The sequence below is a fragment of the Alosa alosa genome, chromosome 8 (genome assembly GCF_017589495.1).
Source record: "Alosa alosa isolate M-15738 ecotype Scorff River chromosome 8, AALO_Geno_1.1, whole genome shotgun sequence".
Taxonomy (NCBI): domain Eukaryota; kingdom Metazoa; phylum Chordata; class Actinopteri; order Clupeiformes; family Clupeidae; genus Alosa; species Alosa alosa.
The window spans coordinates 25,795,446-25,867,534 of record NC_063196.1 but is presented as its reverse complement, the minus strand read 5'-3'; the positions used below and the strand labels follow the sequence as shown (position 1 = coordinate 25,867,534).

Below are 72,089 nucleotides of genomic sequence, written 5' to 3'. Positions count from 1 at the left end.
TGTGCTGTGCTGTGCTGTGTTGTATTGTGCTGTGCTGTCCTGTATTGTGCTGTGCTGTGCTGTGCTGTATTGTGCTGTGCTGTATTGTGCTGTATTGTGCTGTGCTGTATTGTGCTGTGCTGTATTGTGCTGTGCTGTGCTGTGCTGTGCTGTATCATGCTGTATTGTGTGTGCTGTGCTGTATTGTGTGTGCTGTATTGTGCTGTACTGTATTGTGCTGTGCTGTATTGTGTTGTGTTGTGCTGTATTGTTCTGTATTGTGTGTGCTGTGCTGTATTGTGTGTGCTGTGCTGTATTGTGCTGTGCTGTTTTGTGCTGTATTGTGTGAGCTGTATTGTGCTGTGCTGTGCTGTGCTGTGTTGTGCTGTATTGTGTGTGCTGTGCTGTATTGTGCTGTGCTGTGTTGTGCTACACTGCCCTGTGCTGTGCTGTATTGTGCTGTGCTGTGCTGTGTTGTGCTACACTGCCCTGTGCTGCACTCTGCTATGCTACCCCCAGTGAGACGCTGCAGCTCTGTCTCTACTCCCAGGCACTTTGCTGTGGGCTTTTCTCAAACTCTACATACAGAACAGCGAAGTACAGTGCAGCATCTCGGTTTGACTGTAAATGAATGTGAACGTGAGAGAGAGAGAGAGAGAGAGAGAGAGAGAGAGAGCATGAGTGAGAGGAGGGAAAACAGCAGGCAGTGGCTGGCCTGAGTTCAGTAGTAGCAGTGTGTGTAATGGCTCCCTGTCTCAGGGCCATACGTCTGTACGTCTGACTGGGAGCGGAGCTCCCTCAATTACCTGCTCCGGCGGCAGTCCAAACTCAGCTCAGCTCTTAGCTCTGCCCAACTGTACAGGCTGAACCTGCACAGGGTTCTCACACAGAGTACAGTCAGTACTGAAGGCTTGCCTTTGTGACTTGTGTTTAGACTGTGTGTGTGTGTGTGTGTGTGTGTGTGTGTGTGTGTGTGTGTCTGTGTGTTTCTTTGTGGCCTATGAAAAATGTACAAGGCGAGGAATGTCATTACCTCTTTCTCCTGTTCTCTCCTGGTGCCAAACCCACAGCGACTGTTACAGAGGGGGTGATTGTCCGACCCCCTCGCACTGTGCAGTTGGCAAGCGGCAATTATGTAAGCCTGTCTCCCTAATATAATAAGAAGTGACTGTGCAATAAAAAAAGAGGGTAAAAGCCTCACAACCCTTCTTTTCATGAACGTTTTAAAGACTGTGGGAGGTGCTGACTACCAGAAAGTGGATATATGGGGTAGTTGGTAGGAGGGGTTGTTGGAGGGGGGGTAAACATTAACGGCTAAGACTTTTCAGGAGCTCTGAACCGGTTTCCGAAATCTTTTGACCCGAGCCAAGTGAAGTTTTGGCAATCAGGTAAATGGCAGTATAGCTACTGTTACAACAGTGGCAGTGGAGCCAGGGCTTTAGAAATCAGTGTGCCTCCTGGCTTCCACTGAATACGGTCAGAGATGAAAAGACACACCATGTCATGTTCCATGGTGAGACTCAAAACGAGGGGAAAAATTCCCCTTGGTGGGGCGACCACGTAATGAGCTTTGCTCCCATTCTTTGACTTCTTATGAAGCTGTTTCTTTGGCACGAGTTGGCCATCCCGACTGCTGATCCACTTTGGGACTTGGAGGAGTAAAAGGAGAGAGCTTTTGGATTCGGCAGCTGTCAGGCGGCAATCATCAGCTCCCAGTCATGGCTCGAGACCAAACATTTCCCATCAAACCCTCTGGATGGCCTGTAGGCTTTGCCCCTTGTGTGAGGGGAATCTCATGTGACTGTCCGCTCGCAAAGCTAATTAAGACAAGATTATCTCCCATCTCTGTTATGCTGTCAAAGCACAACAGGGGAAGAGGGAAGAGGGGAGGTTCTCAAATCTCCAGTGCCAAGCGCTATTGACCGCACAGAGAGATGTCTGTAGTAAAGGGATGCTGAACGCTCGAGATATAGAACGCTTGTCTTTTAGAACTGCAGAGCGTATTTTTCATTTCAGCATTACACAACAATGACAATAGTAACCAATAAGCTCTACCCAAGCAGCAAAGGTGTAGGGCACATTTTTTCCGGTGTTATTTTGGTTACAGACACATTTGGAAGTTGTTCAGAATAATGTTAGTTTTAGGTTAGGTTGCAGAAGGGTGTAAAACACAACGCTTGAAAAAAATATATGTGATAGAGATGTTACGAACATTTAAATACGTTTTTTTTATCGTGTCAACTACACGTTGCACAAACCAATGTGTACAGTACGTTTTTTTCAGTGTTATTTTGATTACAGACACGTTCAGAATTCATTCAGAATAACGTTGGTTTTAGGTTAAAGTGTAGGTTCCCGATTACGTTTTTTACGCATTCCAAATTGGTTCATAATGGGTGTCAAACATGTTTTGTACACGTTGCAGAAGGGTGTAAAACACATTTGGAAAAACAAAACAAAAACGTGCAATGGACGTGTTTGCAAACATGTAAATGAGGTTTTAATCACATCAAGCACACTTATTCCGCATGTCACATCAACCGCACCTCTGCATGCAATATGGAAAACTTTCGATTTGTGGGTAAGGTTACTTTTCATATAATTCAAATTAATGATGACCTCATTATGCAGTAGCCCAGGCCCTACCATCTGAACCAACATGACTGTCCTTTTGTTTTACATGGTAACAGATAGTATTAACATTGAAGATCATATAACATGTCTGAAACCTTTTCTACACGTCTGTATTCAGTGTAAAATGACACCACACCAGCACCTCCATTAAAGATACACTATGAAAGATTTTTACCTTAAAATGACCTCTACGAAGCCAATTTGATGGTAAATGAACTTGTAATAGGGAATCGTTCACCTATCATAGGCATAGAGTATAGCCATAGCTGGTCACTACCGAGAGAACCAGCAATGCAACTTCAAGAATTGTCGACCCGAAGACATCTCGTGAGAATCGTGAAATATTACCTTGTCAGTATATAGCTCTTTTGAGATTTTTGCCTGTTGTTAGTCCTTTGCCTCCACAACTTAAGCATTTTCATTGTGTAAAGGGTGAACAACCATGAGAAATAGGCTATTTACAATGGCAAAGTAATATATATACAGTGTATATCGCGACGCTTGAGGGAGCTCTAGAGTCACCAAAAATATCTGAAACTGCATAGCATACTTTTAAACGTTGGAAATAAGTGTCAAATGTGTTCATTATCACCCATTAACACTGAAACACCGTGGGCACATGAAATTTGGTGGGTATGTAGCCCCACTAGACTTTTACGGAAAAAAATTGTTTGGTCCCCGGGGGCCACTCCCCCGAAACCCAAAAAATGCAGTTTTTCCTAAATAACTACCTGAACTGTGGCACCGAGGATGAAGAAATTTTTATGGTATGTTGGTCTCAAGGGCCCACATCAACCTAGCCCATAATCACTCATTTGTTATTTGCACCCCGCTGGTAAAAAATGAAAATATCAATATCATTCTGCTTTAATCGCCCCTCTCTTCAGTTAAGATGTTAAGAACTGCACCAAATTTTATGTGTATGATTAACCTGACATTATCTGGGGGTATGCTAAGTTTCGTAGAATTTCATCCATTGGGGGGGGGGTAACCTGACTCTCGCCAGATGAATTTCGTTCCGCTTAGCTCCGCCTAGCTTCACTCACATCCATCTGGGACCTCTTCCGTTGAGAGTGATTTCTGCACCAGTTTTTATGGTAGAGCCAATCAGGACGCAGGGCGGGAGTTTCATAGATGTGACATAGCGTAGAAGCGACTGTGAGACTGTTATCAGCGTCACGGGTTGGCTTCGATGTGAGTGGTTGAAGTAGCACGTCAATAGATGACGGACAAGTGGCTTATCCAATCATATGCAAGCATTTTTTGATTAGGCCCAGCCTTCTGAAGCAACACTTCAATGGATTGCTCCCAGATGGATGAGTGGAGCTAGGCGGAACGAAATTCATCTGGCGCGAGAGTCAGGTTGGGGGGGGGGGTCTAAAAAAATTAAGTTATGTGTACATTTAGTGACTGTACACTCATTGGCCTGTAGATGGACACACACAAACACACACACAAACACACACACACACACACACACACGTACGCACGCACACATACACACACAGACAGAAAAGCACACATGCACACACACACATCCACGTACACGCACAAACACACACGCACGCACACATATACACACGCACACACACAGGCACGCACATACTATCGGTATCGGCAATTAGGCCGATACATAATTACAAATTCAGTAGGATTAAAGGAGAACCAAATATTCATCATCAGTATTGGCGTTACGTAGTAGTTTGTCCACCAGATGGCGCATCGTTGCAGTGAGACGTAATTTTGTTGGAGGTTAATCTAAAGTGGGTTGGAAAGACCATAGACGCTTCCTATAAGGACAACACTGTGTAGTTTAGGCCTACCGCAGAGAACGTCTAATAAGGGTAGGATGATTTTCACATGAAATGTAATTCCCATTTCTTCTTGAAGCCGAAATAAATCTGAAATGTTTATCGGACATGCTTGGTTTTTACTGCAGGTAGGCCTACGCTAATCTTATACAAGTTATATCAATAGACTAGGACCTAGGTAAAATAATGTTAGGCCTACCGTTAGCATTGGTTGAGTGATGGAGGCCAATTTGATTATTGGTGTATTTGTAGAAAAACATAAATGTGGTTACCAAGCAAATTGATATCAGCGCTGTAATTGTATCTTTCGACTGTCATCTCATTCTTTTCAGACCATAGCCTAAGTGAGTTAGCCACAACGCGTTTGCTAACACGACGGTTTTCTAATGGAAAATATACCTGAAAGATAACCTGTCTATGAAGCATGCTAAACAGGCTGGGATATGTCTGCTTGCTAAATAGGTTGTTCTGCTGTTGATTCGCTCACAGTCCTTAGTGGCCCTGTCAGTGCTTTGTAAAATGTTGCATTAAGACCACAAAAAGTCTCAAAAAGCATCTGAGCTAACGTTCATTCCCAAACACCCACTAGGCTACTTCAATACTCTATTTTCAAAGGTGTTTCAAGTAAGGAAGAGCATGGCTCAAAGTAAAGTAACTAGTGCTGAGACGACATAATTGACTACATAAATTCGTCAAAGTGAAATTTGTGTCAACTCGCCGCAATGTAGATTTATAAACGCACCCGTGATGATCTACAGCAGGGCTGTACACATAATCGTAATATTATTTGTTGCACATGCTACAAAAAACATTCTGTGCAATGGATGATTTACCAACGTTACACCGTACTTTGAGAGATGTATCCAGGGCAGGGCTGTACATATAATCGTAATGTTATTTGTTGCACGTGCTACAAAAATCATTCTGTGCAATGGATGATTTACCAACGTTACACCGGTCCAATACAGTTTTGCCTATGGCTATACATGCGTGAGACTGAGACGCCTGTTTATTTGTTTGAAGTGCGTGCAGGGTGTGAGAGGGGAATCGATGTGCTTTGATTCCAGCTTGGTAGTATATAGTCTGTGAGATTAAAAAGCATGTGTGTGTGAAGTATCCAAACAATGACACTTTCATTATGACTTTCATTATGGCTGCTTTAGCCACAGACCTTCAACTACTGTGCAGTAGGTCCCATTTAGAAGTGGCCACTTAATTTGCGCTTTCCGTGATTCACGGAGCTGCATGAAATGTATTACAACTTTTCGCCACGATGTGGTAGCTTAAGTCCGCTTGATACTGTAAGGCTTAAAGAAGCCCTATGCAACAATTTTAGCAAAAATGACCTTAATTATGCAGGTTAAGAGTCGTTCTGATGGTTCTACAACACTTTTTGGGTCGTTTGGTGGGTGTTTCGTCTCCCCCTAGTGCTTCTCCGCGGAAAAACCGAATATGCAACTTTCTGGTCGCGGTCCGAACAAATCCGGATGTGACTCAGCGGAAGTATCCAATCGCGCCTCGAAAATGTAGTCAGATTGTAGTTTCTAAGAAGACTGCAAAACAGACTCCGACTTGGCTTTGTTGCTGTTGAAATTGTAAGTAGCCTACCCTTGGGTGAACTTCGTTTTTGTAATGTAGTTTGATAGTCTCTTGAACAATGTGTTTGCTCGACCGTTTTATTGTGAGCCCTGTATGTGTTTAGCTTGGTTTCTTGATGGCTAGCTGCTAGCTAGTGGGGGTTTAGCGTAGCAGTCACTTGCTACCGAAGCTGCAGGGGGAGCTATGTCATGAAAAATGCCCAGAAAAAAAACCCAGAAACAGCGAAGGAATAACCAGACCTGCATAGGGCTTCTTTAAGCCATTGGTTTCCGAAGGAGATTTTATTTGTGTCGCCAGCATAGCCTATTGACAATTTATGTTGTCAATAGGCCTAGCTTATACTTATGTAGCTTATGGAAGCTAACAGCTTTCTATTAGGATCTAGTTTGTTAACAGTCACGGTTTTGTCATAACTCCCTCTATGCATTTTTGCATTTAGAATAGCCAGAACGTGGATATCTCAATCGGAAAATTAAACAATATCGGGTGCCTACCATGGACTAGGCTGGGTGAACCCAGCCTGATCTGCCGGTGATTTAGTGTAAGTGACCTTTCATCAGTCCAGTTGCAATGGATGAACTGTGATGAACTGCCCTACTTGTGATTGTTTAGAGATTTTAAAGGTTTTATAACAATGCTACAACCTTTTTGGCTAGTGCTACAAATCTATTCACCTTTGCAGCGCCAGTAGGCTACTTTCTCTGCAGCCGCACACACACACACACACACACACACAGGCATGCCAAACAAGCATACGCAAAAGTTTCAAGAGTGGGGGATGGAAGATGGAGACAAATTGATTAGTGTGATTTATTTTCGCGGAACGGATGTACAGGACTGAGCGGCGGTCATATTTTGTACCGCTATGCGGTACATCTAGTTTAATGTTATGTTTTGCACCTGTTTTGAATGTGTTATTCACGTTAGAGTTTGGTTGGTGTGAGTTGACACTAAATCAGCACCTTCTTCAAACATTGCAATCGTTGTCAAATGCATTAATTTTCGTACATTCCTGATTACAATGTTTAATGCACGTTTTTAATAGACTTCAAAGGTGTCAAAAACCATGTTTAGAGAACTAAAGTACAGAACAGAAAACATCAATTTTGTTGAACACCAAAATACAACCTAAATCAAACATTGGCTTTGGTTCAAAAGGGCCTGAGGCCAACTAGATATACCTTGTGCATCTATCTGAGGTTCATTCGAAGGTTCCCTGCCTAGTCTAGTTTCACTAATCCCTCCTTTTCCCTTGATTAGCACTCGTTGGCATTGTAAATACACACACACCTGTGTAGGATGTAACACAAGGCCACGGCGGCTACTGGAGCCAAGCGCTCCTGCTCAGCCTGGTTCTGCTCTCTGAAGTTAATTAAGAACATTGGTAGCATTTGCAGCATAGTTCCCTCTTACTGCAGAGCACGCCTCTCCATCAGGGAATGGCGGGCATGTCAGGGGGGAAACCCTATCCCACTCACGAGTGCCCTGCTCACCAGGGGCGATGACTGACACTCTGACTCGCTGAAAGCTCAGTGTCATCGTGTCTAATTGATTGATGTCATGTCTCTTTTTTTCCCATTTTCAGAATCGTCATTTTGTCCTTTTGTTATTTCCTTCTTTAGCTGTCCTTTATGTATTGATCCCCCCTTCTCTCCATCTTTCTCTTTTGGCAACTCATTCCTTATCATCAATGCTTTCTTATTCCCTTCTGTCCCTCTTTTTCCACTCATTGAATCTCTCACTCCCTCTCTTTCTTAGAGACAGTAGATAGATAGATAGATACTTTATTAATCCCCAAGGGGAAATTCAAGGTCTCAGTAGCATACAGACATCACACACAACATGCACTTACAGCAGAAAGCAGACTCCTCTCTCACTCTTTCATTCTCTTCTCTTATTCCATCTTTTCTCTCTCTCTCTCTCCTTCTCGTGCTTTCCCTCTCACACTCTACTCTCTTGCCCCCCCCCCGCCCCTCCTTCTGCGAGGGTTTCCCCCAGTAAACATATCTCATGCAGCTGCACTTGTTCCCCTGCCTGCCCCGGCCGGCCCACTCCGTGCTCCACACAGCTGGATCCAACCTCTACCAGATCCATATCACCCTGGCCTCCTTTTCCCACCTCCATCCACTGTTCTTTATGGCGGGACTACAGATGGTCCCCACACACACACACACACACATACACACACCACACCACACACACTCCAGCCACCCCACCCTAGTCTCCTTCCCTCCCAGATGCTTGTCTTTCAAGATCGTTTCCCAAGTAAGAGGATCAGATAAGGCCAGATCCCCTTGGAAATGTAATGAGAAAATTGTGAAAGGCAGAACGTAATAAGCCTGATTTTCCTTATCCATGGTGCAGATTGGTCCTCAGCGCATGGCTTCATCTCGGGGATTCATCAAACCAGTGCAAAATAAAAAAAACGCTCACACTGTCCTGTGAACCATTATCGCTGCCATTGATTCTGAAAGACCAGTGAGAGGGGTTAAAAAGAGTGGCAGTAAATTGCTGCTTTGTACCGTGGCTGGCACTAACATGCCTCTCTCATTTAAAAAAGAGGTTTGGCAGAACAGCATACATACTCCAGTGTGAGCAAGAGCGGAACATTTTAAATAATTTAAGTGGCCTAATTAGGGCACTTTTGTGTCATTTAGCACACTGGGGCTTAGAATACCTAACATGAAGTGCATATTTAGCCTTCTTAGCCTGAGAATAGTAGGCTGCTGCATGCAAATTGCCTTTGTTTTCTGTTTTTGTGCGCTACATGAAGGAGCAGTGTGACCTGTCCTCACACCCATACCTGCCCAAGTCTGCTCATCCGTCTTTTGCAAGTGTAATGAGTGTTGATTTCGCTGTTATTTCTCCAAAGCAGCTGCTCGTCCATTTTTCATGGACAGCGGGCAGTGAACTCTTTGTGTTTATTTCTCAGCTTTTTTCATGCAGTTGTTTGTCATCACTCCGGTAAAACTATATATATAAAAAAGACAGGCGATGTGTCCATTAAAATTCATCCATGCAATTACCAGTCTGCCTTTGCCTGGGGTAAATTGCTTCTGAAGTGGTTTGGCCCTGTGAAAAAGACATAGGAAAAAGGAGTGGAGGTGTTGTGTCTCATGGTGGAGATTAAAGGCTAACTCACTGTTATTTGTCCATTACTGTAAAGCACTCAACAGAGTAAAACTCCCAAATCCTCACACCCTTTGCCCTGTCATTTGGAAATGCATTATGCTTAGATGGATTAGGGGTTATCAGTGTACTGTGGCTTTTACAGTTTATTTTAAGGTTTTCTCGAAAATACAAACAAGTGCACTGGTAAATAGAGAATATTTACTTACAGCATACTCATACTCATTAGACATTTTCAGCACTTTTCAAAATATCTTTTTTTAGTATTTAACCACATTACTTAGACCCTACAGGCCTACACCTTCTGTGGTCATTAGCATAGCTAATCATTATCTACAGTAACTATAAATATTGTGGGTTTGCTTCCCTGTTATCCAAAAGCCTGGCTGCTCTGCTCTACTCCAGCTGGGTTGTGTTTTGGGAGCAGTCTGTTTTGTTTTGTTGCCTGGTCAGTCACGCGATCAGTGGAGCTTAATTTACAGTGGACTTTGTATGGGTTTCATATGAAGACTGACTGTTAGGCTTTTCATTAACCTGCCTCAGATCTGTGGACATATTGTACAATGATGTGCCAAATGGAGAATGGGGTGAAGAGAGAGAGAGAGAGAATATAATATCAGTCATAAACGTTTACAGTATGACTTGTTTATGACACGTTCATGACCATGTCATGTCACTCTTATGTCGATACTGTCAAGTAAAGTGTAACCTAAAGTTCTGTAGCACAGGTATAGTCACGCAAAAGATTGTGCAAACACCCGTAGGTTGTAATACATTTTCTTTCCAAGTGCACACACGTAATGGCAAGCCAGAGGAGCATTTCTCTGAGTTGGATCAGAATTGAAGACTCTTCCTCTAAGTGTCTGTGTTATGTTATGCTGTGTGTTTTAATATGCATGCTGCAAGCTGCAGAGGCGTTATGAGAGGTCCTCTGTTCAGGAGGCCAGTCTCCACACAGTGGCCTGCGAGATCTCAGAGGAATGTTAGTAATTAGCTCTGTAATCACTGGCTTTGGGAAATCGGCAAAACCACACAGCTGATCTCTGTGTGCTGTGTGAAAAGGGGTCTGCCTGTAGTATAAAATGGCCCAAATGTGTGTGTGTGTGTGTGTGTGTATGTGTGTAAGTGTGTGTGTGTGTGTGTGTGTGTGTGTGTGTGTGTGTGTGTGTGTGTGACAGTGGCATTTGTGTGTGGTTAGTTTCTGGTAGACCTTTGTATGGTTTTGCTTTGCCCTGTACAGTAATCAGTCAAAGCTCAGTGACCCCTCGGCTTTGGCAATGGCCCTGAATTCAACACACACACACACACACACACACACACACACACACACACACATACTCACACACAGACACACACACACACACAGTCAAATGTCAAGCACCAAACTAAAGACGACGAGGCCTTATCCACCACCAGTATACATGGCCGAGCTTAGCCAAACGGGGAGAGCTGCGATGCATGACGGCGATTACGTAAAGCACGAGACAACCAGGGCCCCCTGAGCATGCCAGTAACTCAGACGACTTGGCGGATCTCCACTGATTAGGTGATGACAGATCCGCAGGCCTGATGGCAGCTTAAACTCATGTTGCCACTCACTACCACTTCACTGGTGAATAAATAGCGTTTTTATGGGACTGTTGCTGGTGGAGTTTGTCATAGGTTGATAATGAGGTTGAATGTTGTTGTTGTTGTTTTTGTCAAAACTGTCATGAACTCATTTGACCATTATGCCGCATCGGGTCCAAAGGGTTTTGTTTCAAAGGGGTTTGTAACAAACTCGATCCCTGGTTCGCCTCTGTGAAGACTATGCAGGTAAATTGAAAAGAAACCAATTGCAGGCGTTTGTCTGTTTGCGTCATGGCGGAGATGAAGGGTTGACTCTCTGTCATATGACCATTACTGCACACTGCTCACTGCTCAGCGAAAGAAAATCAAAAGGCATCTACTGGTGGTTATTGTCGTTCACTGCTCAGTGTGACCATTCAGGAAGAATAACATTGTTTTTTTAGTTTGGGGGGATACTTACTGTATGTATTTGAAAAGGAAACGGTGATTTGAACGGAAAGAATGGAATCTGCCTGGAGCCTGTGGCGGCGTTATCACAAAGGACACATTGTGCTCCGTCAGAGCGCACTGGGTCCCAGCAGGTGGAGTTTTGCAGAGACCCCTCAGCCCCACGCCGACCCGGCGCATTCCTCCCATTCTCTCACCTATCGGTTGCATAACAGAGCACAACACAACACCACGCAGATCCTGCCCTACTGCACAACATATGGCCCCTAATGGTTTATATCGGTTTGCTCTCTCTCTCTCTCTCTCTCTTAAATCTTTCCATGTGTGAGGAGGAGGAGGATGAGGAGGAGGAGGGGGAGGTGGAGGATGAGGAGGAGTAGGAAGAGGAGGAGGTGGAGGAAGAGGAGAAGAAAGTGGAGGTAAGAGGTGGAGGAGGAGGTGGAAGTAAGAGGAGGCACTGGAATGTGAGGCAGATGTCTTCCATAAAGGTGTGATATCATTACAAAGCCTTGAAGAGCACAGGAGTGTCTGACCACTTTCGGGCTCCAGGAAGTGAGCCCCCCCCACCCACTGTACCCTCTCACATGGAGGGTTTGTTGTGATTGCAGATTGCATGGAGTTCACAGAGAGTGAGTGTATGGTGCACAGAAAGAGTATCAGGAGCAGGCATGCCGACTATCAACATGACACACACTTCATTACTTCAACTGATGTGCAGGTTGGCGCCTTGCATGGAGTGTGTCTGTGTGAATGAGTGAATGTGAGGCATTACTCTATAAAGCACTTTGAGTGCTCAGAGAAGTAGAACAGTGCTATGTAACTGTTGACTCTCTACAGTGAGGTCTCTTCAGATTCTCATGCATCTTTAAATAATGACCACTGATCAATACGAAAGATTTTAGAAAAACAGTTTTTTATATTTATATAGTTATATTACTTTTTCTGTGGTAAGTGCATGTTGTGTGTGATGTCTGTATGCTACTGATACCTTGAATTTCCCCTTGGGGATCCATAAAGTATCTATCTCTATGTACTACTTTACTGTGGCTTACCTGTGTCAGTAGGATACTTTGGATAAAAACAAATGCTAAATGACAAAATGTAACAACAAGAACAACAAAACATGAACCAGACCCTATTCTGAGCATCAGTCAAGGATTACTGGAACTAAAAGAACAGGTTGATGACTGACAAAAGGCGCAGGTGTAATGCATGAATGAGCAATTTTCTGCACTTTGCAATACAAAACGGACTATCATGTCATCTACACCCCCATACACAACAGCAATCATGTCATATTCACTCCAGCATCACCATGACAACACAGCACACACATCCTTCGCTGGGAACTGTTTTATCCCCCCCTGGCCTTCCACCACCCACCCAGCGCTTGGAAGGGTCCAGCTCCCTTTTCTTTTCACAAGCCGTGAAGCACACTGACAAGCACGGCTTATTCATCCTTCGGCAGCTCCCAAGCGAGTGGACAGTCTACACCGTACAAGCCACACTGCCCTTCGCCCAGGCGGGGGTGGCGGGGTCAGATGGACGGACAAAAGCTGTGCTATTTTCCTTGGTGTCTTCCCAGCGTGGTTATTGTCTCGGCGAAAGGAGCCCGTAAAATGGGCAGAGGAGTGGAAACAGAAACAATCGTTTGTTTCAGACCTTTTAACCTGAGCCGAGGAGGAATGGGAGGGAGGAGGGGGTGTTAGCGAGGGTGCAGGTGGGTGGGGGGCCATAGGGGATGGGGTGGGATCAAGGGGGCTGGCCAGTCCCAGGGCCAAGAACCACAGATGAGCAGCTCGGACAAAAAGCCTGGTGTCGTATGAAACTTGGGAGGCTCTTTGTCCTGGGCCCTGGACAGCGCAAGATAAACAGTGCGCTTTTTGGGCCAGCAAGTGGTTGCATTGAATGATGGGACAAAAGACTGATGCTCTCACCACAATCCCCACCCATGCGTGTGTGTGTGTGTGTGTGTGTGTGTGTGTGTGTGGGATCCATAAAGTATCTATCTCTATGTACTACTTTACTGTGGCTTACCTGTGTCCAGTGGGATACTTTGATAAAAAAACAAATGCTAAATGGACAAATGTAACAAATAAGAACAACAAAACATGAACCAGACCCCTATTCTGAGCATCAGTCAAGGATTACTGGAACTAAAAGAACAGGTTGATGACTGACAAAAGGCGCAGGTGTAATGCATGAATGAGCAATTTTCTGCACTTTGCAATACAAAACGGACTATCATGTCATCTACACCCCATACACAACAGCAATCATGTCATATTCACTCCAGCATCACCATGACAACACAGCACACATCCTTCTGGGAACTGTTTTATCCCCCTGGCCTTCCACCACCCCAGGCAGCTTGAAGGGTCCCGCTCCCTTTTCTTTTCACAAGCCCCGTGAAGCACACCGACAAGCACGGCTTATTCATCCTTCAGCAGCTCCCAAGCGGTGGACAGTCTACACCAGCACAAGCCACCTGCCCTTAAACAGGCAGGTGAAGCGGGTCAGATGGGCCGGACAAAGCTGTGCTATTTTCCTTGGTGTCTTCCCAAGCGTGGTTATTGTCTGTGCGAAAAGAGCCCGTGGAAATGGGCAGAGGAGGGAAACAGAAACAATCGTTTTGTTTCAGACCTTTTAACCTGAGCCGAGGAGGAATGGGAGGGAGGAGGGGGGGGGGGGGTGTTAGCGAGGGTGCAGGTGGGTGGGGGGGCCATAGGGGATGGGGGGTGGGATCAAGGGGGGCTGGCCAGTCCCAGGGCCAAGAACCACAGATGAGCAGCTCGGACAAAAAGCCTGGTGTCGTATGAAACTTGGGAGGCTCTTTGTCCTGGGCCCTGGACAGCGCAAGATAAACAGTGCGCTTTTTGCGAAGCCAGCAAGTGGTTGCATTGAATGATGGGACAAAAGACTGATGCTCCTCACCACAATCCCCACCCATGCGTGTGTGTGTGTGTGTGTGTGTGTGTGTGTGTGTGTGTGCATGTATGTGTGTGTGTGTGTGTGCTGTGTGTGTGTCCTGTATCGGGCTAGGCCATCTTGCTGTGCCAATGTGTGCTCTTCACTGAGGTGTACGTATACACCAGGCCTCCGGGCCGAGCCAGCCTGGTCCATGAGAAGGAGCTTATTCATCTAAGCCCCAACACACACACACACACACACATACATGCACACACACACATACACACAGACACAGACACACACACACACACACACACACATACATGCACACACACACATACACACACATACACGCACACACACACACACACATGTGTATGCACGCACATACACAAACACACACACACACGCATGCACACACACGCACACACACTCACACATACACACACACAAACACACACATGTATGCACGCACATACACAAACACACACACACACATGCATGCACACACTCATACACAAACACATAGACACACACACACACACACTGGCTTCCCAGCAGAAGAGTATACTCTGCGCTGAAGGGCTCCAGTTTCTGTGGCTCCTTTGTCTCACTGAGCTTAGTGTGGACACGAAATGGGGCTGCAGGCAACCCAAAACCATCCCTCACATAACACACAGACACACACACACACACACACATATACACACACACACGACGCACACACACACACACACACACACACACACACACACACACACACACACACACACACACAGAGAAAGGGCATGAGATTCTCCTGGGACTCAAGCACCCACTTTAGCCCACTGTTTTGAACTCACAAGTGAGGCTCGTGTTCCTCCTTTTAAGAAATATCACCATGACAACTACTACTACTACTACTGTTACAATGTGAAATAAGAAATAAATGAACAAAAATAATCACTATTCTTCAGCTCACTCTTCATTCTTCGTTCATTGGGGCACTCAGTACTTAAAATAACATTCAAAACAGCCAGTGACATAAAGAGTATTTGAATGTTTCAGTGACAAACGACTGCAGAGTCTCTCTTCCAGGACCCAGGGAAACTGAATCAGTGGTGCTGTAACCAGAGCTGCATACCTGTTGCTGTCTTGGCTCAGCACGGTGGCATTGGGAGAGACTATCTGTGTGCCGGGAAGGTTGCTGGGCGGGAGCTGTTGGACTGCCAAAGTTCATAAGCTCCTTTTTTTTCACCGATACACAAACCTCAAGATTGTGTTGCTCTCTGTTGCCTCTATGAAAAGATTGCTACCACTTGGGTGGCACAGGGGGTAGTTCAGATTTGGGGGCGAAAAATATATCTGAATTTCATCTGCTATAAATGAGCTTCAAAGACAGCCCGCCTGTGTGGCTCCACCGGCATGGTATCTAAGACACGGAGTGGGTGGAGGGCAAATATGTGGTGGCAGAAAGGCATCTGTCAGCTGTGTGTGTGTGTGTGTGTTTTTGTGTGTGTGTGTGTGTCCGTCCGTCCGTGTGTCTGTGTGTGTGTGTCCGTGTCTGTGTGTGTGTGTGTGTGTGCCCACGTCGGTAGCAGCTAACTGATGACCTCTTCATCGTTCCTCAGGTTCCTCCCAAGACCTCTTCCAAGAGCCGGGGCGGCCAAATGGTGGCCGGTTACACAACCAGAAGGAAGGAGGAGGTAGAGGAGAAGAAATGGCAGGCGATCCATCTCCGACACAGCCAGCGTGTGGTGGGGTGTTTTGGGAAGACCTCTTTGTTTTTTAAACCTCAGGACCCACCTCTATACACTTGGAAGTACTATAACCTGACAGATGTGGAAGGGCTTACGTAACAACCTCGGTGTAGATTTCAAGGATGTTGGTGGCACGGTTACGTTTCGGAGAAGACAAATGGACAGCAACCGGGTAGAACAAGAAGCAACAGCTGCATAGACAATTGGCTGCATATATAAGTATAAGTATAAGTATATATACTCTTTTGATCCCGTGAGGGAAATTTGGTCTCTGCATTTATCCCAATCCGTGAATTAGTGAAACACACTGCACACAGTGAACACACAGTGAGGTGAAGCACACACTAATCCTGGCGCAGTGAGCTGCCTGCAACAACAGCGGCGCTTGGGGAGCAGTGAGGGGTTAGGTGCCTTGCTCAAGGGCACTTCAGCCATGGCCTACTGGTCGGGGTTCAAACTGGCAGCCCTCCGGTTACAAGTCCGAAGCGCTAACCAGTAGGCCACGGCTGCCCTCACAAATTCACAAATACAGCTGCACTCACAAATACAGATTGTGAACTTTCAATATTCTATCAGAGGTGCTTAGAAAACAAATAGGCAGCTGCTACACTACCCCCTCAATATTTCTCAGGGGTGTGATTCTTCCGTTTTTTTCGACTTGAAAATGAGACCCACGCAATTCGTATAGATCCGCTTTTAACCACAAAGCCTGTCTAGGCCTACTACATTGTTTAGTTAACACCTTGTTGTCATTTCGCGTTTGTCCAGCCGTTCACCTCCGTGAACCTTGCGCCCCGTCTAAAACATATTTCGGGATGCCATATCTCACCATGAGAAAACGTAACGTTATGGTGACAGTGCCAAGAGATCAAAGCTTTGGCATGCTTAGTAAAATTTGGTCTTGCACATAATATTGAGCTGAATTTTTAGTGGAAATAGCCTAGGTCTACTGTAGCATTGTGCTGCTGATAGATAAAAAGTCCGGACTTTCGCAGTCCGCATTTTAACCCTAGCGCTCCATTTAGTGTGTGCGCTTGTAAAACTAGTGTTGTAGCCGCTAAGCCTACACAATCCTGGCGCAGTAGCTTAAAACAGTAAGAGCCTACCATTTATTTTAGGAGGAGATATGTAGGACTTACAGTGTTACTTTGGGAAGAGAGGAATCGATGTAATTTGATTCTCTTTCGAACTGAAATATCAACAACCTTCAAGTTGCAAATCAGCATCAATATCAGTAGGCCTATCACATGATTCACTATTTTGTACGCATGATGCTGTATCAGATATGCATCCGCCGTGTACGATGTTTTCCTTTTTTTTTTTTTATCTTTGCCAATCACACCCCTGATTTCTGTGCAGTTTCCTGTTTTTTGCAGCATTTATGTCTCCATGTGTTTAAAAATCTCATAAAAGAAAAGAGGAGAATATGACAAATGTACAGTAACCCATATTAGTCTCCAGCTGTCAGACAACAATGTGGGTTCTCTGTAGACACCTGGACCTCCTTTTGTCCAGAGAGAGCTAAAGAGGGACTATAGGGACATATTACTGTCATGGGCTATTACTCATACTTACATTACATTGCTTAACGGCACATACTCCCTGACCTGTGATCTCTTTTTGTTCATTGTGATGGGGGACAGTTAGAGCGCTGATCATTTGTCACAATAGCACCATGGAGACGGTTACCGATGTTGTATATTTGTGCAGGTAGAAGTGAAAAAGAGAAACGAAAAGGTGGAGGGGGGGTGAGGGGGATAAAAAGGCTTACGTGGTGGTTGTAGGAAAGAACGAGGACAGAGCGCCGGTATCACACCACCACCTGACATATCACACCTCCTCGAGGACGGTTCTGCGGTTGTCAGTGAGAGGCCCTGAAAGCCACAGACTTCCTCTCGAGGGGGAACAGAACCGTTCCGGCCGAGTCAATCATCCCACTTGGTCTTGTTTGAACAGATTGGATGTTTGTCAAAAGCTTTTTGGAGGGCGAGATGTGCCGCAGTGACGTTTTTATAACCAAAATCCCAGCCAAGTGGAGGATCCCACTCGTAAGCATATTTGTGTTTTTGCTGTTTTTTCGTTGGGCATGACATACACAGCTGCCTGCTGCTTGCGTGAGAGCATCGTCAACTAGACAACAGACAGCCACGACCTGTCATGGAGAACCACACGAAAACTTAAGTTGCAACCGATGCTCTGCCCATCTCAAGGAACAAGGAACAAAACAGAACCTCACTGTTTCCCATCATGCATAGGGAAATATACCAGCTCTGATGTCACCAGTGTTCCATTCCATCAGTCTCTGAGCCATGGCCTTTAAAGCAACATAATATCGTTTTTTGCCATAAAATAATGGTTTTCAAATCACACCAACTTACAATGCTGTGTATGGATTCTCTTACATTGCCTCATGCGCAGAGGCGCACCTTGTAAATAGGCAAGGCAGGCAACTGATTGACATGGAAAGTGATTTTGCGTGCTCCTGTCCTGTTGTGCAAACAGGAGACGGGAGATTTTTTTTTGGCGGGGGGGTCAGTGTTTATACCGGATCTGTGTTTGCATATTTAATACGTTTCATACACGTGTTTCAACACTGCATTTCGGTCGTTGCTTTTACCTTACCATTACCTTACGCATGCCAGTTATGTATCCGCCAGCTGCCTGCCTGCAGTCTACTTCCAAAACTCCAAAGCTGCTTGCTGTCAGATTTGGTTCCGAGGGCACAAGTTCAGTGTATTAACTCAATAACAGTTTATGTGATGTGTTAATCAATTAAATTCCCAACAATTTCACAACAGCTAGTTCTGGAATAGGCCATTCAACTAGCCCGCTTGCTTACGACCAGACGCAGGCTGCGCAGTCGGCACCCGCTTGCTTATTTGGGTTTTGGGTTGCCCAAACAAAACGCCTTTTAGCCTATCACAAAACGGTTGAAATTGAAACTAAGTGATTGTGTATGTGTAGGGTGTATTTCATACACAATCTGGCAACCTGAATGGATCAATGATTTTAAAATGAAGTTTGATGGCCATGCAGGAGAGAAATAACAAAACGGGAGGGTGCTGGGAGATGACCTTGAAATACGGGAGAAACCCGGGAAAAATGGGAGTGTTGACAGGTATGAGCTAACGGTATGGATATAGGCACTGCTATCAGAGCAAGGCGTTAGAGATGGCGCATGACGTGCAGTGATGCCTCATAGCCTACCCGTATTCAAAAAAAAAACGCCAGATTTAAGTGCCACCGAAATGAGGCACCGAAATCCACATTGTTATTCGATGTGGTTACTATCGTTTGCGTCGGCACCGGTGCGGCACCGGCACATATTAGAACCGTGTTTCGGTGCCCAACCCTATCTATTTGGCATGCATTACAACGGATCATAACTTTAAAAAAAAATGCATGCAAACTAAATAAACTCAATTTAATTCGCAATAATGTCACATTCGCAATAATACCCACTGACAATGGTGAGCCAGATACCTCAAAGAAAAATAAGGGGTCATTCAATACGAAATATGACGAGTCATATTTAAAATATGGTTTCGCAGAGACCGGTGACTCGCATGCACCAAGTCCTTTATGCGTGGTATTTGGCGATAAGTTGTCAAACGAAGCAATGATTCATCAAAGCTAATTCGACATCTAGAGTCCAAGCATCCTACACTTAAAGACAAACCTCTTGATTTCTTGGAGCGTAAGAAACGCAAGCAAGAAGGACAAAAAACTAGTGCGTAAAGCAACCACATCGGTGAACGTGGCTGCGCTAAAAGCATCATAGTGGCTAGTCGGATTGCTAAATCTAAGAAGCCCTTTACTATTGGGGAAGAGTTCATTCTTCCTGCTGGTAAAGGCATGTGCAATGAACTCCTTGGGGAGGCTGCAGCTAAAAAATAGCTCAGGAACCGCTTTCTGCAAGCACTGTCCATAGGCGAATTGATGATATGTCAGAGGATATTGAGGCACAGTTGTTAGAGAGGGTGAATGGGTCACCGTGGTACGCTATCCAAGTTGGTTGGTTGCAGGTCACTGGCCAGAGTGTTTGAGTTGCGAGAGCCGCTGCAGAGATTTCCTACAGAAAAAAAGTCACCGTTAGCTGCATATTTTAGTGATGAGGGCTGGGTGTCAAAACTCGCTTACCTGTGTGACATATTCGGGTTGCTTAGTGACCTCAACCTGTCACTGCAGGGGAGAATGACGACTGTCTTTAAACTGGCAGATAAAGTCGCTGCATTTAAAGCCAAGCTTGATTTGTGGGTACGACGAGTGGATCGGGGTGTATTTGATATGTTCCAAACAGTAGTGGGGGTTTTGGGAGAGACTGAGGCAGGGTCCTTTCTCTCGCAGCTGGTGCGCGATCACCTTGTTGCGCTTTCAAATGAGTTTGAGCGTTACTTCCCATCCTCCAAAGATCCACGGCAAACCAATGAGTGGGTCCGCAACCCATGTCAATATCCCGAATAGTCCTAACTTTCCAGCGCAGGAGGAAGAGCAGTTGATCGAAATTGCAAATGACGGTGGTCTTAAGAGTGTGTAGGCTATGAGGAAACCTCATATTACGGAGCCCCGGATATGTCATGGGGAAAAAAAAAAATAGCAAAAAAAAAATAGCACGAAATAGCAATTCGTTCCCACAAAATAATAAGTTGTGGCCACAAAATAGCAATTCGTTCCCACAAACTACTAATTTGTGGCCACGAAATATTAATTCGTTCCCACGAAATAGTAATTTGTGGCCACAAAATATGTATAGTCTAACGTGCACTGGACAGCTGGGTGAGCAAATCGAGCGCCAGCTGTAGAAGCCTGTCGTGTCTTTTCTCATCACTCCCCACCAGCTCTCAATTCTCTGGTTTGCAGTAGGGTACAACCGGAACGATTGAAACGGGGGACGAATTAAACATTCTGGTTTTCTCCAAGTGCAACGATAATAGAAAGACATCATTTGGACAAAACATAGAGCATATTAACCTCCGTTGCTCAGCCAAATGCCATCCTGTTACGTCCTGTTATCACGGAGTTACAGGCGATAAACGATTTCTGATGGTCACAAGTTTACTTCATTAGCGGTTTATTTTTTTTGATTATTAAAGAGTGTTTTTCATTTAAAGGTTTGACTTCATGCTTATTCAGTAGAGCATTTAGTGCTCTCCCCAATCCCAGACGTTCACATTGCATGTTTGTTTGTAATGGATGCAAAACAGCCTATAATGCTAATTTTTTTCCGACCAGGCAGTAAACCCCATTTATTCTAAGTCAATGCACACGTATCTGTGTTTATACTATATTTTATGCAGGTGAGACATGGAAAAACAGTTTTAGAAAGATGCAAATATATTTGGGGCTATCAGGTAGGGGGTCGAGTTTTGCTATGGAGACTGACGGCCTGTGGGTCATGAAGGGCACTTATTTGGATGTGTGGTGGCTTTAACCACATAAAAACAGATTGAAATAACATTTTGTACTATAGAAACATTACATAATTCGAAACATGCATTATTCTAGCTATATTAATGGCATAGTGCATGCTATTTCCATAATACGCGCATCACCATGACGGCAATGAGTTGTTAACAGACATGAACCAAGACATATAGCCCAGCAGCAATCTATCTAAAATAACACATACTTGAAGTACCATTCATGGTATGTTGTCAAATATTGAAGTTGTGGGAAGTTTACATAATTTAAGCTGTATGTTTCATTCGTCCCCCATGCTGTTTCATTTGTCCCAGCCAGGAGGGATGAATGAACTATAACGCACGTTCGACTTCTCCTTAAATAACTCTTGAACGGTTTTGTTCAGAGCTGTAAATGCAACTGTATTTGACAGAGGACAGATGTAGGTTGCTAGTGACAAAATATTAACTTTCAGTGTTTTACAATGTCTTTGTAAATTACGTTTCATTAAAAAGTGTTTCATTTGTCCCGGTTCTCCATCAGCATCTGCGTTGCTCCTGACCGTCCATCTATCTCAGCACAGGTCCTCGGGTCAGCGCACCTCTGCAACGCGACGTTTTACAAAAGATAGAAGCAGAGAGGGTTAAAGCGGATCTTTAATAGAAGTGCCCGAGATATGATTTCATCAGCACGCGGCGTATGCAAATAATAACAAAGAAATGGAACAGTGATGGGTGTGGGTAGGTAGATGAGATGAGGATGGGGAACAGTGATGGGTGTGTGGGTAGATGAGATGAGATGAGATGAGGATGGGGAACAGTGATGGGTGTGTGGGTAGATGAGATGAGATGAGATGAGGATGGGGAACAGTGATGGGTGTGTGGGTAGAAGGCGTGAGATGAGATGAGGATGGGGAACAGTGATGGGTGTGTGGGTAGAAGGCGAGATGAGATGAGGATGGGGAACAGTGATGGGTGTGTGGGTAGAAGGCGTGAGATGAGATGAGGATGGGGAACAGTGATGGGTGTGTGGGTAGAAGGCGTGAGATGAGATGAGGATGGGGAACAGTGATGGGTGTGTGGGTAGAAGGCGTGAGATGAGATGAGGATGGGGAAAAAGTGAGAGTGAGGGGGGGGGGGGTGAAGATTCACCTCCAGCTATCTGATGCATGTTTTAATGGAAATGTTCACGGCCGCCTTATAAAAAAACGCACCTACGCCGGTGCAGCGACCTGGCTCTTAATAGTCTGTGGAGATGCCTCTCGATAATAATGAATCCCTCCAATGTCAGGCTTTTCAAAATGTCTTTGTATTTAATTCCCAGCCTAAAATAGCACTCTACCATATTGTAGCGATATCACCCTCAGACAAGATTCACCTTTGGCCAGGACGGCCATTTATTGGAACAGGAAGACTCATACATACACAGACAACTACATAGGGCAACACAGGGGTAGTCTCAGCCGCACATGTAACACACAACAAGGGTTTACCACACACATCAACACGAGGACAAACACTTGAGGTACAACTAAAGAGACTAACACGCTAACATATACACAACATGCTAAACGTAACTACAACTATTATAACCGACATTACACATTCTAGCATTCACTCGTACTGCATTCTGGGAGACACTCATTCAACGTTAAACATGTACATCCACCGACGCTACAATACTATCCCTGTCCATTGTGTGACAGCGACTGTTCCTGTTTGAGGAGTTGCGCTTGATTTGCTCATCCAGCTGTATAGTGCACAGCCTATAGGCCTACCTATTTCGTGGCCACAAATTACTATTTCGTGGGAACAAATTAATATTTCGTGGCCACAAATTACCTATTTCGTGGGAACGAATTAATATTTCGTGGCCACAAATTAGTACTTTGTGGGAACGAATTGCTATTTCGTGGCCACAACTTATTATTTTGTGGGAACGAATTGCTATTTCGTGCAATTATTTTTTTTCCCCATGACATATCCGGGGCTCCGTACGAGACACAGGGCTCCCACTGATTATTCGTAATATACGTTTAGTTCCCATGTTTGTTACCATATTTTGTTAAGCATGTTCACACCGTGATAGATGTAGCTTCAAGTTGTTCAATTTTCATAGTTCATATTGTTCAATTTTTACTTCTTCAAGTTCACGTTTTTCACATTTTTAAGAGTTCGTTACCTTCACTGTTCATACATAACTGGAGCTAGTTCTTTTCAAGTAATGCATGCACTACACGGAACATGGAACCCCAACACCCGGGTCCGTTGAAAAAATGGGAATCAAACCGGTCCATGGTACATAAAAGGTTGGGGACCCCTGCTCTAGAAATGAATCCCATAGATTGTGAGCAAGATCTTGAGACGTCCATATGAATTGGTATGCAGTGAGCACCTGAGCAACATCTGCGCTATTCTCTCAAGACAAGGCATGCTTCAGACTGCAAGTTTTTCTGTTGCCGTAGACCACAGAACAGGTTTCAGGTTATCAAATAAAGTCTATTGAAACTTTATTGTCAGTTCTGCTATATGTACAGGACATATAGAGGATTGCAATTGTGTTTCTCTCAGGCCCCAAAACTATCAGTAAAGCACAATAAATGTTATATTTAACCCTAGTGGCCTACCGTGCTGTCTATAATTAGGCATTGCTCATCACTGTTCACTGGCATCTATCAGTGTCTCTAGGTCAGTGTTACTCATTGCGCGGCTCGTCAAGCTATAATTGGTGGCTCGTATGCAGCTTTGGCGAGATTTCGCCAAATTTGGTTTTACTCATTTTGAGTAGGCCTAAACTGTTCGCCAAAGGCCATCATCTTGATAAAAACAAAGTAAGCTCTGATTTAGCCTAGTCTACTGTGTGACTTCAACGAGGTGATCTTTAGTTTCATTCTGCTTACAGTATCTCACTGCCACTTGCAACGCCTTTGAATGCAGTCCGCTGCCCTGTTTACCGGCAATGCTACAGCGGACTTAAACTGCCACCTTGTGGCAATAAGTTGTAATACATTTCATGCATCTGCGTGTATGACGGAAAGCGCAAATGTGCTATGTGGCCGTTTCTAAATGGGACCCACTGTAGGCTATGTGGTAACACAGCCAATATATTTTTTTCAAATGTGCTTCATAAACATACAATACTGCACTACAACAACGCAAACATCTGAATTATACTTCTCCCTTCACCCAAATAATGAAGGTGAAAGGAAGTTATTAAGCCTTGGCTATATTTAGCTATATTGGCTGTGTTATTTCTTTTTTTGTGGGATATTTATTTATATGTATATTATATATTATATGTAGACATGCACATTTGCAAAGGTGAGTTAGTATGTTGTTGTTAAAGTGGCTCTCTTTTTGATTTGATTTGCACTGCCAATGTGGCTCTTGTGTAAAAAATAGTGAGGATCACTGCTCTAGGTTATTCCATTCTATAGTGCCTGTTGCTTACAGCTGATGCTTCGGGTGGCTGGATCTGATTTGACAGGTATGGCAGGACTTCCTCAGGCTCCTGTGTGAATTGCAGACCTCGAGGAGCAACCAGGAGTTTAAGCAGCGGAGCGGAGATTCACCGGGCGTGCTGTGCCCACTCCCTCCAGGAAATTAAAAGCTTGGGTCCACTTCCTTTTGACTTCCACCACGACGCCCTCTCATCTCATGCCAGCGGCCTAATGAATAGTAAACGATCAGTCCGTCTTTTCCTCATCTCCCTCTCGGACGGTTTATATAAGCCGTCCACTTTTTCCACGAACTATATCGTGGACGGCTGCAGCTCACCTTTGGCTACCGTTGGGGTGGAAGAGGACATGTGGCTGAAGAGGAACACTCCTTTTCCTTTTGGGGAAATGGAGCTGCAAAACAACTGTGGGATCCCGCTGTGTTCCCCGACAATGTCGTAGGCTACAACATACATGCGTCTGAACACAATTTATGGCCGTTGTTGCTAGAGCAATGTGAACTGAAGACAAAGGATGACAGTTCACACGGCTAAAAAGTTGGGCCATTATACAGATTTCCTGTTCTTTTGTCTGACTGTACATGTGTTTTATTAGGCCTACGCTGCTGGAGATGGGTTTAAGCCTGCAGTCATAAGTGAACAAACATTATAGGTTTTGCGCCACTCATCACTTATTGACACCTTGCACTAAAGGAATTATGGATATTGTGCATCAGATCGACAGGTCTGAATTATGCAAGAGTGGTGGAACATGACCTGATCACAATTGCACAGGATAAGCATTCAGATCTCGCTTGTCCCTAGTTAGCGCTCACATGACACCAAACGTTCAATGTGCTATTTCTTGGCATTTCTACAATACAAGCTAGTCCACTGGCTGTTACTTGTTAAAAGAAATGGGAAGTCATTCCTTGCTGACTTAGGTGGCCCTGTGTGAATGTCGTCTTTAGACCATGAAAGAAAACAGCCAATGAAAATAATATGCATGTGTCCATTATAAAAGAGCGATGTAATAACATCCATTTGGCAAATGGCTGACTAAAATGTTTGGAGCATTAAAGGAATGTTCATTATGAAAAGAAAGAATAGTGGTGGAACATACTGAATACAAGAAGGATAAAAAATACCACCCTAAACACGGAGGGGCACAGACTTGTTTTGGAACATTCATTTAAGACATTCAAAATGCCTCTCAGCTTCACTTGTGCCCTTCAAAAACAATGCAGAAAACAAACAAAATCCACACGCCAAGTAGTTCAGGCAGAGTTCAAGGAGTTGACTGTGGAAAGTTGCATTTTTGCTGAGGATGTTCACAATTTGTGGCACAATCTTACGAACAAATATCTTTTTTTTAAGTAAATGTACAATCACGAAACAACAGAAGTTTTAAACGGTCTTAGACAATATTCAAACAAAGAGGACTTGAATCAGAGTAAATGTACAATCACGAAACAACAGAAGACAATAAAAAGCTTAAAAGTAAATGCATAACTATATCCCCCTGATTGCAGTAAGAATCCGCTCCCAAATCTGCTCACAATAGTCTCATTCAAAGTAATAGAACTTGTTCTCAAGTTTAGAGAGTTCATAGGGACTGATAGCTTTCAGGACAGCTTTTAAAAACAAACATTTGACAAAATTCCCCTCATTTACAGTCTTTGCAATACCCCCACCCCTGACAATAATTAATCATCACTCTACTTATACAAATAGTAATACCTCAATTATTCACATTTGTGTGACGGCCACAGTCTTTCTTAACGGAGAAGTTCTGAGTTTTTTCATCATAGATCTCAGTTTGTCGAGGTCACCGAATACTGTCGATGCGATAAGAAACATACAAAATCGGTGCTACCTACTAGTTCAAGTTAGTAAGGCTACAATGCTTCTTTTTGTATGGAGTTGACACTACTCAGTGACCCTGACAAACTGAGATCTATGTGAAAAAAATCCGGACTTTTTTTAAGTCAAAATGTTTATGTCATGGATATGGAGGTTGTCTTTATCCTCAAATATGGACAACTCTGTATAAGGCCCTTAAACAAAGTCTAAAGGTTAAAAACAGCTGACTTAAATCTGTGAAAGCCTATTTGCTAATTCATTGGTGGGACAGTGCAATGCTCCCATTTTCCCAATGTGCTACAAGATAGCTTCATTTCAAAGCAAGATAGCTCTATTTCATGAGACACTTTTCTTGTTGCCTGACTGACGTTGCCTGTCATTTAAATTAGGCCCCTGTGTGTTATCACAACATATCTGCACTCATTATGCTGGACAGCACAGTAGGAGATTCCCCTGGTGGTCGTTTCAGTTTTTGAAGCCCCTCAGAATAACCCCAGAACAATATATATATATATATATATATATATATATATATATATATATATATATATATATATTATATATATATAGATGCCTGTAAAATTACAGCTTTTATTCTGTGGATGAAATGTTATTCTAAGCTTTATTAAGTCTTTGGAGAACCACAGAGTGAGATAACCACAGCTATTACTGTAACCGATTCCCATGTGGAGGGTCCTTCACATGGGAGAGTGTGGTGGTGAGCATGGATGTGGAGACACAGAAATGGGCTTGGCAATGAACATTTCTGTATGGCACTGGGAAGGTGGGGAATTGATGTGTGTCTGTGTGTGCTGCATATATCTGACTCTCTGTGTGTGTGTGTGTGTGTGTGTCTGGTCTATGTGTATTTACAGCGTGGCTGTGTGCAAGTTCACAATGTGAGGGTGTCTCTTTGTGTGTCCTGTAATGTGACTGTGTACACTTTTGTGTCCGTGTTTACAGTGCATCTATGTTTATTTACACAGTGTGCCGTTGTGTCGTTGTGTTTGTTTGTCTCAGTACCTCCTCCGGAAAGAGTTCACTTAAGACACAAAGCTCTTCCCTAATTACCTACAGTACAAAGTTGTCCCAAAACAACCTGTTTCCCTAAACACACTCAGAAGCTAATCACCCAGAGTGTCCTTTGTTCTGTTTGTCCCTCTTGTGCCTCCCTAACCAGCGCTGGTGATAATCTCGTCTTTGGCTCCAGTCATCGGACAGCTCCGTAATTTGCGACCATCTAGATAATGCACGCGGAAATAGTTAAGTTCCTTTGGGGCTCCGTCTGTTATTAGTATCCTCTGTGACACCTCCTGTAGCTGTGCGTGTTTGTGGCGAAGCATATCATGAAACCAGCCTCAAACCACTTCAATTAAAGAACTGATGCATATCTCTGCAATTCAAGCCCATTAAACAATTTGATGGTTAATTCACCCTAAAAGAGGGTATGATATTACAGTGGGGATCCATGGTGAATGTCAAAGTCTTTTTTATTATCTTTCTGTCTTTCAGGCCTTTTCATCCAAGTGGCATGCTTTTAAGGCCTTTGAGGCTTATCACAGTGAGAAATACAAAGAGAGATAGAGAAAGAGAGAGAGAAAGAACTAGAGGGAGAGAGAGAGAGAGATAGGGAGAGAGGGAGATTGATTTGTTCAATGCAAGAAACAATCTGATGAGACTTCCATTTGCACAAGACCAGAATACAGAATTAGAGATCTCCTCAGTGGGTTCCCACCCCATCATCATTACCTTGTATAAGAGCTCACAATGGGCCCTCTCATGGACGAGCCATCACCCTAGAGCTCGTTCGTGTGCTCTTTAGGGTCTCATCCCTCGGACCTATTGGCCATCTCTGGCTCTCCTCTGTGCTGTGCGCTTTAATATCGGCTTGTTTACTCAGGGTAAGTGAGAAGCAGTGGCAACGTCTGCCAGAAGACCTCCTTAAGTCTCCTGCATGAGGGGCAAGATAAACAGATGGGTTGCAGGGAGTTAGCGGCTGCTTGTGTGTGTGTGTGTGTGTGTGTGTTTGTGTGTGTGTGTGTGTGTGTGTGTGTGTGTGTGTATTCAAGGAGGTGGGTTTGCCAGAGAACCCTTTTAAATCTCTCGCATGTGGGGCTGGATAAACAGATGAACTGAGGAGTCAGGGGCTGCTGGTGTCGGTGTGTGTGTGTGTGTGTGTGTGAAGTAGGATTGGCTGGTTCCTCACAAGCCTCCTGCATGGAGGGGGTCGTAGGATCAAGTGCAAAGTGGAGTCCCTGGTGTTACATTCCTCATGTCCTCCAGAAGGAGTGTGTGTGTGTGTGTGTGTGCTTGCGCCTGTGCAGGTACGGCTGTGTGTGAATGGGGTGGGAGAATGTCTGTGGATGTTGAGTGGAAGGCTGGATGTATTTATGTAGAGGACAGTTCCTCTACATGTTTGTGTGTTTATATATACAGTATGTTCACCTGCTGTGATGCAAGTGTGGAATGTTTATGTGTATACCTCTCAACAGTAACACACGCTTTGATGTATCTATGCATGTGTCTTCTTTGTTTGGTAAAACTGTGAACCTTGCGTACTTCAGCCAGTTCACCTTGGGACTGAATCTTAGCCTTCAGTGTTAGCTGATTTAGGTTTCAGCTTGTACAGAACCTGTTGGGCACACAGAAGCTTTTGATTGCAAAAAAAGCCACTTTGGTTTAGCACTAAAAGCTCTTTGGTTAAACCCTAGAGCTCCATTGGCATGCTACTGGCATAAGCCTTGCCTTAAGTTGGCATGCTACTGGCATACGCCAAGTGCCTTAAAGGAACACGCCAACATTTACCATTATGTACCTTTCTTGCTTATGGGTATGTATCATGGGTAAGTATCATGGGTAAGTATCATGGGTATGTATCATGGGTATATATTAGAGGTGTGAATCTCTCATGTAAAAGACGATACGATTCACATCTAGATACATGGGCACGATTCGATACAAGAAAAGATACATGTTTATAAAAAAACGATTCAGTACGATTCGATGCGATGCGATTCGATGCAATTCGATGCAGTTCAAGAATGGAAAGCTGTATCATGGGTATATATCATGGGTATGTATCATGGGTATACTGTATACTGGGTATGTGTCATGGATATGTATCATGGGTATGTATCATGGGTACTGTATGTATCGTCTTATCTAACTCTGGAGGAGATGGTGAATAAGGTAATTTCCCAAATGTTGGTGAGTTCCTTAACTGTACAGAGTCCTTTGTTCTGATAGATCAAGTTGTTATAGTGTGCCCTTATGATATAAACAAGGCTATGAGGGGCACGCAGTAATGGAAAGCAGCCGAGTGAAACAAACAGAGAGGCTTTGAGAGACTTTACATCTGTTTATTGTTCCGAAGTATGTACCAAAATAATTGCCATGGATAAAAATAACATTTCGCATTGTACAACTAAGTAAAAATGTTTACAGACAAGCAACACTAATTGTACAAAAAAAATAACAAAAAGAGAACAAAAAATAAAAGTAAAAACAATAAAGAACAGAACATCCTCACGTCAGTGTGCAAACCGTTTATACAGACGGAGACGCCTCCAGAGAAGGCTTTCCCCGATAAATTATTTAAATAGCATTTATCTACACACACACACACACACACACACACACACACACACACACACACAGATACACACACATGACACGACTTAAAACAGAAAAAAAGACCAACAGAACAATAACTTATTCTTATAAAAGTACTAGACACTGGAAGTACTGGCAAAAGAATCGATTAAAAAAACTCTCCCGTTGTGTTTTTTCCTAATTACGGTGCAGAGGGAGGAGAAGGAAGGGTAAAGAAGGGCTGTTTCATTCCCAAAGATAAAAATTATCGTACTATTTACAGCCTGTGCTACAGTAGCAATAGGAAGTTTTACCAAATTGTGTTTCTTCGAGAAAAAAAAAAAGAAAAATACTAGGAATTCTTTTTTCATCTGATCGAATTGTACAACAGCTATGAGGTAATATTTGTACATCAAAATATATATTTCCTTTATCTCTCTCTATAGAAAAGGCACACAGGTCATTCTTACTGTGTGGAAGGCACTTCCTGGAGAGTTGTGAAATCTATTGACCCCAGAGAGGAAGGAAGAGATGGAAGGCAATGGACTCTGTACAGGGCTATGTAGGTTTCAACCTGCATTCTACTCAAGAGAGCTCTCCTAGTTTGGATCAAAATAAATAGGGGGAAATGTACATCAATTAAATAATAACATTTTAAATGTCTCAACGACATAGAGGGAAGCTTCACTGAAACATCTTGGTGGACAAATTTTGTCCCACTGCACTTTTTGGTCTTAGTCCATCAATCTTTTTAATGGGCCGTTGTCATTAGGGCAGACTCATCTTATCAGAATCAAACTCCCATATGGTTCTCGTTCTAAATACTCCCCGAGATAGATCCTGGTTTGTATTTTTGACTGTGATCACAAAATGGTGCTGCTGTCTAGAACTTCTCTGTCCATGCCCTCTTCTCTTCGAACTTCCTTGTAATCTTAAGATGGATGGTTTGGACAAAACTAAGATGGTGGTCCACCATCTTACCCTGAGTATTCCCTGCCCACTGGTCTCACCTAACACGATTCACTGCCAGCCACAGAATACGAGCATTGCTGTTGAACCTCAACATAGAGGCTACTTGATAAAATAAGAGTTCATTTTTCATTCAAAACTTGCATGAAAAGGCTGGACTTAAATGTTTCGTCACGATGACTTTGATATGAATGCACCATCTTTTCTACACTGACTTTGGAGTAATGTTACACACTATACATCTAAGCTCTATTTACATACTTTCAGTCTATCTAGCTGTCCAACTCTCATTCAGAGGCCCAAGCTCGATGGGCCCTACTGCTTTTTCTTCATCCTTTGAGGAAATTTGTCCTTAAAAATAAATTCGTGCCAAAACCTTTTTTTTTTTTTTTTTAAAGACCTGCAGTGAGTTTGGTCAGACTCATTCTTGTAGCATCCATCCATGTGATCCAACCATCCAACTATTCATCCATCCAAAGAGAAAGAGCAAGAATAGAGGAGAGAGAGAGAGAGAGAGAGAGATTTAAAGGTTTTTGAAGTGCATAGTTGTCTGGAGGGATCTTTCTTCCCACACAGAGCTGAACGAGGTCTTTCAGAGAGATATAGGTCTCCCGAACAAGCAAAGCAAAGTGGAGCTGGGGAGGGATTTTTGGGGCATTTTTTTTGTTTCTGCTCTACCTGCTCTTGGTGGAGGGGTCCTGGTTCTTGGCTGGCGGTCAGTTCAGCCAACCAGTCCAATCCAGTCCAGTCCAGCCTCTGCCCCATCCCCCTTATTTTCTTTACACTGAAGCTGGCTACCCTCGCCGGGGTTAGCTCCACCAATGTGCGTGCCGCAGAATAAAGAATAATGGAAAAACAAAACAAAAACAAAAACAAAAACAAAAACATCCTGTCCCTGGACTTTGCTTGGAATACATGTTCACGTTTATACAGAAAGGTGCATCCCTCAACGAGCTTGCTTCCCAGGCAGTTACAAGTCTACAAGAAAAAAACACAAATAAAACAGAAATTAAGTCTTTTGATCGTGTGGTTATCTACAATCTGACAAGTAAACAGGCATGTAATGAAGAAATAGTGGTAGACTCAAGGCATGTTGCTTACCTCTGCATTCATATTTGAGGTCGGAGAAATACACCATCTCTTGAGAGAAAACAAAGAGACCTAGTCTTCCACCAGCGTAAGTCCTATCGTAGATTCTTCCTGAATCGGCCATGATCTTCTTGCCTTCATACATTACAACCCTGAAATGAACACAAGCAAAGTCAGACACACATTTATTGCTTTCACATTCCTTCAGTTAACACCATTATGCAGCTATGCCCAGAAAACATCTTCAAAAGTTTGAAGTCTCAGAAATGAGGGCGATATGATCACTGGGCCTCTGTCCCCATGCTAAACAGCATCTCTGGTTTTTAGTGCTACTTGTTTCCTCATCGTTGCCCACCTGATGTGCCCAGTCCTGGGCCTGTGTGTCAGATGCCATCTGTAAGCAGTGAAGTCCTTCCAGCCGACATTCTTAGGGTCGTGCCACAGGGTGCGCACCTGGACAGGGGAAAAGAAGACAAGAGATGGGCGGCCGTGTCAGTAGATGTCAGTAGTCATCGTCTGCTCATCAGTTCTGCTCTCCAGAAAGGCCAAAACCGATAAGGGGGGGGGGATCATTTTACCTGTCCTGGCGTGTCTCCAGTATGCCAAAGTGCATTCCTGAGGTGCTCGCCAGGGCCCGTGGTGGAGTTGACCACCTTGATGGACAGCCCCGAGTAGCCTTGGGCCTTGGTGGGCTTGTTTGACCAGTAGGTCTGTGTGATCTGCTTCCACATGACTACGTAGAAGCGCGCGCTGGACTGGTAGCCAAACACGAAGCCGGCGTAGTCATCGTCGCGCTCGGTGTTGATGAAGAAGGTGCCACTGAAGTCCACAGCGTTGAACTCGTCATAGCCTGAGAAAATGTAGAGATGTTGGTGCGTTAGAGATTTGAGCATTTGTCAGTACCTTCAGCAATGTGTCGGTATTTCAATCCAATTCTCCTGAAATGATTTTAGTGAAGGTGAACATGGAAATAGGACCAGTTGAATTCAAGTTCAATACAGTGTTAGAGAAACTGGTAGGAAGAGGAGTCTGGTAGATAAACAAGATCATTCCCATGGGGCATACATTGGACAGTGAAGGAAATCAATATCTGTGCTATAAGTCGCTTTGTGAGTGAAAGCGTCTGCTAAATGAGTAATTGTAAATGGAATTGTTTTCATGAGCGTGGAGAACATAAAGTACTCACCAACAGCAATGCCAGGGTCGCAGTTGACTGTCTGTACCAGCTCTTTGCCTTGGTGGCGAACCACCCAGTTGGGGTCGATCTGGGAGGTGCCCTTGGGGTCCAGAGGCACCATCTGGAATTTCCGGAAGTCGGTCTCACTGATGTCGAAGTTCTCTGGGCAGACGTCGTAGATATCTGGCACATTGTCTCCGTCAAAGTCGTCTTTGCAAGCATCTCCACGGCCATCACCTGGTGTTTGGGAGAACGACTGTAGTTATATGATATGTCTCTAATTTTGCTAAAACGTGAACGCTATAGTACTGTATTACCATTCACAGGTTCACTTGCTTAATCAGCTTACCATCGGAGTCGAGTTGATCTGGGTTGAAAGCCAGACGGCAGTTGTCTTTGTCGTCAGGAATACCGTCGTTGTCGTCATCGTGGTCGCAGGCATCACCTTTGCCGTCTTTGTCGTGGTCTGCCTGGTTGGCATTCGGGATGTAGGGACAGTTGTCCAGGTTGTTCTGATGACCATCCTCGTCGATGTCCTGGTTACTGTCACACTTGTCTCCCACACGGTCCGAGTCCGAGTCAAGCTATCGGAATGAAAAAAAAAAGCATGGTATTCACGTCTGCTCTATCGTAATTATATCTGTCCACTCCGATCCCATCGTCCTGCTCACTCTCCGTGTAATCAACGCCTCCCGGTATCGTGCTATTGCCTCCGCTCGCCTCTCTTTCATGTTAGTCACTTACCAACACCAGAGAAGAAAACACAGAATGAGAGCCCTAAGGGCCTGCCAAAGTCAATTTACATGATCCCTTGACAAAGCAATTTTATGACCGTAAACTTCAAAACCACACGTGTGTATTCCCACACACCGGGCAGGCACTCACAGCAGAGGCATTCCCCTGGAGCATGGGACACTCTACCCCCCCCCCCACCCTGCACCTTTGGCAGAGATATAACACATCTTTTCATTGGTTCCTGAAATAGAGAAAGAACACAATCCACCCTCCCTAAGCCAACACGCCAGCACCCCACCCCACCTCAAACCTCAACGGTTCCTGTTGTTCTTCCAGCGTGCATTCCTGCTTCTCACTTAACCATGGCACAGGTGCGATCCGGAGGCAGGATTGTGTGCCGACGGGGCACGCATGAACCCACAGCCTGGCCCCGATCCTTATTAAGAGGCTCCCACCCCTCCTGCAATCCCTTTTGGCTTTAGTGATCGCACCAGTACCCCTTTATACAAAAAAAACCCTAAACCTCCCCCTCTTTTTTTCAGAGTCTTTCACTGGATGCGCCCCTGAGGTGCGGAGGATTTTCCCCCCCTCTGTCTCTCCACCTTTCTATAGCGTGTTAAAGCGACTGCTCTTCCCCACAGTTCCTACTCACAAGTTTGTTTTTCCCCTTTATGATGAGGGCCTGGGTGGATCTATATAGCGGATCCTCGCGACTTTCTTTGTATCACAACTAACACCTGCATGCTTTTCCTTCCTCCTCCTCCACCCCCATGAACTTTGCAGACAAACGCAGACACACAAACACACACACACACACACACATTACTCAGACACACACCTGGTCAGGATTATGCTCCAAAGGACAGTTATCACACTGGTCCCCAACTCCATCAAGGTCTGAGTCGCGCTGGTCGACGTTGTAGACATAGGGACAGTTGTCCTTCTCATTCATAATGCCTGATGAACAGAGACACAGGGAATAGGTAAGGACTTTTATTGTAAACTGCACATAAAGTGCATTTTCCCTCAAAGGGAAGTTCTTTACGGGCTCCTGTGAGGGTAGGCGGTGTTTTGTTTTTTTTAACCCTTGAAGGTTTGGGTTTTTGAACATTCTAACATAAGATTCCGTTCCGCTACAATTGAAGGTTCTAAAATTCTATGTTGAATTCAATGAACCCAGATAATCTTTAGAACGTTCAATTTCCATGTACAACTTTAAACTCTTACCGTCTCCATCTATGTCGACAGCACAGGCGTCTCCCTCTCCGTTGTTGTCTGTGTCTGTCTGATCGGGGTTGCTGTTGTATGGGCAGTTGTCGCAGCGGTCTCCAACGTCATCGCGGTCATAGTCATACTGCCTGGGGTTGAAGACGAACGGGCAGTTATCCTGTTTCGGAGGAAAGGGGGAAAATATCCAAAAGAAGAATGTTAGCCTTCAAGAATAGCGCCACGGTATTAAAACAAAGTTCACACGGATTATAAAAATAAAACTTCAGACGAGGAGAAATTTTTAGATGTTTGACTTGTAATTTCCCTGAGGGCATGAGTGGGTCTCTTTTACAGGAATGTGCCTGTAAAAGAGACCTGAAAGGGCCTTTATATTTAGAATTCATCCCAAATCTAATGTTGGGATTAGCAGCGTACACTGGGGCTCTTTCAGAGTGGTACCTCAGTGCTGGAATTTGAGGTTTGGCTTTGAGGGAAGCAGAGTTTGCTTTCTGCCGCACTCCCTGCCCCTCACTCTCCCTCTCGTTTCAAACGAATGAATGATGAATGATGAATCACACAAGTGGCAGTGTGCCTATACACACACACACACACACACATACACACACACTCTTTCTCACATACACATGGACATTCACTCACTTCCTCTCGCACACATCTGCTCTCGACAGACAGAGCCACCACTCAACCTCCCCCCCACACACATACACATACACACGCACACATACTGTACACATACACACACTCTCACTCACTCAACCCCACAAACGAGTTAACTGTAGAGTTCAGCGTGAATATGACGTACCCTGTCGTCAGGAATGCCATCATCATCATCATCATCATCGCAAGCATCCCCAATGCCGTCCTTATCATAGTCTTCTTGTCCAGAGTTGGGCAGGTTGGGGCAGTTGTCCTACAGTTCATGGGACACACACACCAATTTTAGGCAACCAAGTCCATGCCCAAACACTTTTTATGTCATAATATACACATATTTCCACAATACAATACACAGCATTAACATTGTCCATTCTACACTTTTGTTTAGCTTACCTTCTTGCAGTGATATGTAGCATTCTCCACGCAGACCAGGTCAGCATTGGGCCAGCCGTCCAGGTCGGTGTCCTCGCCGCAGATGTGACCGTTCCCGGCGAAGCCAGGCTTGCACTCGCAGCGGAACATTGGGTCAGCAAAGTGGCCCAGGTAGTTGCAGCGGGCGTGCTTGTTGCAGTCATGGCTTCCGTCCAGACAGGGGTTACGGGGAGTGCAAACCTACGCAGTAGAGAAGTTTGTGAGACACATGCCATCACATCACCTGCTTCATGTGATGGCTTAGCATAGCTAAGACGCTAACATTCTATGAAAATGTAACATTCTATGCTAACAGTCTATGAAAATGTTACATTCTCTGCTAACATTCTATGAAAATGTTACATTCTCTGCTAACATTCTATGAAAATGTACACCCATCCGGACGTTTCCTACCTGCTTCTTGGCAGCAGCCTCCTCCACACCTCTGCCAAAGGGCTGGGGCCCGGAGTAGCGCGGGGGACAGGGCAGACAGTTGTAGCCTGGGACAGTGTTCTCACACCTGTGCACGCCATTGAACTCAAAGCAGGCATCAGGAACCTCCTTACACTGTGGGGTGGGGAGAGGGAGAGAGAGAGAGGTAACATGTTAAATAGGGGTTGCGTTGAGTGGTGGACAAGAAAAAATGGGAAGTAAAATCCATCACTTTTGAGGGGGAGGGTATGTATGGGTGTGGGTAGGTTGGGTTAGGCTTTAGGAAGCTGTCATGATAATGGTAATAATAAGTCATTCTCATATAGATTGTTGTATTCTTCCAACTATTAATTGCTATTAATAATTTGAAACTTTTAAACATTGTTTTAAAGGAAAAAAAACACCTTGACTGAAAAAAAAACACACCAACACTCAACGCTGTTTACCTCATTGATGAAAAACAACACTCTACTGTATGCTGTTTACCTCATTGATGAAAAAAACAACACTCCATGCTGTTTACCTCATTGATGAAAAAAACAACACTCCATGCTGTTTACCTCATTGATGTCTTTGCACTTGATGCCGTTGCCGGTGTAGCCGGATGGGCACTTGCCGCACTTCCAGGAGCCGTCGGGGAAGCTGGTGCACTGGGCGCCGGCAAAGCAGGGGTTGGATAAGCAGCCATCTGCACGCACACAAAGAGATAGCAATCAGAGCCAGGTCCAGAGCCTTTCTTACACACACTAAAAAAAAAAACAGGCTGAAAGCACACACACGCACGCACACACACACACACACACACACACACACACACACACACACACACTCACCGATAGGGCAGGGTTGCTTGCTGCATGTCTGGGTCGCCGTGCCATCGCCAATGCAGTCTTTGCCCCCATACTTGGGCGACGGGTCATTGCAGAGGCGCTTGCGGGTCTGCCTTCCTCCTCCACAGGTTGCTGAGCAGGTGTCCCAGGGTGACCAGGGTCCCCAGCCTCCATTGACTAAAAGGGAGTTCAGAAACAGTAGACTCTTAGCACTCTACCTCAGACATAGCTCTCCCAGCCCTCTGCATCAGTGCCAATAGAGACATGAGTATCTACAGTAGAAGAATAAGAGTTGCTGAATACAGTTTATGGGAGCGTCTAACAGTGTGCAGATCTTTCTTTGGATTTCTATCAATAGATCCATGAATGCAGTTTGAATGCATTGTGAGTGTGTTGATTGTATTGTGTGTGTGTTCAGCACTCACTGATGCACTGATGCACTTATTCTTACTGTACTCTACCGTTTTTAAATTGTCTTAAAATTGTTGAGAGAATTGCTTTAAAACTTAACTGTTACCATGTTGTTAGTCGCTTTGCTTAAAAATGCGGCGTCAGCCAAATGTAATGTAATGTAATGTAATGTGTGTTGATTGGTTGGTTTGGTGCGGAGCTCTTACTGGGGCAGGGTGATTTCTGGCACTTCTGCGTCTGCCTGGCCTCTCCTTCGCAGTCCTTGCCACTCATCTGCGGGGTCGGCGAGTTGCAGAGGCGGATACGGGTGATGTCACCAGCGCCACAGGTGACCGAGCAGGAGGACCAAGGTGACCAGTGGCTCCAGCCGCCATCTTGTTTGACTAAAGATGAAAAGGGGAGGGGGGGGGTGTCACTTTTTTTCAAAACGAAGTCAAGCAAACTTTATCAAAAACAAAGTAGAACAAATGCAATCCAAAACAAAACAAAACATGAAGTAACATGGTCGTGTGAGTGCTACTGGGAGTGATTGGCGAGCCACTCACAGCGCTTGTCGCACTCCTGGAGGTAGCAGTCGCGCGTCTGCACCGACGTGCCCTCGCAGTTGTTATTGATGCGATCGCAGGAGCGCCCCCGCTGCTGCACGCCTCGTCCGCAGGACACCGAACAATGAGTCCATTCAGACCACAGGGACCAGCCGTCGTCAGCAAAGTCGCTCGCTGTGTGGGGAAAGAGAGGGAGGGGGTGATTGAGAGAGAGAGAGAGAGAAAGAGGGAGAGAGAGAGAGTGAGACACAATAGAGTGAACTATTCATACTTTCTAAAGCACCAGCAAGAAAGAAAGAGAGAGAGAGGGAGAGAGAGAAAGAGAGAGAGAGAGAGGGGGAGAGAAGAGAGAGAGGGAGGGGGCTTTTCGTGCTGTGCCCTAATGGACCTGATTTAGCCTGTGGCTGCCTAAGTTCGAGCACTTGAGGGGAACCTGGCACTATGCTCAGGGCTGGAATCACTTTGTGTGCTCTGAACACATAGGGATCTCATCTGAGTAGTCCTCCTCCTCCTCCTACTCCTCCTCCTCCTCCTCCACCCCCAGAAATGGTGGAAGGGTGGAAATCGAATTTTGAAGCATGTCTTGATCGTGTCCTAACTTCAAACGGTCGAGGTGGCAACCAGTGGGGTTTTCCATGTTTATTTAAGTTGAAGCCACTGAAGCGAACCACTGTAGGTGTGTGGAAAATGTTGCTTCTCCCTCGACCGGGAGTCACCCGCCCAAATGGCCCACTCATTTTCTACTCTGCTTTAACCAAATAGACCAATTACAGCTATTACCTGGTTCAAAGGTATGCAGTTCAATAAGTGTTGTTCACTAGCACGTACAAGTCTTTCATTGCCAGTTCTACCACTGGGTAGTTTGGTTGTTGTGGCTTGGCTACATGCTACCCTGCCGATGGCACAGTGTATTTAGTGTGGGCACGATAGATACTTACGGGTGCCACAGCGAGGGCAGCACTCCCCATCGGGCACAGTGGCGTTGGCACAGGGAATGAGAGGGCAGGAGATCTTGCGACACACGATGGCTGAGTTCTGCAGAGGGGAGGGGACAAAGAAACCCTGTCATTCAGGAGTGTGTGTGTGTGTGTGGGGGACTTTAAGAACCACTGTCTGATCTTAATCTTGTGTCCGAACCTTGCACATTCCACGTCATAATCAGTGGAAAAGTTCAGACATTAGCAGGGGGCTACAGCAAGCTTATCACTCTGACTGAAAACAAGCATAAAAGGATAGTCTGCCAACAGCTTTGGAGAAGTAAGCCTGGCACCAGCCTCTTGGACTTGTCCAACTCTTTTCCAATTAAGCATGCTGACGCCCTGGTGTGCTGACAAGTTTACCATTTATAGCTGTCGCTTCACATGAGGGACAATCAGGCATCCAGCCAGGGAGGTGCTGCTTTAAGTTAATTCTTTACAAGAAAAAAAAAATCCTCCCATACAGACCTCTCTTTTCTTCATTTCCTGCCCTTTTTTCTGACCCCCTCTGCACACACACACACACACACACACACACACACACACACACACACACACACACACACACACACACACACACACACACACACACACACACACACACACACACACACACACACACACAGAAACCTACAACCTCTGGCCTTAATGAGAGACCTGGGGAGGGAGCCAGACACACCTTTGGCTGTGCAAGTGGCCCAGTTAAGCCTACATCAATACACCAAGGCCAAGTGCACTTAATTACTGCCTGCTTGGCACCCACTGTTTGGGATGGCTGTCAGCTCGAAAAGACACAAATTGCCAAGCCCTCAGGGGCCTGAAAAAAAAGATAGAAAAAAAAAAAAAAAAAAGCGCTTGCTGGCTTCTCGGGCGAAGCGGGTCGAGAGGTGGTCTGCGGCGTACTTGAGGGAGGATGCTCACCCGGCAAGTGCACTCGGTGCAGTCGTCCACGGTCCACTCGTCGTTGTTCTTGTGGACAATGCCATTGTGGATACAGACGCTGATGTTGTTGATGTTGATGCTCTTCATGAGCTCTCTGTTCTGGTCAGTCTGCAGGGGAAAGTAGGGGGGGGGGTGTTAATAATGTGTTTCAGATGGGATTAAAAGAAGCACGGCTCAGTTTGTTTCAATGTCTTTGCCTCTCAGAATGAAGTAGGCATCTTTGCATCAAATCAAACATCACACTTAACATGCTGATGGCTAAAAAATAGGTTCATACTAGACTTCTATCACCTCACTGGTATTGCTGCAAACTATCTTTTTGTGACAGGCTGAAGGAGTTTCGTTACCACTTTATTGAGCTGGTCCGACAGGTCTTTCACCACCACCCCCAGGGTCTTCAGTTCCTTGAACATGGCTGCCAGGTCATCACAGGTGAAGCCACAAATCATCTGAAGATCTGCGTGGTGATAGACAAAAAGATTTAGGTGCAAGAATCCTGAGTGACACTTTTTAAATGAGATTTGGAATGAGAGTAAGATGTTTCCAAAAAGGGGTAAAAAGTTTTGTTTACCTTTTGTTTTGTGGCCAGTGTAATCTGTCCTGATAGCTGGTCTAGAGCCATTGATGGGATTGTCCAAGGTTATGAGGTCTGTCAGAATTGCTGTAAAAGAATAAATTGCAGTTGTTATTTCCTTGTGAACATGTAAAAACAAAGTAACTACTGTTCAAATGGGGCAATTTGATCCTGGCGCCTGATGCACAAACACTCAATCCTCAAATGTTTGTATTAGGAAAGAGCAGACAAAGCATGGCATACTGTAGGTAGGCCTACTGACAGTTCTGTTGTCTATGTGACCTTCATTCAGCAATGTTTTAAGTTTGGACACTTACTGCTTTGGCAGCCTTTATTCCTTAAGATCGCATCCAGAGTCGTTCCAAATACAAAACGCACGTTCTGAAGCACACCCTGTAAAAAAAAAAAATCACCATGATTAACTGTACAAACAAACAGAGGAAACATACAAAACGATGCATAACCATTTAACGTCATATCCAGTCATAACTTAATTATCGATTTTAAACAAGCGCGCTTACCATGAACCTGTCTTTGACTGCTCCTTTGCCGATTCTCAAGTTTGCATATATAGGGATGTCCTTATTCAGGATGTTCTGGATAGGTACATCCAGCTCAACTGTATTCACCTCTTCACAGCCTACGTACAACTGAGCCCTGTCCTCTTGCACGAAGAGAGTGATATTTTTCCAATGCCCCGTTGCCAAGTCCGCATCTTCAATGGACATAACCTGTTGCTTGTTCTCCGTGGAATACACAATGTCCAGCGTGTTGGCCTTGGCATTGGAAACTATTTCAAAAATAGGTCCGGAGCCGTCTTGCTTCTCAATGGTCAGCAGGCTGCCTCTGGTCCTCTTGGCCTGTTTGAAATTGACCAAGAGAAGGAATCCTCTCTCCGTGTGAATTGAGTCGAGTAGGTCCCTGAAGGCGTTCTTGGGGACCGGGGGGATCAGGTCGGGGTTCAGGATTTTGTAGGCGGGGCTGTATGGGTCGTCGCCTTTCACCAGGCTGACCCCATGGTTTTTCTTAGGGACCTGGATTAGCTCGAATAGGTCGTACATATTGTCGTCGTCTCTAGTCTCTGTGGAGGGAGCAAAGCGCATTAATATTAGCGTATTCTGTACTGTTGAATCGAATTGGATAAATTCAGTCCAAACGAATATCAGCGAGAAAAACTTCGGAATTATTTTTTTATTATTTTACTGCACACATGCTTAATAAAACATATAAATTCTGTATTATTTCTTAAAACAAGCATGCATTTTACTCATCGCATCACTTAAAACAGTAAGGGAATCCCTCTACACACTGCGCAAGTGTTTCTGTCTCACCTGCGACTCTTGCGCTCTCACTGTGCCAAACCATCAGCAACAAAAATATTCCTGTTAACTTCATTTCAGCACTTGTACGCTTCCTGTAGAACATAACAAATATTATTTCATTAATATTTCCCCACAACTTTCAATTATGGAATGCAACAGGTAAGGTTTCATTCAGGTGAAAAGTAATAACTTGCTCACAAATTTCGATAGCCCTGTGTTAACTCTTACCTGTTGAGTGAAAAATAGCGATGAAAAACTGTACAATCCAAACGGCACCGGCAGTGTAATCCTTATGTTTCAAATGATAAGACGAATGATTTTTTAGCCCCAGAATTAATGCTTGTAAGTTCTGAAAAATTCTGTTTTCATTCAATTTCAGATCACTAGATGTTTCTTCTGTCTAGTTTAAGAGGCTGGTACCATTCTAATCAGCACAGGCAACAAAGTTCTATTTAAATAGTTTCATGACATTCCTAAGAACGTGTCTCCTCCAATCAGATGAGGGAAGGAAAAAGGGACGAGCTTATCCTCTTACCTCACAACGCGGACGGCTATGTCTGAGACATAAGCGCACACATGGAGGAAAGTGAAAAAATAAGCACTGCATTCCAGAGTCCAAATTCCATAACCAAATTCGTAATTTTATAGACCTTCACTTCCGTTTGCTGGTTCATCATTAGCCTGAAATGTCGTGATATGGCCACTTGGCATTTCTATGTTAAATCATTACCTTACAAGTGTCATAATAAACTTTATTTAGACAAAACTCATCATTCAATGGACAGATGATTCAGATCGGTTAGTGCGTCATGGTTTTGTCAAAAACACTTAAAACTATTCATTCATATTATTTAAATGTATTTTTTAAAAGGATGGCACGCAACATGAGGCAACAAGACGGGTCGGCGCGCTCCTTTGTCCAATAACATCTTGGTTTTCAAAGGATGCTCGGAACTCTATGTCTTTTCACTTTCGCGCGTCATTTTCATGCTCTCCGCTAGAGGCCGCAGTGAAGTCATTCGAGTTCTGCAATTGAAAACGTGACCTTGCACAGGCAATGCAGTAAACTATTGCAGTTGTACAATATTTCACAGAGGACACTTGTTTACCCAATTGCGACTATGTAAGTAATTTTACAATGCAATATCTATTCTGTGACTGCAAAGTGTATGTTCTGACTTATTTCTTTCAAATCAAAGCGCATTTTGCAGAGCTTACAGCACATATTCTGTTTGATATTTGAATTCAATTGCCTTTAAGGAAATGTGTATACAGTATGAGTTAATGTTTATGCAAGAATGATAAATTATTAATTTATCATTAATTTAATTATTAATTATTCAGTCGACTGACAGGCCAAGAGATGTGTGGGTGTCTAAGATGCACCCCTCTTTCAGCTGTGTCTAAGATTGCTTTAGTCCTTCACTCAGACACTGCAGCCAGCCGGCAAATACCCCAGCGTGTCTCAGTCTCGCACTTTCCCAATATATCTCCTCAGAAAATATTCACTTTACATAGTCGTCTGGGGCTCTTTTGCATGCGTTGCGCAACGGTGATCTCTTTTGCAGTGCATGTCTTGGTCACTTTCCCACTGCTGCTCGCTGTGATCTAGATGTCCCGACTCCAGATAAATTATTAAAAAGTGAACTGGGCAACAGCTCCCGGTCGCCTCAGTTAAAACAGACACTGTTATGGCTACTCAGGCAGGGGGACGAAGGTGGGATGCTCGTAAGAGTACGACTCAGACGCCCGTAAATCCAGACCCAATCCCCCATTTTTTCTGTGTTTCTCTCTCAGGCAGGTAGGAAGGCAGGCAGGCAGGGAGGCAGGCAGGCAGGGAGGGAGGTAGGAAGGCAGGCAGGGAGGGAGGTAGGAAGGCAGGCAGGCAGGGAGGCAGGCAGACGGCAGGCAGGCAGGGAGGCAGGCAGGCAGGCAGACGGCAGAGGCAGCCTACCTGGCTGAAATGTCTCTCAGTCAGCCCTGGGGTCTGTTGATCATTCCAGAGATTATTCTAGAGGGGAGCAAACTGCGGCTCCTCATGCATGGCCTAGACAGCAGCTGTGGCTGCCAACCCATGTCCTGGTGTCTCCTCAAAACTATTATCTATTATCTGTTGCTTTGAAAGGCACTACTCAAATGATTCAGCTGCTTGACTACTTCATAGGAACCGTGGAATCTGTGAATCGTCGGGGTATGGTGGAACTTTTTGGGACACAGCTTACAGTTCAGTGACTAAAAACCCTCCAATTCAATTCGCACACTACACCACACCAGAATTCCATAACGTTGTTGCATAGCTCTGTTTGGGTGAATTCCAATGGTCAATATTGTTGTCCCACTTTGCCCTCGATTGGTGTCTATTGACACAGTTTCTGTTTGACATTACACGGCTGGTCCAACTTGTGGTTTCTCAGCTGGGGACATAGCTATGCATCGCTGTGGCATGGATAGTCTTGCTCACTCTGTCTTTAAGGTCAGACCATTGACCCTCACCTAAACATTGTCCCCTGAAGGCCCCAGATGTTTGCGATAGCTGATGATTGCCGCTGTGTGTCTGTGTGTGTGTGTGTGTGTGTGTGTGTGTGTGTGTGTGTGTGTGTGTGTGTACGTCAGACACAAGCCCCGTCAGCTCAGTTCTCTGTTTACGCACATTGTCCCGCGAGTGCTCTGTAGCCATTGTAGTCACAAGCACAAACTCACCTTCTCACGCCAACACATTCCGGCCGCCGGTTAGCCCCCTGCGTTGCCACGGGTTACATGTTTGGAAGGCAAAGGCCCACTCACCCCGTTTCACTTGTGACGCACAGCAGTGTGCTGACCGTTGAAGCTTAAAGGAAAAAGTGACACCTGACATTGGGAAAGGGAAACTGAGAACACAATGTGGGTAAGTCGCACCTCCACACAGAGGCCATTGCAACAGAAAGTTGACTTTATAATCAACTACTATTTGTTCCAACAGCATTTAAACAAAGCATTTATAAAATTGAAGGGAAAAAAATACTGTTACTGTAGTAACTGTACCACATTATCCCAAGCTTCAAAGAGCTCCCCACGTCTGTGACAGGCAGACGTGACACCGGTAAATTCTCAGCTTGTTTATACCCCACACTGAACGCGTAAGAACGCTATAGGCCCATCACTCTTGGGTGTGGTAGCCTGCTCTCTGGGATGTATGCACCAAGGTAACTGACGTATCCAATTTGTGTCTTGAAATTATGTTTGAAATGTCTTAGAACAAAAACGTTGGGTATAGACTTGTATTTTATAGTTAGGCTAGTAGTGAAAACGAGTTGATCAGTAGGCTAGTTGAGTTTTTTATCAATAACCATAACAGCTAATGTCATGTTGAGCAGGAGACTAGGCTACCATAAATCCTCAAATTATGCCCGGGATTGATTCTATTTATAGCCGGACAAATAAACACTGGCGCCTTAATGCAGGGGCTTACCTGGGCTTCAGCCCAGGGGCCTCGACCAATGAGGGGCCTCCTAATAATAATAATGATAATCAATAATAATAAACGGCGTGTCCGTATTCGCGGCGTCATTAGCCTACTCTGGAGCTAGCCTAAATAATTGAGCACATTGTACTGCTCTACAATTACATCCATGCAGAGGCCCCCTTTGTCTTCTCCAATTCTAGAGTGTAACAAAATGTAACAAAACGTAATAAATCCCAACGGGTGTAGAGGAGCTAGAGGAGAGGCTGAAACTGACTGACAAACTTATCATACAAACTCTGGAGATAATGTGGGTAGGATTGAAGCAACGATAAACGAATGACGTGGATTCCTGTAACTGTCCATGAAAACAGAAGGCATAGCAGGTAAATATCGTAGAAAATAGCCTGGAAATGAAACGGCTTTAAAAACATGTATTTTACTTGTCTCATTGGAGTGAACGCAGAACATGGGCTGTGGCGCAAATAAATGAATTAGTGATCTGCATCTCCGTTCACAGCTAAGTTTATGCTAACCCATTCGCACATATAATAGTCTATGTTATGTTTCCTCCATTGTTAACGTGAGATATGTCTCATGTAGTGTAGTGATAATGCATAAGGTAGCCATGTTCACGTGACATGAGCCAGCTTGTTCTGTAGGCTAAAAGTATTTCTGTCCCTCCCAAACTGCGTTAAACTGGTGTGTTAAGTAGACAGAATTTCAAAAAAAACTCCTGGGGAACCCCCGACACGACAAACACATGCACTTTTGAAAAGCTTTTAAACGTCCATATGTGTACCCGTCTTTTAACTTAGCCTACAGCCAGTGTTGTAAAAGTTCAACGCTTGTTTTCGTGCAGTAGTCTAGCCTTTTTGATAAGCGATGTCATGGGTAGGCGGACGTGAATTTGAGGGCTTTCTGTTCCTGTTTATGTAAAGGTTTTACATAGGCTGAATAATGATAGGCTACACTGCATGTTATTAACCAAAAGCGCACGCTATGTGTCGGGTCAGATCGCGGGCCGGGTATCATTTAATCATAATTAATATTTGCGGTGGGGGCCTTAAAAAACATATAGCCCAGGGGCCTCGGGTGGTATTAAGGCGCCCGTGCAAAAAAAGGCAGGTTCCCATACAAGACGGGGTAACAATTGCCTATACCAACAATTGCCATCAGTCCACCAACACTAGAAGACATTGTTTCGATTTAAGTCAATGAAATAACACCTCTTAATATTTTATTATATTGTTGGTTGGATTAATAGCCTATACGGTTGGCAAAGAAAAGTCGTTTTCCTACCATGGGTCTCCAACACACGTTCACAAGCTCTCTTGCTGCCCCTTTCGAGGTAATTGGCTGAAGCCGCTAGCCTATTTGTTGCACGACTCAAGGCATTCCAGCCTATGAATTTAATAAAAAGTATGAAACATAACAGTGAACCATCAAATATCTCCCCGATTTCAGTACCCATCAGTCTCAACATTTAGCAATATAATCAAACAGTCCAAAAGTAAATTAAATCCCAAACCAAACCGAAAATGTTATGCTTTTGATAGCCTACCGGTATGCCGCTCCAAACTAAACGCATGTCTAAATGCAGGTTAGAAATGAAAAAAGCCTGCCTCGAATAGCCTACCAGCTTGCCTCAAATAAAGATGCTGCGCTTTGCAAAAGACCCCAGCCATAATTTGAGGATTTACACTAAGCAAGTAGCCTATTATTTTATGATGGTTGTTAGTAGACAAACTGGCATATATCCAACAGAGTGAATATGAGATTGTGCAGTCTTACACTGTAAATGGCTGTGGTTAGTGATGTGATGCTGTTAATGGGGAGTTTTACATAGTTAGCGCAAACCCTATAGGTTATTATTTATTTAGCGTACCTATAAGGCTTTTTTCCCTTATCAAAAGTGAGGGGGACAACGGCTGTCTCTTCAGCACTGCGGGGGACATATCCCCCACGTCCCCCGAGCCTCCTGTGCCCCTGTCCCCACTTCATATGTAGTACCCTTGTTCACTATATGCTTTATACTTTATCATCTAAAAAAGTATAATTAGAACATGTTTCTACATTAGTTAAACTTATCGAACTATTAGTTCTAGTGAACTATTAGTTATTATTAGTCATTGTCTATTGTTAGTTAGCAATATTACACATATGGCATGTGTAGTAACATTCACTTACTTGGGAAGTGCTAACGCTCAGTGTAATTTCACTCTTAACATTAAGTAAGGCTGTGGCCGTATACCCCACAAAGATGACACGGAACCATTGTTTTTCGTTCTGATCCGTCTCCCACCCACCGCACCGCACCGGACCCCCGAATGTTTGGACACACATAAAAACACACACACACACACACACATAAACACACACACACACACACACACACACACACACATCCCATTACCTCCCCCCCACACACACACGCTATGCACACACTAATGTACATACACAAAAGTAGGGGAGATGTAGGAGATGGAGACAAATTGACAAGTGTGATTTATTTTTGCAGAGAGAATGTGCCGGACTGGGCGGCGGTCATATTGTGTACCGCTCTGCGGCACATCTAGTTTGATTCACTGGTTAGATGTGACCCTTTGGGCATGACTCAAAGGCTAAGGGGAGAAAATCCTCTTTCGGTGAACTGCCTACTCGTGCCCCACACGTGAGCATGGGTGCCCTTTCCACTGTTTTGTTTTTTCATGGGGACTTTATGCCAGGGGCCCGTCATCGGCACCTCCTCTCACACTCACACACACACACACACATGTGCGCGAGTGCTTGGCCCGCCACTGACTTTAACAGGTACTGGAAACCAATGAGTAAGCCCAGATGCATCCACGCAGTTATGCAAACCCTGTGCCACGAGCCTGAACTCTGTGCTGTCTTCACTTCTAATGATGAGCAGTTTCCTCTCTACTTAAAAATAGCACACACACACACACGCACACACTCCACTCACACACACACACACTCACACAAAGACACACACACACACAAACACACACACACACACACACACACACACAAACACACACACGAACACACACCCACAGAGACACAAACACACACACACACACACGCCCACGCACACAGAGGCACTCACACACACACACACACATCTTGGCCAGTCCCAACACTCAGTCGTCATGGTATAGGGAGTCTGATCGGGCGACTCAGTCAGAAGCGTGTCTCTCTCGAGTAGAAACACCTTTCTTATGGGAATGCTCTGAATCAGAGCCTGGTGTTTTCAATGTAAAATGGGAAGGTGCTTCAGAAAGGCCTGTAAGGGCCTGGATGTTTGCTCTGAGGTCACAAGTCAGCTCGGCACGCAATCCATTTAGCCCAGGGGCTTCAAAGGGGTTGGGAAACAGCCCCATGCTTATTAGATTCTCCTCACGCTCATGCTCACTGCTGGCTGAAGTTGTCTGTTGGATGAACATAATGTGGTCACACTCACATATAATATTTGTTGAGGGGCTTTTTGCCCAGCTGTTGATTCAATAACCCATCACTGGATCCATCACTGTGAAAAGATGATTCTGTCCTTGCTGTTCAAGTTTCCTTATTCTCACAGGGATTTGTTTGAAACAGTTGCCGTTGGAATGCCCAAAGAGAGCTTTAATATGCCTGATACACACATAGATACAGAGAGAGAGAGAGAGTTTGAGAGAGATTGAGAGAGAGAGGGAGAGAGCGTGATAGAGAGAGAGAGGGAGAGAGAGAGAGAGAGAGAGTGTGATAGAGAGAGAGAGGGAGATTGAGAGAGAACAGTAGTAGCAGCTGCACAAGGGGTCATTTCTGCTTCTACAGGCCCAGTTGCATGTTTGTGGAATTCCCCCCTCCTACTTGCTTACCAACAAGAGTGTCAGTGAGAGGGGGAAGGCATGCCTGTGGTCGGGCAGGGAAGCGATAAGTCTCCCCTGGTGCGCTGAGTTGTCCCCAGGTGCAGCGTCTCATAGTCATGTGCCGCAACACCTTTCCAGGGAAGGGAGGGAGAAAGGAGAAATCAGTGCCAGGAACAAATCAAGGCCTGTGTGTGTGTGTGTGTGTGTGTGTTTGTGTGTGTGTGTCTGTGTGTGTGTGTGTGTGTGTGTGTGTGTTTGTAGGGGTGAAGGCACAGTTTCTGCTTACCCATTTACATGTACCTGAGACCACACAGGCAGTTGAAATGCGCTGCCCCCCAAAATCAAAAAGTAAAAAACAAAAAGTGCTTGCCTAGCAATGCTGGAGATCACCCCCTGCTTAGCTATCAGTAAATAATTAAAAGAGATGACGCAGGTCACTCTTGTAGAAAAGGCAGTTTCACCATAGCAGGCCTTAAAGGAGGAGGGTGGTGCTGGGGCAGCAAAGCTACTGGAGAGTCACTGGTGATTCTTCAGACTACACCTAAAAATGCATCTTGGTATACTTGTATTCAGACACCATATTCCTGTCAACAGCTCTCTCTCTCTCTTTCTCTTTCTCTCTGTGTGTGTGTGTGTGTGTGTCTGTCTGCCACACTGATACCCCCCCTCATGCCCACCATCCCCTCCGATCTTCTCCAGGTGAGAGACACCTCTCCTCCGATCATCTCCAGGTGAGAGACACCTCTCCTGGTATAGTCGTCCTCACTGGATCCACATCAGACAGAAGTTCAGACCCGACTGGGTCCCCTGTGCAGGTGTTACCTTAACCTGCTCCTCTCATAACAAAGGAGAAGTCGTTTAAAAAAAAAAGTCCTGCCCCAGACATTTTTCCCAGCCTGCCAGGAGCTCGGGCAGGATGTTTCGCTGGGGAAAAGAGATTTGTTTCCGCAGGCCCAGTATTATGGGATTGCTAAACATCTAATAGTGTCTAAGAATGTTTTCTTGAGCCACGTCCACAGATTGACTGTTGAGTCAGGCTGTGCCAGCAATCTTTTTTTTTTTTTACTTTAATGTCGATCCACGGACAGTATAATTAGCATTCCTGGTCTCGCTTTGAAAATACACAAGGTGTTCCACCTCGGTGGACAAAACCACCGCTCAACATGATCGCTTTGTCGTCGTCGTCGCCGTAGAAACAAACCACCGGTGTTTTGGTGAACTCGGTGTCCGGAAATTTGTCCAACCTGTCAACAGTTTCCTGATTCCTTAGCAGATCACAGTTTGATATTATTAAACATTTCACTTCCACACACACACACACACACACACACACACACACACACACACACAAGCTGGCTGAGATACGCAGGGTGCTTTGTGAATTATTGCCAAGTCTTGCCACAAATCCCTAGCAAGCTGTATTACGAAAATACTCACACTCTTTCTGCACACTCCTTTTGGAAATCGTCAAGTATAAGCCTTATTAAGGCCACAGACCTGTGTAACAAACAACAGTATCAAACCCTATAAACATCTCATAAACCAAATGGTGTTCATGTGATGTTCTGCTCTGCTGGAGAAGTGCTATGTACATAAAAAGTTTTATTATTATTACTATTATTATCAGTTTTGCTTTTTTCAGTTTTGTGAAACAGACATGGGGAAACACTGGCGAGTATTGACTTATTTTGGGATTGAACCACAATCGCCCCAACCAGTACGTCACACTGACATGAAAGGCCTTTGCATGTGCACAATACCAATTACAGCTTTACTTACTGTTGTGAAGAAAAGCACAACAAGCTTGATTGCATAGCACTTTGTGGTCATGTCAATCCACTGGGTGTATCCGCCACATATTGAAGCACTTGAATAGCTTGTGTTCTGTGTTCTGGGGGCAAAGCACACGCACACACACACACACACACACACACACACACACACACACACAAGATATGCAAAGCCATGTCAGTGACCCAATATATTCCATTAAAGCAGTGGTTTCCAAACCCTCTTTGACAATACATAAAAAAAAAGTCGATGATCGCAGCGCTGCCTTGAAGTCTACGGTGGGGACTTAAAACACCATCGAGCAACATATCATATGTGCTAAACTGTAGTCTCCTGACCATACTAAGCACAAAGTAGGTTATAAATTCATCAATAGTCATTCAAAAGGCTATAAAGTCACCAAATAGATTTGTTATAGGCCACTATGCAAGAGGACAGTCATACAATATTTGACCTGTAGGTGACTGTTTGGGTTTCTCATCCCAGTTTATAATCCTCTTGATGAAACATCACCCTCATGCTCACAGTCTGCAGTAAGTCAATAAAGCAAGGCAGCAAGAGCTGCTTTATTTCAATCAGCTTAATAGAATCTCTCCTCTTATGAACACAACTAATGTTAACCTTTTCAGCTCTCATAAGCATCTACAAAAAAAGACAACACACAAATGCACACACACACACACAGACCTCCATCAACTTGCCTTTACACGGAACCCAGCCTGACGTCACCTATCTGGCAAAGGCACCATCAAACATCTGTTGCTCTCTTATCGACGCCTATCCCCCCTTCTCATGATGAGTGGAAACATCTGTAAGCTTCCGACAGAAGCTTCGCTCCCCGGACCCTGACACTGTGTTCCAGGCCAAACACCATCAGTGTTCCTAGGCCAGTGCTTTTGGCAGGACCACAGTGGTGCTGTTGATCTCACTGCTGCTGCTGCGGGATCAGTGGTCAGTGTCAGATATGAGCCTTGGTGATTTACTCGCAAAAGAGCCAAGAAGCCTCTTTTGATTATGCGTTGAGTCCTCAACAAATCCCTTAATATCCTGCTTTGACCCAGTGTTGACACCTTGTAGCATGCTAGTTTCATTTAATGCCTTCATGCTGCAGACTGATTGACAAGACCTTCACCCGAACCACAGAGACTCAATCATTCTCTGAAGCTGCTGGGACACGTAGACAGCCAGAGTAGACAACACAGGCCTCTGATCTGTCTCAAAACCATTCCTGTCAACACTCCCGTTTTTCCCGGGTTCTCCCATATTTCAAGGTCATCTCCCGGCACCCTCCCGTTTTGTTATTTCTCCCGGAAAACTCCCGTAATTTGCATGGCCATCAAACTTCATTTTAAAATCATTGAACATTTCATAGCATTTTTTTCTATTAGTCTGACATCTCCCAGGTTGCCAGATTGTGTATGAAATACACCCTACACATACACGATTACTTAGTTTCAGTTTCAACCGTTTTGTCATAGGCTAAAACCTGGCAACCCAAAACCCAAATAAGAAAGCGAGTGCCGACTGCGCAGCCTGAGTCTTGTCTTAAGCAAGCGGGCTGGTTGAATGGCCTACTCCAGAACTAGCTGTTGAGAAATTGTTGGGAATTTAATTGATTAACACATCATATAAACTGTTATTGAGTGTTGATACACTGAACTTGTGTCCTCGGAACCAAATCTGACAGCAAGCAGCTTTGGAGTTTTGGAAGTAGGCTGCAGGCAGGCAGCTGGTGGATACATAAGGTAAGTAAGTAAGTAAGTAAGTAAATTTAATTTATAGAGCACATTTAAAACAGTTTCCACTGGCCAAAGTGCTTTACAGAGGATATGGCTAAAAATAGAAAATAAAAGCAAATCAGAACAAGCAAAATATAAAAGGCAAGCACAGAGAAAGTAAGCAAGACAAATACAGAAAAACAATAGACAAATAGACAGCCCTAAACAAATAAATAGCAACAGTACAGAAGACACTTGAATATGAAGAAGAGAAGAGAGAGATGGACAGCTAGGAAGCAGGGAAGGCCAAGGAGTAAAGGTGGGTCTTTAGTCTTGATTTAAAAGTGGTGATGGAGGGAGACAGTCTAACATCTGGGGCAGACAATTCCACAGATCGGGCTGCTACAAGAAAAGCTCTATCGCCTCTTTGCTTGAGGCGGGTGCGGGCCACAGAGAGAAGACCCTTATCGGCAGATCTAAGGGACCTGGATGCTGAGAGGGGATGGAGGAGGTCTGAAATATATAAGGGAGCCAAACCATGCAGTGCCTTATAAACAATCAGAAGGACTTTGAAGTGGACCCTAAAACTAATGGGGGGCCAGTGTAAGGAGGCCAGTACAGGGGTGATGTGTTGGTATTTCTTGGTGCCAGTAAGCAACCTAGCAGCTGCATTTTGTACTAATTGCAGACGAGAAAGTTGGGAGTGGGGGAGACCAAGATAGAGGGAGTTGCAATAATCTAACCGGGATGTAACAAATGCATGAATTACAGTTTCTAAGTCCTTGGGAGATAAAGAGGGTTTGAGATGGGAAATAATTTTCAGCTGATGGAAGCTACTCTAACAGAGCTAATCTGCCTTTTAAAACAGAGCTCTGAATCAAGGATGACACCTAGATTTTTGGCATGTGGCTTGATAAAAGAGGAGAGGTGGGCTAATTTTCCTTCAATCAGGGGTCTAGCTTTAGAAGGACCAAAAATTATGACCTCTGTCTTATCATCATTTAGCTGAAGGAATTTTTTATTCATCCAGCACTTAATATCCTGGAGACAATCCAGAAGAGGCTGAATGGAGTTATCAGATTTTAAGGGCAGGTATAACTGGGTGTCATCAGCATAGAAGTGAAAAGAGATGTCATATCGTCGGATGATGTCACCAAGGGGGAGCATGTATAAACAGAACAGCAAAGGGCCCAAAATGGAGCCTTGCGGGACCCCATAGGAGACAGGAGCTGAGGAGGAAGAGGAGCAACCAAGGGATACTGAGAAGGTTCTGTGTCTGAGGTAGGAGCTGAACCAAAGTAGTGCAGTCCCCTTTATGCCTACCCAGTCCTCAAGACAGGTAAGGAGGGTGTTGTGGTCCACAGTATCAAACGCCAAGCTGAGGTCCAATAGAACCAGGATTGCATTTTGACCTGAATCTAGAGTGAGAAGCAGATCATTGGTGACTTTTAGCAGAGCCGCATTCAGTACTGTGGAGTGTTCTAAAACCTGACTGGAAGGGCTCAAGGATGTTATGCTCAGTCAGGAAGGGAAGCAACTGGGCCAGCACTTTCTCCAGTACCTTGGAAAAGAAAGGGAGTTTAGAGATGGGGCGGTAATTATTATAAGAATTTGCATCCAGGTTGGGCTTTTTAAGTAGGGGTTGGACCACCGCATGCTTAAAGCAGGCAGTGACAGCACCAGATGTCAAACAGGAGTTGATAACTAGCTGTATGGAAGGGCCCAACACATCAAAAGCATCTTTCAAGATAGGAGAGGGGACAACATCACCAGGGGAAGATGTGGGTTTCATACAGAGGACTATGTCCTTGAGATCTGCTAGGTAAAAGCAACGACCGAAATGCAGTGTTGAAACACGTGTATGAAACGTATTAAATATACGGTATAAACACATCTCGTTTTTGGAAAGCTAAATGTTGACAGGTATGCTCAAAACGGACTGACTGACTAGTCCCTTTGGCCAGTCAACCATGTCATGTTTACCTCATTCTTACTGGAGCTTGAGGACATTTGTCAGATATCAACCCAACAGATTAGTTTCATCTGATCATGATTCATGTCATGATCATGTCCCAAAACTCTAACCTCATGAAAATGGCTAAGGATGATGGGAAGGATGATGTGTTCAATATGACCTCGCCTTCACCTTGACCTAAACCTTTGTGCCAAGCGATTCTGTGTGCGATTTCGACATGATTTTGACACGATTTCAGTCGGAATCAGTTTCGATAAGACTTAAAAAAAACTTTTGAATCGGCCGAATTACTGTTCAATATGAGTAGGCTCAAGATTAGCAGAAGTTACAATCAATGTTCCATCTCTGGTTGGATCCGAGTGGATTTCTGGCATATCAGAATTTTTTGGCGGCTCTCTTGCAGTGTGAGCAGTCAAATGTACAGTGGGAGCACTGTAATCACATCCAATTGAAACGAGTCGTGTGAGTTACCATATCGTATGTAGACCCAATCGTATGCGATTGAAAAAAAAAACACATAAAGTGTCTGCCCAGCATTAGACTAATCCCTTTTATTATACTTGGATGAACTACTGGTTGATGCCCCAGTTTAGTTGTCTTCAGATGTCACTTTGAAAAAAAATCAATTGGCTCTCGACTTTTGACAGTAGACGATGGCATAGGATTCAGCTATGCATCACCAGTGGCAAGTTTGTCTGAAAGAAGCTGGGTACTGCTCTGAAAGCCTGGTCTCCTCCATATCTGATATCTCAGACACATCAGTCTCACTGTTAGAATGTAACTCCTTTGATCAGTTAAAACGTTAATGTGTGAAAACAGTCCCTGGGGTTGGCAACACAGCCTGAAGTGACACAGATGTTCTATTTTAATTAAAAGTGGTAGCAAGTACATCTTGAAACAATGCTCAAAGCTTGCTTGCGTTGTTGGTTGGGTAATTGGCTCTGGACTTTTGAGAAATGAAGCCTAGCAACAGTATACGATGACATTGGATTCAGCTATGTGCCACCAGTGGCTGATGGCAATCAGGTGATGAGACGGAGTTCCAAGTGCTGATTGGCTGTTGCAGTGACTTGTTGTCATTTCATGTCCTTCCCGAATTTCACTCAGATTAGAAGGACAGAAAGTTCTCACAGGAAGACTCTAATGCTTCGTCAGACTCTAATGCTACGTCAGACTCTAATGCTTCGTCAGACTCTAATGCTACGTCACTCCTTCATTCATTACTCCTGACCAATCACCAGTCTACATTGGCCTTTATAATGACTCGGCTCACGCACCAGCCCTGCTGCTTCCACGTGCCGATTTACGATGTTCCCATCCTCCCTGCCCAATCACCGTTTGGCCCTAGTCCAGCTGTCCAGGGGTAGGCTTCGCCCCTGCTGTCTCGTTCCAGCAGGATCTGCAAGCTCAGAGACCTGGACCGACGACGGGGCCTATGCAAAAGACTATCTCATTGTTGCTTATGTCTTGTTATTCTTTTGATAGATTAAAAATATTCGTTAACTTTCACAGTGAAATACTGTTTTAACTTTGCCTAAGTCAGTAGTATCACTGCCTAAGTATGTTCCAAAGAGGCTGGGTACTGCTCTCAAAGCCTGGTCTCCTCCAACCCTGCTGATATCTCAGACACATCAGTCTCACTGTTCAAATTGGACAGTCCTTTGATCAGTTAGAATGTGTCAAAACAGTCTGCATGCCTGGTGTTGGCCAGACAGGCTGAAGGGACATAGATATTACATTTCAATTAAAAGCTGTAGCAAGCACATCTTGAAACGATATTGAAGGCTTGTTTGGATAGTACTTGGGAAGTCACCTCCTTCTCTGCTTAAACAATGAACAGTGTACCAAATCTGTGTCAAATCTACTAGACCTTCAGAGTTTACATTGTTGCCTAGAGAGGCAAACAATTGAGATGGTGAAATTGGCTGCTCCGCTAGGCCTGGTCTCTCGAGTCACTTGAGACGTCTCTCTGCCACTTGAGAAGTCACCTCTTCTGCTGCTTAGCCCACGCACTGTCAAAGCAATGAGGCAAAGCCAGGAGTCGGCCAAAGGCACTTCTCGGCTAGTCCTGGACCTCTCTTGCGGCTATCTCACGGACAACAGCCTCCTGCTGAGGTTTCCTCTTCCTCTCTCGCAATCGCTTCAGTGACAGGCGTGTGGGTCTGTATGCACCCCCCCCCCCCGCCATGTCACTGCTTCCTCCCACAGATAACCAGCTGCTGACCAGCCATCCATCAGCTGAACTGGGTCAGATCCAAATATGGCCATTAGTGCAGCATCATTGACTTCTAATGGCCGCAATGAAGGGCTTTTCCATGCCATGTGTGATAAGGGCATGCTTGTTGGCCTGCTATAGAACACCACCGCACCACTGTGTACACATGGGTCTATGTATAGCCTGGATCTCAGTATGGGTGAAGAGAACAGAGTGGTCCCGAATGGTGGCGTGCTCATGACGCGAGTCCCAGCCCAATTCGTTTGGAATTTTTTAAACTGCTTCCTGCCCCGTTGCACATTCCTGCCACAGACTTCACACGGACGCCGACCAATGGCAGCAGCGGGGAGATGCACAGCAGCCCAAATTTGGGGATAGCCAGAGGTCACCTACCATGCCCACGCATTCCCCTCCTGGTCTTGCACTATGGAAAACAAACAAACTAGAAACAGAAAGAAAAAATATTTCCCAGTGATGTTTTCCACGCGCCTCTGCCAGAATGTGTTGCCAAGAGGAACGGACATGCGTCACCTTGATTCGTCCCGAACGCTCGACTCCGTTCTGACAACACTCGAGCCAGTCACAAGAAACTCCACAAAGCCGCGCTTGTGCCACGCGTGGGGCCGCTAGCATGTGGCTGGCAAGATTCCTCCGTCATTCCGGAGATTGCCCTCGGGGTCATACCACCAAGTGGATCGCACCTCCCCGCTGCGAGTGCGTGTGCAGGGATTGGCCCAGACCTGTACAGAAATTGCCAGGCACAGGCGGCATGTACACACACACACACACACACACACATAAGCACACACACACTGACACACACATACACACACATATACATACGCACACACACACACACACAGACACACACACCAACAAACAAACAATTAGGAAGTGCACTCCCATCCATCTGGTACAGACGGGAACAGTCCTGGGTGTGGATGTTGTGCAAGGTAATCACACACAGGGGCATAAATATAGACCATGATACACGCAAGTGGACAGTTTTTTATCTGTGTGTGTGTGTGTGTGTGTGTGTGTGCGCGCTTCAGAGGGGAGCTTTAGTTCTTCCAAACAAAAAAAAATACTTGACTGTTTTTATCAAAGTTTTGATTCCTTGCTGTGCATAACTATGCTTTCTGTTTGGTTTTGTTTTATTTTTCTTAGAAAGTCCTCTCAAGCACAAGCTGTGTTGTCCTGCTCGCTGGAAGTGCCCATGTCTTCATGCTGTTATGTAATTTTTCCAGGTCTGTCAGCCTCGGCAACAACACTTAGCCCTTTAGGACACTATTGACTTAATCACTTACAGTCCTTACATTCTTTCATCAAATACAGACAAAAAAAACCTACAACAGCACAAAGGCACATTGAGTTAGAGACAACTACTGTTGCTTGGTTTCCCTGATGCATGCATGATGAAGTGTTTGAAAAGCTAGCTGATGGATCTGTTCATATTTTGGGGTCCAAGCATATTTGATTCATATGTCACTCCAAAGTAACACGTGTCATGTGAAAAGCATGTGTTCCTTCACCTTTTCTGCATAGTTACACTATGACACGGCCTTTTCTGCGGCAACAAAGGATAGGAGCACAGGACATATTCACTCAGCAAAGGATAGGAGCACAGGACAAATTCACACTCTGCTAACTGTAGTGGAGTCCTTTAATGCACCTGCACTCCCCATGCATGGAAAAGCATCGAGTATAACTACACGCACTGCAAAATCTATTCAAGCATTAAGGCATGAGGCAACAAAATACAATGATATACCACAGTACATGGAAATGCAGTGAGGATAACAGGAGGGGTGTGTGTGTCTGTGTTTGAGCTGGGGTGTGTGTGTGTGTGTACGCGCTGGTGTGTGTGTGTGTGTGTGTGTGTGTGTGAGCTGGGGTGTCTGTGTGTTTGAGCGTGGGTGTCTGTATGTGTGTGTGTGTTTGAGCTGGTGTGTGTGTGTGTGTGTGTTTGAGCTGGGGTGTGTGTGTGTTTGAGCTGGGGTGTGTGTGTGTGTTTTTGAGCTGGGGTGTGTGTGTGTGTGTGAGCTGGTGTGTGTGTGTGTGTGTGTGTGTGTGTGTGTTTGAGCTGGGGTGTGTGTGTGTGTGTGTTTTGAGCTGGGGTGTGTGTGTGTGTGTGTGTGTGTGTTTTTTGAGCTGGGGGTGTGTGTGTGTGTGTGTGAGCTGGTGTGTGTGTGTGTGTGTGTTTGAGCTGGGGTGTGTGTGTGTGTGTGTGTTTGAGCTGGGGTGTGTGTGTGTGTTTGAGCTGGGGTGTGTGTGTGTGTGTGTGTTTTTTGAGCTGGGGTGTGTGTCTGTGTTTGAACTGGGGTGTGTGTGTGTGTGTGTGTGTGTTTGAGCTGGGGAGTGTGTGTGTCTGCGCGCTGGTCTGTGTGTGTGTGAGCTGGGGTGTCTGTGTGTTTGAGTGTAGATGTCTGTATGTGTTTGTGTGTTTGAGCTGGGTGTGTGTGTGTGTGTGTTTGAGCTGGGGTGTGTGTGTGTGTGTGTGAGCTGGGGTGTGTGTGTGTGTGTGAGCTGGGGTGTGTGTGTGTGTGTGAGCTGTGGTGTGTGTGTGTGTGTTTGAGCTGGGGTGTGTGTGTGTGTGAGAGCTGGGGTGTGTGTGTGTGTGTGAGCTGGGGTGTGTGTGTGTGTTTGAGCTGGTGTGTGTGTTTGGTGAGTCAGACTGTGGAATCATAATAGCCACCACAGAAGGCCGCTGAGAACCGCAATAAAAAATTATGACATTTTTTGATGATTGATTGTCTTGGTAGTTCGCTGTGGTTTTATTCCAAATGGTACATTTGTCATCAATGGCATGTTTTCAGATTTGCTAAAAGTTTAAACAAAAGAGAGACTTTTGAAGTTTGTATATGTCTGTTGGGGCCTTTGTTTGCCACGAATATTATAACTGGCCAACATTTTAGAAATATATTTTCAACTACTGGCTCTGAGCTGCAATGGAAGTAAATATGATTAAAATACAAAATGTATAGGCAGCACTGGTACTAGTCAAAACAGGTCTTACATTAGTTTGACAGAAATGAGACAACAGAAAACTCTGAACCTGTGCACCCTAAACTGTGCACAAGAAGGTGAAAGATCTAGTCCCCTATATCATGTAGTTCATATTTCCACAACAATCTGGAGTGCTCTGGATGCCAATAACAATCACCTCCTCATTTGGCTCATGCTTTGGATCTCGGCTGACTGAACTTGTGTCCTCTGTTTCCTGTTAAGCTGAACGGCCTGGTGCCCCTCATATCGGAATGCTTTGGAACACTCGGCACATTTTGTTTTTCATAATCGGATGAGTAATGGAATTTTCTTTATTATCAGTGTATCACTGTGTTTACACATATTGTCGTATTCCCGGGCCACGCTCATGACGTCGTTGTCACGGTAACCATGACTGCAGACATAAAGTTTGTCGGCAGGGCTAGCTAGAGTGGAATGGGTGACACAAGAGATATGCATACTAGATTGCTTCCATCCTCACTGTCCAGTGGCTAATATGAAAGTATTAACCTGAAATTTGTGTTTGCGTGTTTGTGGGTCAGTCACACATGCTGGGCCAGGAAAAAGATAAACATTGCTCCAGGTTCAAATCATTACAAATCTCTATTTAAAAACGTGTTCTGTTTTTATTCCCCAACTATAACTATAACAGATAACAGGAGGCACACGATAGACTGGCAACACAGTACTAGTACTAGTGAAAAGGAGCTGCAGCTTTGCCCATGCATTCCAAAGCACACACTAAAACACGGCCATTCTCACGTCATATGTGCATCAGTCTCAACCAAGTCAGAGGGAACAACACTAGATTTTACAGCTAATCCAGAACATCAGGACAGCTCGAACAACATTAGCACTTACATATAATAACTCTTATTATTTATTATTAATTGCTGCTCTGTTTCTGAGGTGTATACAATAGATTAATCTGGAATATTTTCAGTCTTGAGCCTGGCCAACTCTCCTCAACAGTGATTTTGGAAGGAAAAAAAGCACACACACACACACACATGCACGCACACACACATACACACACAATTCTTCTCCATGAATTAATCTCTGTTGGAGAATGACATAATGATGGCTGGATGCTGTCTCCCATCGTAACACAGTTTTGTATACTTAAAGTAGTCACTAGACTAGACATGTAATGAAGGATCTTTGCTGGCTAATAGTATCTCAGTAGCATGCTCTCTCTCTCTCTCTCTTTCTCTCTCTCTCTCTCATGTTTGTTATGGTTTTGTCTAAGCCCAGGTCTCTCTGTCTCAGTCACCTGCCTCAAAGCCCATACCAAATCACACGGTGCAAATAAGAAGCCAGTATCGGGTTGTAATCTCTTCCTTTATACTTCTGACAAGTTGAATGTCTGCCTGAAGAGTCTAGTCTTTTGTTTGTCTGTAGTCTTTGTTTTCAAACAGTTACCCAGCATCTACACACTGTATTTCCTTGTGAAAATCCCCTTCAGTAATTTAATTCAATGATCACCACCACAGGGATTTTTCTACAAGCTCTGAAATACATGCACTGAAATGCATCCATTTAAAGCACTGAAATGGATGAACCATAACTGAGACATCATTCAGGGGTCCGACGGCTATCTGTCCACACTGACTTGTAACGGAAGGGCATGATGACATGACATTGCATTCTTGTCCCACTGCATTTCGGGGGTCATCCTTATGTTCCCCGGGTCCTATGTTCTCTAGGTCCTATGTTCCCCGCTCGGGGTTATGGTTATGGTTATGGTTAGGGTTTTAAAAAAGGATCCTATGTTCCCCGGTACCATACAAAGCGGGGAAACGTAGGACCCGGGGAACATAGGTACGCTCCCGCATTTCGGGTATATACATCTTGCGAAGATGCTCACGGAACTGTGAAGCTGCATGGGGTATTGCTATTGCAGCTAGCTGCTTCCAATGCCAGCTCAGGACTCCACTCACTGTACAGAATACCAGCTCTGTTTGTCGGCTTGAACAAAACCACATCATGTTGCGGTGGGCAAATATTTGGGCTCGGTCCGCCCCATGATCAGTTGTCCCACAGGCAGACACATGCACACGCACACACACACACACACACACACACACGAACACACACACACACACACACACACAAACACACGAACACAGACACACACACACACACACACACACACACACCAGACACACACACACACACACACACACACACACACACACACACACACACACACACACACAGACACACACAGACACCGCACACATACACGCCAAACACACACACACACACACACACACACAAACACACGAACACACACACACACACACACACACACACACACACACACACACACACACACACACACACACACACACACACACACACACACACACACAGACACACACACACACACACACACACACACACACACACCAGACACACACAGACACCGCACACATACACACACACACACATCTTTATTTGGCATTGTCTGGGGCTTTCGCTGTGCTCTTCAATTGTGCTCATTAAAGAGATTTGGATGGAGAGGGTGACCGCCACCCTCTGATAGGTGACTATTGTCTTGGAGACTGTGTGGGATCTCACTGCAGCCATGGCCTCCTAAACAAGACCACATGGTCCTGACTGGACAGGAGAGTACAGAGTACATGATGCCCTGGAGTTGTACATGTGCTGTCTAATTCACCAGAGAGAGAGAGAGAGAGAGAGAGAGATGGATGGTTGGAGAAAGAGAGAAAGTGTACATTGGTGTTTTCCATTGTGGGCAAAACCAAGGACATAAGACCAGACAAAATGTGCTGAAACAGCTTTGGACACGTTCCTACACACGCAAGCTGTCATTGCGGGGGGTCCACAGGCTTGTCAAAGCACAGAGGACATTGAGAGGCATGTCAGTGATGGCCTCCATCTGTTGCTTTTCTGTGGTTTGCCATTGGATATGGTAAATCATGTAAGTTATTTCATATACTAGATTATTTTTTTCTCTTACCCGACTAAGTGGAACCTGAACTTGCCTGGGGAGGGTAAGGGGGAGAGACTGCTGACTCACTCACTTGCTGCTGCACGTGCCTGGTGGCCTGTGTGAGGTCTCTGCCTGAAACCTTTTGTCACAAGTGACCTTTGACCCTTTCCGTCTGCTGGAAGTCAGTCAGGGCCCCCATGCATGCGCAGCAACCTCAGGTGACGCGTTCAGTGGGAGGGATAGCCCCTCACACACCAACGGACAGGTGTCCATGTTTCAGACATCTTTTCCTGTTGGCCAAACTCTTCCCCATATGTGGGTCAAAGGTTGAGGACCGACCCTAATGGGGTCACAGGTTCACCTGCACCAGAGCATCTGTGGTCAGTGGAGCAGACCCAGACAGGTTCATAAACGTTAACGGAGCGAGTTTGAGCTGAGCGTTTATGAGACCCGACACGGAACTGGGTTAGGTTTTACAGTGGCCACAGTGCTCTGTGTGGTCCAGGATGATCCCACAGCATGAGTCTCACAGATGACCATTTTGACAACGATTTGTCAAGATCTGTTTGTGCACAATGGAGGCTTTTGTTTTTTCTACTTGTGTGTTCTACCACATTTCAATGTTTTATTCACATCCTAAACAAGGAGTAGCTTTTTCCATAGTAAAATGTGGAGTATTAGTGGAAAGGGCTTAGAACTTCCTGACCCTGCTCTGCCAACACTACTTTTCAAAATCCTGAAAGTTATGTTCAAGAAGCAAAACGATGGGCAAGATGTAACAAAATCATTGATAGCCATCTCCACTATGAAACTGGCAATATAATGACATAATCTTTAGGGCTGTCAAAACTTTTGAATTTATTTCCTCAGCATATTAGGTCATATCATAGATTATTATGGCAATTATTTGAACAATGAAAATAATAATAAAAGAGTCTTTGAACTTTAATGTCACTAATGCTGATTATTCAATGATTCATTTGAATTTAAATATTTAAAATACTTTCACAGCAAAAATTATTTAGTAGTATGTAATTAATTAGATTAATTTTTTTAATCGATTGACAGCCCTAATAATCTTACATTTTAAATTATCTTAATAAATCAAGTAATCTCAAATTAGGGTATGCCTGCCGGGTGTTTAGATCGATCTGAATAAAATTTTTCAGATTTTTCAGTTTTATAAAGAGATCTGAGTAAAATGGTCATTTGAGTTTTTTAGTATTAATTATTAATTAATAATTAAGAAGTATTAATGTGTTAATGTGTTAGCTCAGCCTACTGTGTTTGGATTAATTCATTATAAATGCCATTGCAGGCGGGTGTGTGTCAACCAAGACATGCTCTTGGACTAAAGGGAGAGGGAGCATAAACACTTCTCCCAATCAGAGCATTGTTTACTGATGAGTTGTCCCCTATAACAGCACTCCCAGAGGAGGTTGTGAGATGGCCTTGGACTGACAGATCAAAGAGTTTGTGTTGTGTTGTGTTGTGTTGTGTCAAAGACAGTTTAATAATATCTGGCCCAGCCCAGCCCTTTTTTAATTATCCCACTCTGCCTGGAAAATATCAATCTGTTGCAATCAAAACTGAAGATTTGTGCAAGCCCGTTAAAATGCTGGAGGCGGTAAGAGATTGTTTTTGAAGAAACCGTTTCATCATCACCATTCTCTCACATGGCTTGATCCGACACACCTTCACAATGATGAGTCAACATGAGTCGAAATGCTACCAGCCAAGGATTCCTCTATGACTGCTGAACATATGTCTAATCACTTACTGAATTGCTGCAGGACACCCTTTAAAACAGAACATGGATAGATGTTTATAAAGCCAAAAACCCTATTACAGAGAGAGGCTTTGCAATTTGAAATGCAGATTTCAGCGTGTGACAGAATGAAGTTGGGCTGTGGCCGCCCGCCTCTCATTTGGGTTCAGATGGCTGCATCGCGAGTAGCTCTCGCTAAGCAGACATGAGCCAACCACACTGTCACTCCTGACGTGTGCATCTGGTGGATTCGTGTGGTAGCCTATTGCACATGTTGGAAGTTTAGGAATTCTCGGCAGTCGTGCTACCTGAGACCTGTTTAGTAAGACCTCGCTTGAATGGGTATGCCACTGATGTAAAAGTTTGTGACTGCAGACTGTAGAGGGTGACCATGACTGTGATATAGAGACTCACGTGGGGCATAAATACTGATCAGATTCCCATTTGTATAAGTGTGAAGGGTTTAAAGAAGTTTGATTTGGTGAACTTTGGCTATCACTTAGTTAAAGTACATTATTGACGCTTGAAAGGGGGCCGAGAGAAATAATCTCAGGGCCGTCGATTACAATTCTGGGGCCACGTGGTCAGTCATGTCGCTCCCTGATTGGCCGGCCGACCCACGTGGCCCCTTTAGCATTTGCCCAAATTCCAGATTACCAGTCCGTCACTGATTTTGCCCGTGTGTGTGTGTGTGTGATCGTGCACGTGTGAGTGGGTGATCCCCTGGAGAATCGCTGGCCTCTCACTGGTCAGCCTCAGCCCTACATATCCTCATCCCCTTCCAGTGTTTGTGCCCCATGTAATGAGTGTAATGGGTCACACTTTACTCGACATAAGAGTGACATTACACTGTCATGAGCGTGTCATAAACAAGTCATAAACATTTATGACATAACGCTTATTTTATTAAGTGACATTCGGTTTTTGTCATAACAAGTTAGGGTTAGGTTTAGGGTTAGGGTTAGAATTAGGGGTCATAAAGTGTTATGTATATGTTGTCCATCGTTAATAAAAGCTTGATTTCCTTTATGGAACCAGCTCTCCTGCAGCACGGTTACGAACATGGGTGCCTTGTCGGGTTAAAGTTACTGATGTATGAAATATGAATCTTTGGGTGCAAGTCCCATCGTGGCGTAATCAGCAAATCTATCCAGGCCCAAAGCCCCTAAAAACTACACTGCTTGCCAGTATGGTGCAGAGGATGTTGCCTAATGAATTTGTTGCTTTGAATTCTCTCTTCAAAGATGACACTTGGCCCTTCTCCATGTGTTGATGGTTATAGCATACTTTGATAGCCTCAAGGGTTTGCCAGGCACTCCCATCACCCAACACTGTGTTTGTGCTTAACTGTTCTGTCAGAAGGCCTTTTTTTAGCTTTCTGTGCCTGAGGTAGTCAACATAAGTTTGACATACATACTGTAAGTTAGTAGCGCAGGCTTTGGTTTTCAACGCGGTGGGCAAAGACCCTTTAGGTACGCTTACACCATGGCTTCTTAGCCATTCTCTTGAGGAGAAACAGGTTCAGGCCCAGGAGAGAAGAGAAACAGACCCAGCTTGCCTGGCACAGTCTCTCTCTCTCTCTCTCTCTCTCTCTGTGTCTATGTATGTCTGTGTGAGTGAGAAAGTTTTTCTCCTTCTCTTTTCTCCTTGTCAGCTGCAGCTTGTTATGGCTACAGGCCTTGCCCCGCCAGCTAACCCAGCCGTCCTCTCCTCTGATGCCCTATCGCCACGGCTCCGATAGCCCGCTCTGTCAAAACACGCTGGCTGCCTTTTCAGGCCGCAGCCGGCGCTGACGGCAGCCTAAAATAACTCCCACCGAGTCACTTACCCAAGAAAAACAAAAAGCACAATCTCCCTAAGATGCCTGGAGTCTTTTGAGTGAGTCCCCAGGGAGCTTTTGATAGATATGGCAAAGGCACGTGGTTCTTGCGGTGGAATCCGCTCCCATTGGGTAGGGCCAGGAGAACCACCCAACGCCACTGGCACATGGTACCCATATACACCACAAAAGCCCTCTCAGGAAATCTATGTTTAATTACAACTAACCACATCATTTGAGGAGTTTATCAGAGGTGGTGAAGAAAAAGGATAGATGGAAAGCAACTATGGCTAAACAGGAATAGGCTGGCGTCCTTGAGACATGTCTCTCACTTCCTTAGAAACACTGTGACGTAGATTTGAGCAAAACTCTCTTTTTACTGATATTCTGTTGACAGACTTTTGCAACCGTTCGGGAAATCTGAGTGTCATTAAAGCCAACCCCCTCATTTGAGGAGCTTGTTAAAAACAGAAAATATACGGATGGACACAGAGCAGCTATAACAATGGCTGGCATCCTTGAGACAGGTCTCTCACTCCGTTAGAAACACTATGATTTAAGCAAAACACCTCTGACTGATTTTCTGCTGAAAGACTTTGAGCAATGTTGTTTATGCAGAGGTGGAAAAGTGCTGAAGGCAATCAGAAGAACAAGAAACCTTCAAATATTTTTTTAGCATGCACTGGCAAATATGAACAAAACTGCATCCATTCATTTCTACAATGTTATTTATACAATGCCTTGTAAGTATTCTATTATTGCAGTAGATGTAGTTTGTTTAAAAACTATTTACTGGGTTTTGTGCAAACCTGGTTTTTATAATCCATTCAATCTGTTGCTATACTCCTGACAGATATTTCATTTCGGAGCTGATGGAATCCAGACCTGAGTTAATGATGCAGCAAGTCTTACTACTGTTTATCATATATCAAATGTATTTTCATTAGAGTATGGCACTTGATCAGTTCTTTGACAGTAATATGCAAGTGTTGAAAGGGCGCCACTGGTCTTTAGATTTGCTTTTATTAAAGTGCTATTCTTCAGCAGTGTAACCCAATCCCCACTCTTTGTTGCAGCAGATCTCTCCAGGCTCTCTGGGCAATATATAACGGCACGCCCACTCTTTGGGCAATATAACGGCACGCCCACTCTGGGGCAGTCCTCTAGTCAGACATTAATCAGCATCAAGTGGGCTTCTGACTGCCACACACGTGCCTGAAATTGTCCTCAAAAACCAACTAAATCTGAAATGGCTCGATATTAACACTCCCCTTCCCCAACAACAACAGTAAAAAAACGACTTGGCAGAAGACACGCTGAAATTCCTGATTGCATAATGCCATTGTCCAGCTAAGGCATAATTGGTGACGGGTTGTTGCCAGGACGCCACCAATCAATTCCACTTTACCTCTTTCTTTTTTTCCCCAGGAGGGAGAGGGGCCCCGGATATGAAACAATCCCTTTCTGTGGTGGACCATCCCTGGCCCCGGACCAGGAGGGTCCTGAAAGTGTCCCCAGTTTGAAAGGAGGTTTACGGTTCCTTGCCCTGTGGGGAGTCACAAGGGTCATGTTTGTGTGAGTACAAACAAGATTTACAGCGCAACAGGCAGTCAAGTATTTCATTGTGATTCCCAAAGCGTGACAGGGAAGGACTCCGCATGAATTGGCTTCTGCCAAGCCCCGGAGGTCCCAATCTTGGCACAGAAAAAAGACCACAAAATGACCCACTCTGAGGTGATTATTATGCCGTTTTCTCACACGGTTTGCCATTTACAAATACCAAATGTATTTGCATATCTTTATTGCCTCAACTGTTTTTTTTTTTTTGGAGCAATCCAATTAGCGTTTTTAGCAAGTTTTATTATCCCTGAGAAAGTATATGCTACAGCCTGACTTGCCTTGCGATTATGTCATATCGCTCAATTATGACAGAGAAAATTATGTAAGGATCAGACTACACAATATGTTTGTCTTTTATGATGGTCATTATGCACAATTAGGCAATAATATTGGCATAGATTATTGTGGTCTCTTGGTTAAGTGATGGACAATACTCCAAGTTTGACCCAACAAATCATGGTTCACGTCCTTGCACAATCATGTCTATGTGCAGACTTGTGTGACAAAAAAAAAAAAGAAGAGAAAGGAAACAAATTGAGGACATGCGTGTCAGGGCTGGACTGGGACTAAAAAATGGCCCGGGCATTTTGGCCATCGTGGCCCACCATGATTATTTATACGATATGCTGAGGCACATGACATACCAGAGGATATATGCGCACATTTATCACCCATTTCGGGAAAGCAATGTTTCACTAATATTACAATAATAACTGTAAGCTGTAACACCTGCAAACTATAACTTTATGGCAAGCTAAAATAACACTGTAAGTTGGACACTGAGTCATAGCATTATTTGAAAACAAAGGCTATTAAAACACACACACACACACACACACACACACACCCGCCCTGCAACCGCTGTAACAGTCGACCTTGGGGTGAACATATCTGTGATTTTGACACATTTTGCTGCGTCCACTTGTAGGCTTTTTAGCCTTTTGTCTCGCAGCTTCTGTGCGCCCCCCTTGCGCTTTTGTGGTTTATTAGGCCTACTATCCATTTTCACAATTTCACAGACGGAAACTCACTTCTCTCCGCGGTCAGAAAGCTAAAATGGCAAAATTTGATAATCCTGGGAGGGGAAGGGGGAGGGCTGAGAGATATCATTGGACTAGACCAATGTCCGTCAAGAAAATCAACCAATGGGTTTCGTGTCTCAAATACCGTCGCAGTGGATATTTTTTTAAATTACTATTAAATTATGTCAGCCCCGGCCCAAAAATGTGCGTCGGCCCGGTACGTCCGATGGCCAGTCCATGCCTGCTGGGTGTCATGAAGAAGACAGTATAGGCTGTCATATCCTTAAAAGACAATTTGAGACACCAAATGTGTTCTGTCAAGAACATTAGAACAAGAACATTACATTGACTCTCCTCCCTTTCAGTGTTCCTCCTGCCACAACAGAGACAAAATCATGTCAATTTATTTTGTCTGATCTCAGCATAACGAATGCCCATCAGAGAGGCAACCGAGGCTGCTGCTGTTGGATCTGAAGGATTCTCCAGAGCTGTGACAGATTTAGGTGATATCATCTGCTATGTGTCTAGGAGATGCTTGTAATAAATAAATTAAGAGACCACTGCTAAGGATTTTCCATTGTTAATATTGAGAGAAATTCTCTCTTGGGTATGCATTTTGAATCTTCAATATCTGCTGACCAAGTCAGTCTATTTTTACTTACTTTGCATAGTACTTGATGTACAGTGCCAACTCTAAAGGTCAGAGCACTCGTCTCTGATGTGATTTGGAGATTATTGTTTTTTTCCTTTCTGATCTCTCCGTAGACGTGGAACAAACACGTAATCTCAAATGGCTGGGCAAGGGAACAGTTGGTGCACAGCGTGGCCTTGATGTGATAACATGAAATTAAAGGGATCGAATGCCCAGAAATGTTTCCGCTTTTAAGTCCCAGTGACAGCAAATATGTACTTTTCAGATTTTCCATAAATAGGCTGAGAAATGTAAAACAATTTTGTTTTTTTGTCCTGATGATCTCTCACCAACCACCGACCCACCCACTCCTGCCCTTCGAGAACAACGCGGAGATGATAAATTAGACTGTGAAACACACACAGCTACCCCTAGCTGCAGAAATGTGCTGGAGACGGCTCTGGCTTTTCCACAGGAGAAGTCACGCACTGTCTGGTCTTCATTGAGAAAGGCCCGAGCTTCCAGCAGCTTATTACTTATCAGACTTTCTGCCTTTGTGGAACTGATTACAATGGAAGAATGTCGGTTGTCAGAATGGTAGTCTTTCATAATAACTCAGGAACGTTTTGAACACATAAATAAATCCCACTGCTGTCTGTGCACTTGAGAACTAAGTGTTCTCAAATTCTCAAGTGTTCTTAGCTCTCAAATGCAAACAGTAGTGGGACAATGGGTCTTTTATAAGCCAACTTGGATACCAACAACGCAGGAATAAATGTTATGGTACATTCACCCATCTACCCTAACACCCCCGCCCCCAAATTGGAAGGCCAACTTGGAGTAAATGGACAGGGGAATTTACTCTCTATACTCGAAGCTGAGTCGCCTGATGGTACGCACACTGCATACAGCCACACACCCTGACCTGAGCCATAATCCATGAGTAGCGCTGTAATACGTTTTATCCACTTGTACTGCAATATAGATAAGTATATGTTATGTTATGTTGTAGTTACAAATATATGTGAAATCAATAAAAAAAACTGCAGCTCCTATCTATTGGATGTGAAACTTGTTTTTTCCAGACTCACACACGGATCTCATCAACTCCCCTCATCCAGAGAGCTTAAGCTGGGACTTCTTTAGATAGGATGCTTGGGTCTTTCCATCCCACCCACACAGCCTGAGAGGGAGGAGAGGAGGCCAAGATGGCGCCTGTGTGCTTCCATGTGCTTCTGTCATTTGTGTTAAGAGATCTGGTCAACACACCTTTGAAACACCCACAAGATCTGTTATGGACCATCTGCTTTTCCTAGTTTGAACTCTCCATTGACCCCCCCCCCCCCTCAATCTAACGTTAAAGGAAAAGCCCACTGATACTGAGCAAAATTGACTACTAAAGTGGTTAATAAAGCTCACTTGGGCTGTAAAAAGAAGATTGGATATCAGATACTCTCCCTCAAAAAAAAAAACACCACCAATGGAGGGTGTGAGTGTTTTAGGGTGAATGAGAATAAACCAGTGGCTGACCTTTCCAACCGAACACTGATTTGGTAATATATGGTCTTCGCATTTAAGTTGAATCCCTTCTCTTTTCATCTGTCTTATTTTATGCACTTGATGGAAAGGCTGGGAAGGTTACTCCAGGTGTGGTGAATAGGGATCGGGTGTGGGGAGGGAGGAGGGGAGAGAGGAAAGGGTGACTGAAGATTTACTTACTTGTCTGGCTCAAATGTCAGGGCCCTGTCTGCTACCCCAAGAACCAAGGCAGCAACCTTTCGTCTAAATCTCGGTAGGTACCCAAGGAGGAAGAGTCCGTCATTTGAATGACTAATGTGAACTTCCTATAAAACAAAAGCCCC

The 72,089-nt window shown here is 44.6% G+C and overlaps 1 protein-coding gene across 1 annotated transcript; it reads right to left on the bottom strand.

Moving 5' to 3' along the window:
- Window positions 1-29,858: 29,858 nt before the first annotated feature.
- Window positions 29,859-42,840, bottom strand: thbs1b (thrombospondin 1b). Its single transcript, XM_048250341.1, has 23 exons — window positions 42,636-42,840; window positions 42,417-42,499; window positions 41,607-42,166; window positions 41,403-41,478; window positions 41,083-41,172; window positions 40,859-40,968; window positions 40,491-40,619; window positions 39,531-39,627; window positions 38,593-38,766; window positions 38,254-38,430; window positions 37,640-37,813; window positions 37,367-37,494; window positions 36,789-36,941; window positions 36,357-36,575; window positions 36,109-36,216; window positions 35,304-35,463; window positions 34,915-35,033; window positions 33,691-33,925; window positions 33,351-33,578; window positions 32,743-33,014; window positions 32,520-32,617; window positions 32,177-32,316; window positions 29,859-32,053 (listed from the first exon to the last, which is right to left on the bottom strand). Exons 2-23 carry the CDS (start codon window positions 42,478-42,480, stop codon window positions 32,046-32,048), a joined length of 3,519 nt encoding a protein of 1,172 aa, XP_048106298.1. The 5' UTR covers window positions 42,481-42,499; window positions 42,636-42,840; the 3' UTR covers window positions 29,859-32,045.
- Window positions 42,841-72,089: the final 29,249 nt, after the last annotated feature.

Bases quoted from the DNA above. Each gene is read 5' to 3' on its own strand.
- thbs1b (XM_048250341.1), bottom strand. From the start codon at position 42,480: ATGAAGTTAACAGGAATATTTTTGTTGCTGATGGTTTGGCACAGTGAG. The intron at 41,173-41,402 runs GTAAGTGTCCAA...ATTCTTTTACAG, and splicing joins GAATAAAGGCTGCCAAAGCA to CAATTCTGACAGACCTCATA. The intron at 38,431-38,592 runs GTGAGTGGCTCG...TTTCATCTTTAG, and splicing joins CCAGGAGTGCGACAAGCGCT to TCAAACAAGATGGCGGCTGG.